A 72,089-nucleotide genomic window follows, 5' to 3' on the forward strand; every position below is an offset into this window, starting at 1 on the left:
AAGATTGTCACATTGAACCAACGATGGAACAACGAGAGAATGTTTCTTATATGAACCAAAGGCCTGGAAATAATTATCAAAATAATTATCAACCGCCAAAGCTAAACTTCAATCGAAATCAAAACATTCTTTACAATCCAAAAGGACCCGAAAATAACTGGTATAACCAACAAGGTCCGAATAACCAACCAACTCAAAACAACACTTTCAATCAACAAAGACCTGGCTTATATAAACCACAACAACCCGAAGAGAAAAAGCCAAATCTAGAAGAAATGATGGCAAAGCTAATGGAATCTCAAACACAATTTATTACGTCTCAAACCCAAACGAACGAGAGGTTTGATCAGTCATTAAGAACTCAACAAGCTTCCATTTTGAATCTTGAAAAACACGTAGGTACTCTTGCTAGCATGATGAGTGAGAGGGAACAAGGAAAGCTACCGAGTAATACTGAAGTAAATCCTCGGAATGAGAATGTTAATATGGTGTCAACGAATTCTGAAAAACCAGCATCAGAAGATGGGAAGGTTTTAGATGAGAGTAACAATGAAGAAGTTACACCACCACCACCCGAGTATGTAAAGCCAGTGGTGGCACCATACAAACCACCCATCCCGTTTCCAAGAAAAGGAGTTGAGTATGAGCAAGTGATAGGTAATAAAGATTGTGATACCTCTGGAAAGAAGAAGAAGAAAAAGAATAAGAAAGTGCAAGAAACAAAAGCCATAAATATAAACCCGGTGAAGACAGTTCCACCAAAACCTCCACCTAGGGTAGGTGATCCGGGTGAATTTATTGTTCCTTGTCTACTTAGTGATTGTGTCATGTATGATGCACTAGCAGATTTAGGTGCGAGTGTAAGTGTTATGCCTCTTTCCTTATATAAGAGATTAGGTGTAGGTAAGTTAAGTCCAACGGATATGAGTGTTCGACTCTTTGATCAAACCATTAAGCACCCAGTTGGAATTGCTGACAACCTACCCGTTCAAGTAGGCAATTTAACCTTTCTAGTCGAATTTATTGTCATTGACATAGAAGAGGACCCAAACATTCATCTAATTTTAGGTCGGCCATTCTTAGCGTCCACCGGGGCGTTATTTGATGTAGGAAATGGAAGAATGACACTTAAAAGTGGTAACAAATCGATCACCTTTATGATTCGAAAGACTAAATCTCCACCAACCAAAACCGTTGAACCAGCAAAAATGATTGGTAATAACCATGTTGTTTTACCAACTCCAACGGTAGTGCTTAGCAATAATAAAACGCCTAAGTGTGGGGAAAATGAAGTAAAACCTAATGATGACTTGATAATAAAGAACCCCGTTGTTGATACGAAATTAAATGACCCCGTTATTAACAGTTCAATGAAGAAACTTTTTAAACGGGCTATCGATGCTAGAAGTAAGGGGAACTTTAAGTTATGTAACCGGTTAGTATCCAATCTGTCGCCTAAAGAAAAGGCAAAACTAGTTGAATTTTGGGATATTACGGAAGAAGCAGGGCACTGGCTTAAAGAAAAAGTCACAGATAGGCAAGTTGATTATGGACCAAAAGAAATTGACGATGAAGTTAATCACAATTTCGACACCACAACTACCTAAGTGTGGGGAGATTCAAATGTTCTAAGAAAATGTTATCTAGAGTTATTTGTTCTGTTCTCGTGTAGTTCCGAGAATGGAATTCGATTGGTCTTTTCCGCTAGCAGACACTAAAGAACTAGTTTTCTCCCCCCATTCTGATTTTTTTTTATTTTGTAGGTTTTATATGAAATTAATATGCTTTTTAAATTTAAGTTTTGTGTGAAAAAAAAAAACAAAATTTACTTTAATTCATTAAGTTGAAAAAAATGATTTCTAAAATTCGTCGTGAGTTGAAGACTAGGTCATTAAGCCGAAATTGCTTTACCCGAGGGTGGGACGGCAAATTTTGTTATCATTATTTTTAATTTTATTGATCTAAAGTATGCCAAAAAGATATTAGACTTTATAAATTTTTGAACGTGGGGTAATATACCCAACTTCAAAAATATGTATATATATGTTTGTATTTTATATTATGTACAAAACAGGGTAGAACAAAGCACTTTCAAAGACTAACATTAAGTTCAGCAATAGCTACTGATTTTGACGACAAGAAGCAAAATATCAAATGTGATATAAAATAATATGCTTACAAACTGGGTATTTTTAATCACTTTTCTACACTAATCACCCTCATGAATTTATAATTATAGTCTGATTTCATGCAAATGAGGGCATTGCATGATCTCAAGTGTGGGGAAGGGTTATAAATTCTCTCGGGTTTGCACTTAGTTTATTTGCCAAATTTTGTGAAAATTTGAAAAATTTTCAACTAAATGAATTTAAAATCATGTTTATACATATTTATGAACGGTGAAAACTAGGTGATAATACCGAAATTATCGTTACCTCGGAAAGGAAATAAATTGAGAAACACCCTAAAACGCTTGAATTCATTTAAAATGAAATAAAAGAAAATAAAAAGGCAAAGAAAGAAACTAAGTGTGGGAAGAATGTACCAAGTTATTCAATTTAAAACAAATATCACATATTTTTGTACAAGATTATTGCAGGTACTTTTGCTTTGGACGATACTAATCAGTTTTACCCGGTTTACTGTAATACATTTGAAAGAAAGATGGATCTACACAATGAATCAATTCCATCATTTGAAGGAAGTAAAGTCTTCCGAAAAAGACACGCGCTTCTTGATTTAGGTCATGAAGTTGTCGTCCAGACCAGCTGTAGGTTGACGAAAAATCTAGAAAAGTCATCTCTAAAATCAGCAGGAAATCCACGGACCTCAGCATCAAACAGGGTTGCCAAGTGGTCAGATTTATCCTAACCATGAGAAGGATTTATCTCGTATAATGGGGGGGCACCGTGCAAATTAGCTTGATAAGACTAATGAATCAGATCCCCAGAAAGGATAATCTCCTTAAAGATCAAAAATCAGCTTTTAAGCCTGATATTACTCAATCCTTGAGATTGACCTTAAAGATTGAGAATTCAAACTCATGGAATTCAATGATATCTAAACTCGAGCTTGAACGAGAAAATATTTTGATCAAAAATACAAACCGATTTGTTTTCTGAAAATCCATTTTCAATGCGTTCATTACCATTGAACGTAAAATCCTAGGAATTCACCTGGAATTCATTAGGTCACCTGAAGCAAATCGGGTGTCAACCGTAAGAACGGTGGTTGCATAGCATGGTCAGAGACAGGACCTTGTGCCAGACCGAAAAATCATAGGATGATCTTTACTATCGCTCCTACCAAGGATAGTTCTAGCATCCGACACGTTAAAAGACCATAATCATCTGCATGTCACGGGACATTGCCTTAACAGTTTCTTGTTCATCGCTTTCCTTTACAACCGGACGGTAGTTTGCCGAAAGGTAATATACGGAACACGTAAACTGGATGTGTGCTTTCCGATACCGGGATAGCAGTGGATTACACAAACCTAAATGTTTTTAGCCAAAATATTGATCCACAAATATATTTTGCAACACCAATGGTGGATCAAATCAGAAAACTTATCTAGGGTAAAATCTAGCTTGAATTTTCAAAAGATCAAATGTTTTCATAAAGATCCAATTTCCTTAAGGATCTACATTTTCATAGTCATGTGGGACTGTAAACCACCTTTCAAATGTGCACTTTGCTTTGGAAACCGAAAGTAAATCGGCTATTTGATTGCAAGTGTCGTTGACCTAAACCCGAGGCAACTGTGGATGACACACCCACCTTTAACCATCATTACTGTCATTGTTTATACCGCTATATCAAAATCACTGATGTACAAAATGTGATGAATAAAAAAGTGATTCATGTATGTTTTTATTTCAAGTTCTGTATTGCTTGAGGACAAGCAACGCTCAAGTGTGGGGATATTTGATAGTGCTCCAAATGAACATATATTTAGTAGCAATATCGTTCCAATATGTAAAGTTTTTAAATGTAATTTCCTTATTTTTAGTTGTAATAGTTAAATAAATAAGTGCGAAGACGAAAGACGCAAATCGCTCGAAAATGAAGATTTAAAGACAAAAACGAAGATTTGAAAGACCAAAACATCCAAAAAGCTCAAAAGTACAAGATACAATTAAAAAGGTTCAATTTATTGATAAGGAACGTCTAAAAATGACAAGAGTACAAGTTACGAAACGCAAAGTACAAAATATCTCAGCGTACGCAAGGACGTTCGAAAATCCGGAACTGGGACATGAACCAACTCTCAACGCTCGACGCAACGGTGTAAAAATTACAAGTCAACTATGCACAAGAATAAAATATAATATTTAAATAATTCATAATAAGAATAATATTAAATAATAAAAAGTTGTTAATTGAGCATAGTTCAGGGGTCGTAAATGAAAATTTGAATTCTAATTTACCTATAAAAGGAACGATACGTTCGATGAATAAGAGGAGGAAGATTTTTCTTTCGATCTTTTTTTTTCTTCTATCTTTTTCTTATTTTCCTATCTATCAATATCTATATTCTATATCTCTATCATAATGTTAACTTAATAAGATATAACAATAATCTTAATTTTAATTTTAAATTATGATAATAATAAGATTTATGATAGAGATCGTTTGAGTGTGTAAGTCGAAATTCTGTCCGTGTAACGCTACGCTATTTTTAATCATTGTAAGTTATGTTCAACCTTTTTACATTAATGTCTCGTAGCTAAGTCGTTATTATGCTTATTTAAAATGAAGTAATCATGATGTTGGGCTAATTACTAAAATTGGGTAATTGGGCTTTGTACCATAATTGGGGTTTGAACAAAAGAACGACACTTGTGGAAATTGAACTATGGGCTATTAATAGATGGGGGGTATTGTCTAATTGAGTGACAACTCATTGGAGTCTGTCGAACCTATCTTCAAATTAATTAACCTAATAATTAATAATGATTATGGTTGTCCTATTTAGTGATGTTCATATGGAATCTGTTATAATCATTTAATTAATCAATTGGGTTGGGTAATTGATTATTCATTCTGATCAAGTGGATGAATTAATATTCATAAACTAATTAAAACAGGGGTGAATTACATACAGTGATAACTGGTGTAATTGTTGACAGAAGTGATAACTGCGTCACAGTTTAAATCCTTAATCAGTTGGAATATTTGACTCCGGGTATAAGGGTAATTTGACGAGGATACTCGCACTTTATATTTATGACCGATGGACTATTATGGACAAAAACCAGATAAACGTATCAAATAAACCAGGACAAAGGACAATTAACCCATGGTAATAAATTAAAATCAACACGTCAAACATCATGATTACGGAAGTTTAAATAAGCATAATTCTTTTATTATATTTCTCATCGTATCTTTATTTACTGTCATTTTATTACTCGCAATTTTATTTACTGTCATTTTATTTATTGTCATTATTTTACGCACTTTAATTATCGTCATTTATCTTTACGCTTAAAATATAGAATCGACAAACCGGTCATTAAACGGTAAAACCCTCCTTTTTTAATAATATTACTACTTATATAATTATATATATTTTGTATAAATATAGTTAAAAATATAGTAAGTATCACCAGCTCCCTGTGGAACGAACCGGACTTACTAAAAACTACACTACTTTACGATTAGGTACACTGCCTATAGTGTTGTAGCAAGGTTTAGGTATATCCCATCCGTAAATTAATAAAACTTGTGTCATATTTTGTAGTATTTCCTAGTAAAAATAATACTATTTCGTACCCTCACGCTACCACATCAGTTACAACGAAATAATTTTCTTGAATGCAGTTTTTACACAATATCATACAAGCATGGACTCCAAATCTCGTCCTTATTGAAGTATGCGACAGCGGAAGCTCTTAATAATCACCTGAGAATAAACATGCTTAAAACGTCAACAAAAATGTTGGTGAGTTATAGGTTTAACCTATATATTATCAAATCATAATAATAGATCACAAGATTTCATATTTCAATACACATCCCATACATAGAGATAAAAATCATTCATATGGTGAACACCTGGTAACCGACATTAACAAGATGCATATTTAAGAATATCCCCATCATTCCGGGACACCCTTTGGATATGATATAAATTTTGAAGTACTAAAGCATCCGGTACTTTGGATGGGGTTTGTTAGGTCCAATAGATCTATCTTTAGGATTCGCGTCAATTAGGGTGTCTGTTCCCTAATTCTTAGATTACCAGACTTAATAAAAAGGGGCATATTCGATTTCAATAATTCAACCATAGAATGTAGTTTCACGTACTTGTGTCTATTTTGTAAATCATTTATAAAACCTGCATGCATTCTCATCCCAAAAATATTAGATTTTTAAAGTGGGACAATAACTCACTTTTACAGATTTTTTTACTTCGTCGGGAAGTAAGACTTGGCCACTGGTCGATTCACGAACCTATAACAAATATGTACATATATATCAAAGTATGTTCAAAATATATTTACAACACTTTTAATACATTTTGATGTTTTAAGTTTATTAAGTCAGCTAGTTGACCGAGTAGGGTATCTAAGTCAGTGTTGCTAGGCCCACGGAAGTAGATTTCGGAAATGTCACAGCAAACCACAAGTACACTAGCGCCCTGTATATAAAGTAATTTTTAAAGTAATTGTATTGTTAAGTGCCCTACATTTTACTTTCATTGTTGATTGTGGGTGCAATTGTGAACCAATATGTTTGTTGTTAATTAGGTCATAAATTTCTAAAACATACTACCATCCGTCCCAAAATAATTATCCCAATTGACTTTTTGAAGTCCTTCTTTTACAACTTTGACTTTAAATATATTTGTTTGTGTTATATAACATTTGATTAAAACTATACAATGAAGTCAGGTTTAAAACTAGTATATTCTTATAAATTTCATCAAATATTATATAACACAAACAAATATATTTAAAGTCATTACCTTGTTGTTCTCTGCAAGATCTTTAGCAAGACGAAGAGCTGCAACTCCAGCATAGCATCCTTGTTGGTACGAAATATAGCGTTTTACTGAAGGGTCTAGACCAAGGAGCTTTGTGAGCTGGTAGTCTGCCCCAGGCATGTCGAAGCCAGAGGAGGTGGAGAAGATCATGTGTGTAATGTCGGATTTTGGGTGGCCCCATTCTTTAATTGCTTTTATAGCAGCTTCTTTACCGAGCTCGAGGACCGCAACAACCAGCAAATCCTGGCGAGTGTCAAGTGAAGGAGACATGTGTTTGGAAACACTTGGGTTCTCTTTCAGAAACTCCTCTGTTATGTGAACGTATCGTGTTTTTATCGTAGATTTGTCACCTGCAACATCATTTTATGAGAGTAGGTTATAAGTTCATGCTTCTGTTCGTGTATAATCATTGATTAATTAGTTATATGAAACATGTGATTTGTCTTGTATTTGTGTGTGTGTGCGTGTGTGTATGTGTTTTTTTCTCTTTAAAAATGACCTATTTACGTACCATGTAAATGTTAAATGCATCACACACAATACAATATGAAAGGACCCGTTCATATACATTATAAACGATTCACAATAGTTGATTACATCGCGAGGTATTTGACCTCTATATGATACATTTTACAAACATTGTATTCGTTTTTAAAAGACAAACTTTCTTTACATCGAAAATTGACAGACATGCATACCATTTCATAATATCCACTATCCAACTATAAATTGACTTAATAATAATCTTTGATGAACTCAATGACTCGAATGCAACGTTCTTCGAAATATGCCATGAAAGACTCCAAGTAATATCTTGAAAGTGAGCAAACGCACAGCGAAAGATTTCTTTCAATCCTGAGAATAAATATGCTTTAAAGTGTCAACCAAAAGGTTGGTGAGTTCATTAGTTTATCATAATCATTCATTTCCATCATTTTAATAGACCACAAGAATTTCATTTCCAGTTCTCATAAATATACGTCCCATGCATAGAGACAAAAATCATTCATATGGTGAACACCTGGTAATCGACATTAACAAGATGCATATAAGAATATCCCCTATCATTCCGGGAAATCCTTCGGTCATGATAAAAACGATTTCGAAGTACTAAAGCATCCGGTACTTTGGATGGGGTTCGTTAGGCCCAATAGATCTATCTTTAGGATTCGCATCAATTAGTAGATTGGTTTACTAATTCTTAGGTTACCAAGCAAAAGGGGCATATTCGGCTTCGATCATTCACCTATATAATGTAGTTTCAATTACTTGTGTCTATTTCGTAAAACAATTATAAAAATTGCGCATTTATTCTCAGCCCAAAAATATAAGGGTAAAAAAGGCAAATGAAACTCACCATACTGTATTTCATAGTAAAAATACATATAATGAAATATCCCATTCATATTAATTATAAACGTTCCATATTAATTGATTTCGTTGCGAGGTTTTGACCTCTATATGAGATGTTTTTCAAAGACTGCATTCATTTTTAAAACAAACCATAACCTTTATTTTATCGACAAGGTTTAAAGGACACCACCTAGATTATCAGAAATGATAATCTAAAAATATCATACTTACACACTACCAATACATATTGGTTTACAATATTAATATGTTACAACAAAGTAAATTTTGAATACAGTTTTAAACAATATTATACAAGCATGCCGACTCTAAATCTTGTCCATATATTAGCATGCAACAGCGGAAGCTCTTAATAATCACCTGAGAATAAACATGCTTTAAACGTCAACAAAAATGTTGGTGAGTTATAGGTTTAACCTATATATTTATCAAATCGTAATAATAGACCACAAGATTTCATATTTCAATACACATTCCATACATAGAGATAAAAATCATTCATATGGTGAACACCTGGTAATCGACATTAACAAGATACATATAAGAATATCCCCTATCATTCCGGGACATCCATCGGACATGATAAAATAACATCGAAGTACTAAAGCATCCGCTACAACAGATGGGGTTTGTTGAGCCTAAGAATTAGTAGACTAGTTTACTAATTCTTAGGTTACCAAGTAAAAAATGGCATATTCGGCTTCGATCGTTCAACCATAGAAAGTAGTTTCATGTACTTATGTCTATTTTGTAAATCATTTATAAAACTGCATGTATTCTCATCCCAAAATATTAGATTTTAAAAGTGGGACTATAACTCACTTTCACAGATTTTTACTTCGTCGGGAAGTAAAACTTGGCCAATGGTCGATTCACGAACCTATAACAAATATGTACATATATATCAAAGTATGTTCAAAATATATTTACAACATTTTTAATACGTTTTAATGTTTTAAGTTTATTAAGTCAGCTGTCCTCGTTAGTAACCTACAACTAGTTGTCCATAGTTAGATGTACATAAATAAATTGATATATATTATCTTGACCCAATCCATGACCCAGTGTATACACGTGTCAGGCTAGATCACAACTCAAAGTATATATATTTTTGGAATCAACCTCAACCCTGTATAGCTAACTCCAACATTACTGCATATAGAGTGTCTATGGTTGTTCCAAATAATATATATAGATGGGTCGATATGATATGTCAAAACATTTGCATACGTGTCTATGGTATCCCACGATTACATAATATATTAGAATACATGTATAATACAATATAAGTTAGCTAGGATATGATTTGTATAGAATTGTTACAATATTTCCCATAGCTACAACAATCAAAAAATATCCAATCTTGTTTTACCCATAACTTCTTCGTTTTAAATCCGTTTTGAGTGAATCAAATTGCTATGGTTTCATATTGAAGTCTATTTTATGAATATAAACAGAAAAATATAGGTTTATAGTCGGAAATATAAGTTACAAGTTATTTTTGTAAGAGGTAGTCATTTCAGTCGAAAGAACGACGTCTTGATGACCATTTTGAAAAACATACTTCCACTTTGAGTTTAACCATGATTTTTGGATATAGTTTAATGTTCATAAGAAAAATCATTTTCCCAGAAGAACAACTTTTAAATCAAAGTTTATCATAGTTTTTAATTATCAAACCCAAAACAGCCCGCGGTGTTACTACGACGGCGTATATCCGGTTTTACGGTGTTTTGGGTGTTTTCAGATTTTAAATCATTAAGTTAGCATATCATATAGATATATAACATGTGTTTAGTTGATTTTAAAAGTCAAGTTAGAAGGATTAACTTTTGTTTGTGAACAAGTTTAGAATTAACTAAACTATGTTCTAGTGATTACAAGTTTAAACCTTCGAATAAGGTACTTTTATATATATGAATCGAATGATGTTATGAACATCATTACTACCTCAGGTTTTGTGGATAAACCTACTGGAAATGAAAAAAATTGATCTAGCTTCAAAGGATCCTTGGATGGCTTGAAAGTTCTTGAAGCAATATCATGACATGAAAACAAGTTCAAGTAAGATTTCCACTCGAAATAAGATTGTTATAGTTATAGAAATTGAATCAAAGTTTGAATATGAGTATTACCTTGTATTAGAAAGATATCTTACTGTAAATAAGAAAGATTTCTTGAGGTTGGATGATCACTTTACAAGGTTGGAAGTAAGCTAGCAAACTTGGAAGTATTCTTGATTTTATGAAACTAGAACTTATAGAATTTATGAAGAACACTTAGAACTTGAAGATAGAACTTGAGAGAGATCAATTAGATGAAGAAAATTAAAGAATGAAAGTGTTTGTAGGTGTTTTTGGTCGTTGGTATATGGATTAGATATGAAGGATGTGTAATTTTGTTTACATATAAATAAGTCATGAATGATTACTAATATTTTTGTAATTTTATGAGATATTTCATGATAGTTGCCAAATGATGGTTCCCACATATGTTAGGTGACTCACATGGGCTGCTAAGAGCTGATCATTGGAGTGTATATACTAATAGTACATACATCTAAAAGCTGTGTATTGTACGAGTACGAATACGGGTGCATACGAGTAGAATTGTTGATGAAACTGAACGAGGATGTAATTGTAAGCATTTTTGTTAAGTAGAAGTACTTTGATAAGTGTCTTGAAGTCTTTCAAAAGTGTATGAATACATATTTAAACACTACATGTAAATACATTTTAACTGAGTCGTTAAGTCATCGTTAGTCGTTACATGTAAATGTTGTTTTAAAACCTTTAGGTTAACGATCTTGTTAAATGTTGTTAACCCATTGTTTATTATATTTAAAGAGATGTTAAATTGTTACATTATCATGATATTATGATATATAATATATCTTAGTATGATATATATACAGTTAAATGTCGTTACAACGATAATCGTTACGTATATGTCTCGATTCGAAATCATTAAGTTAGTAGTCTTATTTTTACATATGTAGTTCATTGTTAATACACTTAATGGTATATTTACTTATCATTTAATATGATTAACCAAGTGTATCAATATCTTAATATGATTCATATGTACTTAGAAAGACGTTGTTATAACGATAATCGTTATATATATCATTTTCCAGTTTGTTAATTCAATAGTCTCATTTTTATGTATATAACTCATTGTTAAAATACCTAATGAGATACTTACTTATCATAATATCATGTTAACTATATATATAACCATATATATGTCATCATATAGTTTTTATAAGTTTTAACGTTCGTGAATCACCGGTCAACTTGGGTGGTCAATTGTCTATATGAAACCTATTTCAATTAATCAAGTCTTAACAAGTTTGATTGCTTAACATGTTGGAAACACTTAATCATGTAAATAACAATTTCATTTAATATATATAAACAAGGAAAATTTCGGGTCACTACATATAACGTCATTGAACAAGTGCAAAGTTGGCCTCGGATTCACGAACCTAAATTAATTATATATATATATATATATATATATATATATATATATATATATATATATATATATATATATATATATATATATATGTGTGTGTGTGTGTGTATGTGTGTGTGTATGTGTGTGTGTGTGTGTGTTGGTCAATATTTGTCTAACAAATTAGGTCAAGTCATAGTGTATCTCAATCCTAATGCTCGAGACTAATATGCAAAGGTCAACAAAAGTCAATTTGACTCAAAATGATTTCCAAAATCTATACATGATTAATATATAGTTTAAATATCATCGTTTTATATTTTTAAATATTTTTAAAAGATTTATTAGAGTAAATAATATAATTCATTTATTATTAAATAAAATTTTTATATTATAATTTATATAATAAAATATACTTTTATATATATTAAGTAATAAAATTTATAGAGTTCATTTAATATCATAAAGATAATATGATAGGTATTATTAATGTAATTTTATTATACGTAGTAAAATATGTTTGCAACACATATTTATTTAATAAAATAATATCTATAATAATAGTAAGTAAAAGTTATATTATTTTGTAATAATAATTATTATTATTCTATTAATAAAAATATCAATATTTATAATTACTAAAAATGACATTATGATAAAATGATAATTCTAATTATGATAATTTTAATATTTACGATACTTTTTAATATTATCTTTAAAATAATAATTCTATTTAAAATGATAATAATAATGATATTTTATAATAAAAATGACATTTGTATTAAAATGATAATTTTTGTTAAAAATAATAATTTTAATACTAACGATACTTTTAATAATAATGGTAATGATAAAAATAATAAGAACGATAATTTTATCTAAAATCAATATCTTATAATATTTTAATTTCATCATAATACTCATACTCATTATTTTCTAATCTTTTCGTTTAATAGCTTTTAATCGACTTTTATATCGTGTTCATAATAATGATAATAATAGTAATCAAAATAATTAGGTGTTACTAATATTAGTTTTAATTACAACAATACTAATAATGATAATTACTATGACATTATTAACGATAATACTAATAATTATTTTAATGTTAATATAATAATAATAATAACAATAACAATAACCATTTTTAAATAATGATATATATATTAATAATGATAATAATAATAATAATAATAATAATAATAATAATAATAATAATAATAATAATAATAATAATAATAATAATAATAATAATAATAATAATAATAATTAGATGATAATAATAATAATAATAATAATACTAATTATAACTTTAACGATAATAACGATAGTAATAATAATAAAAATAACAATTTTTAATGATAATTCCTTTTAAGGATTAAAGATAATAATAATAATAATAATAATAATAAGATTAAACTAGAACGACGATAATAACGATGATAATAATAATCATTTTTAATAATAATACAAAATTTCGATTGACTATAACTTCAAATCCGTTCATCAAAACCATTCGATATCTAAATGAAAAGTTCTTAATTTTTCGCTAGCTTTCCAACGATATGCATATCTTATACCTTATGTTAACTGCATATATAACTAATTCAGGATTCAACATAACTTAACTAAAGGCAATATCAAAAGTACAAACATGCATAATCCTATATACCCGAGTGTAACGACCCGGATTTTTCCGATCGTTTTACACTTATAAGATTAATATTTACATAAATTAAAACTTACCAACATGATAAGCAATCTAAATTGTTGAGACTTATGATTTTGAAAAGAGTTTTACATAACGTTTAACCGTCTAGTTTGACCGATGATATCACGAACTATACAATATATGTTAATTATACGTTTGTGTATATATATGTATATATACATATTTAACATGATTTAAGGATGTTTAAATATCTCATTTTGTATTAATAACAATAAGTTATAAGTATATTTTGAAACTACTAACTTAAGTTTTCAAAATGATAACAATACGTAACGTTATTTGACATAAATACTTAAGACTTATAATATGTATACATATATCGTATAAGTAATGTATTTAATCACTTTTAAGAACTTAAATACATAAAACCATATAAGTGTATTCACAAAAGATAGCTATATTTGAATCCTCATTCCATTTTTCACAAAATTTCTATACGTATATTTAGAGTATTTGTACTCGTATCATACCTAGCTTCTATACGTATTTACTAATAGTAAATACATGTCAAATCACTACCTAACCAGCCATTGTACATGCCCTTAGAGCTAGGTAATTACTTTTGAATCATTGCAAGACTAATTACAAAAATACAAACTAGAATTTTGTCATGTTATCCTTAAAGATCACATTTTTAGGAGTATATATGTATCATCATTTTTGATTCATTTTTACTTCAATCTCTTAACTAAAAACACACACTCTTTCTTACTCTCTAAACTCCATAACACTTCAGCAACTTACCAAGAAGATCTAGCTTCAAAAACCTTACATAAACACCATAAGAAAACCATACAAAAACACTTCAAGAAAACCTTCCAAGAACACCAACTTACTTCCAATCTTTCATCCACTTCTATCACCCTTTTGATTCTAGCTTCTTACTCCTCTTTTACAGCAAACTTATCCAAGGAACTTGAGGTAGAATCTATGTTCATAACCTTGTTCGATTCATATATATATAGCTATCTTATTTTGTGGTACAAAAGTTTAACAACAAGAACATAGTTTGAATGTTTTCAAACTTGTTTGCAAACTAAATAGATCCTTCTAACTTAACTTTTAAAATACTTCAAGACCTGTAATATAACTTAAATATATGCTAATTTAATAAGGTAAAACTTGGTTTTTCAAAGTATAAGTATTTTTAGAAAAATGGTCATTAAATGATTTTTTTTTGTAACAAAATGTTTAACTTCATATGTTTCACTAATGTTTCACTTATGCCGTATGATTTTGAATACAAACCAAGGTATTTACAGTTCATAGTCTTAAAGAAGAACTCGATCCAAGAAGATGGCAATTTGAATCAACTAAAACGGACTTGTAACGAAGAAACTATGACCGAAACAAAATTGGTTATCCTAGATCATTTCAACTACGGGATCAATTGGAAAAAAAAGATATAAATCACATATTTCTAAGATAACATGATATTTTATATATATGTACTCATAATTCAATTTCATATGGTTCAGGATCACCCGTAAACAACACGAGAAGATTAATCATAAGATCCCATGATTGTACGCAACACGTCATTTGACAACACCGGTACTTTATGTACGCAACACGTCATTTGACAACACCGGTACCATGGGTCAAGATTAATCTCGACCAACACATATACGATGGGGTTTTATGGGAGTTTTATTTATTTCGTTGGGGGTTTATTTATTGCGGGTATATTAAACATCTAAAAATGAACCATTAAAATTGAATTACTATCATCGAAACGCTAACTACGGACTAAGGAATTATTCAAAGTATTAAAAGTATTATAAATATATATACGAGATGTTTGTTTAAAATGAAAATATATTGATATATTATATATGGATAGGTTCGTGATATCAACCGGAAGACCAAGTCAAAAATATATATATATCTTCGAGACAACAGTGAGTATATAGTCCCACTTTTAAACTCTAAATATTTCGGGATGAGAATACATGTATTTTATGTTTTACGCTATGGACACAAGTAACTGAAAAATATATTCTACGTTGAGTTGTACCACTGGCATACTTCCCTGTAGCTTGGTAACTGTTATTTACAGCGGTATTGTAAACGCGAATCCTGTTGATAGATCTATCGGGCCTGACAACCCCAACCGGACTGGACGACCAGTATTCAACGGTTGCACAGTACTTCGTTTTGCGACTACACCTTGGTACGGTGTAGTAAGATTTCATATTAAAGGGAATATGCGACGTGATTAAATGTTAAGTATGGTTACCAAGTGCTCAACCACTTAGAATATTTTTATTGAAATGATTATATACGAAATCTTGTGGTCCATTGTTATAACGCTGCTAGCATCAAACCTATATATCTCACCAACTTTATGTTGACGTTTTAAAGCATGTTATTCTCAGGTACGAATTAAGTCTTCCGCTGTACATTAGCTCATGTTAAGGATACTACTTGGGACCATTTAAGCTATGATACAAGGACGTTGCATTCGAGTCATTGAAGTTCATTAAAGACTATTGTTATGAAAATGGCAGATTAGATCATTTGGTTGTTATAAAATGTTAGGCTAATATGTCAACTCTCGATGTAATAATAGATTGCCTTTAAGAAATAAATGCAACGTTTGTAAAATGTATCATATAGAGGTCAAGTACCTCGCGATGTTATCAACTATTGTAATTCGTTTTTAATCTATATGGACGATGTCCGGATGATTAGTTTCGGATCCTTTCAGTTGGTATCAGAGCGTTGGTCTTAGCGAACCAGGCCTTGCATTAGTGTGTCTAACTAGTAGTTGTTAGGATACATTAAGTGAGTCTGGACTTTGACCGTGTCTGCCTGTCAAAAGTTTTGCTTATCAATCCTAGTCGGAAATCATCTGCTTATCATCCTTAGGGAACTGCCTGCTTATCATTCTTAAGTCTAGACACGTCTTACTGCATTTAGTGCATCGATAGTGTATAGACAAAATTCATATCTTAGCGTATCTGTTACTATAGACATTGCCTGACGTATTTCAAAGATTCTCCGTAATTCATGGGATTTTGATATTATATATACATATGTAAATTATGTATTGAAGAGTACCAAACCCAACTCCTATAATCTATTCCAAACCAAAAATTCACTTCTCCGACTATACAAGATGGATTCTTCATCCAGTTCGAATTCCTCCGACTTCGATAGCTACGCCGATATGGATTTCCATTCGAGCTCCGAGAACAGCGTCACCGGAATGGATCAACCAATTTCCCATCATCTATTTTGGATGAATTGGGGATGGGTTCGTAATATACTAAATCTCTGGAGGCAAGAAGAAGGTGATCCATTCCATCCACCAAATTGTCCTCTTAACGATGAACCTGAAGCACTTACCGGTGAACCTATTCGAAACACCATTTTCTCGCTCATTTCTAGAGTATCTCGTCATGATTACATACTATCCCATATTTCGAATCTTGTTCATTCGCTCGTTCCAACCGTCAATCATCCCGGTATAATAGAAGAAGTCAACGAGCTTCGCGCTCGGGTAGTGGCTTTAGAAAATACGGTGCGAAGGTTACAAACACCAGCAGCAGCACCAGCAGCATAATCTATACCACCATCATCAACGCCGACAGTACTCTTGTCACCCCCAAAATCTCAACATCACAATCTGTATCTCGAATATCAACATCACACGACTCAATATCTGTACTTCGAGTATGATCTTCGTTCTATATATCGTTCTACATCGATTATCTTCGCTTTACGTATCGTATGACGATTATGTAATTTCTAAAGTCTTAGAGATTATGTAATCTAGAATTAACGATAAATCAAATGAGTTTATTATCTTATTGACTCATTAAATCTATGATTATCTCTGAAGAAAATATATATGCAAGTATATTTTCATAAAGATAGTAATTAAAAATTCCTTCGTACAAACTAATAATGATGAAAATATTTTAACGGGTGGGTAGTACCCGAGGAATATTTAGAATTCACATTAATAAGTTATATTGTACATTCTTGAATCTGATTCAACGGTCATTTGTTATTTTACTTACAACCATCGATATACGTATCCGTTCACCCCAGAATAACCATTTCCATTTAAATTTCATATTTGAATTTTTTTTTACCTATCCAAATCCAACAAGTGGCATAAAGAAGAAACATTGGACAATTAAAATGAAATAAAATGTTGATTATAACATATGAAACTAAACAATTCTTCAATTTTGCCACTTGATTTCATCCTAAACCTCATTTGTACTTCGACAATTATAATCCTCATTCAAATCTTTTCATGATTCTTGAAAACACCTCGATCGAGAAGTTGAACCAGCCGCACCTCGTTTACGGAAGAAAGATTTATGCATACAGTGATGCACCTGAAAAATTTTCGAAACCGAAGTTATAGTTAAAACGTATCCGCGTCGAATTCCTTATCATTCATTATCAAAAACAATCATACGATTCCTTTTCAAGAAGCTAATTTTGTCACAGCTCCACTTCGACTTCTCAGTGAGACTACTCCTATTATAATCTCGATATTTATACTTTGTCCTTTCGACGTTGTTACCGGAGAACCTTTTTCACAACATCATCAGCAGACGTACCAGCAACTCGTTATCTCTTTGGCGAAACCCGCAATCAGTATTTTGAAAATCTCGTAGAAATTCTCCCAGTTATACCGAGAACGACTATCCCTAAGAATTACATTTTTCGAATGTGAAGTTCTGAAAAACATCCTGGACTATGAAGTAGTTCTTGAAATGCTGAAAAAAAAAAAAAAAAAAAAAAAAAAAAAAAAAAAAAAAAAAAACTGTAAACGACTTTAACAGTCAAAAGTTTAATGATGAAGTACATTGTATTGGTAAAGCTTAGAAAAAGAGGAGAGTTGGAACTGGAAAACGGATTGAGCAAAGTATGAAGGAGGATGTAGATAAATCACAAGAACTGAATCTGCTTTCAAAGGATTCAAACGATTCAGTGCTTGCTGAAACCATTAGTAAAAAAAAAAAAACCTACCCCTTATCCTAAACCTTTCCCGATGATATTCTTCATCATCATCTTATCTTAGATATTATAAGATATCTTCATATCTTTTGTTATACATATCCTCCATATTTCTGGAGATATTCTCACAACTGTTCTTATCCAAAATCATGTATTTCTCCGTAATATCTGCGTTACAATATAAAAGAAACTGTGTTAGTTTCTAAGTTCTAAAACCTTCAAGTTTAAAATAGGAATGTTTTGAAGTAGTGTTGGGAACTGATACATGAATTAGTATAATATAATGAAACTTGATCAACTTCATTATATTACAGTAAGTCATGTTAAGTTTCTAATGGAATATGATGATTCACAGTACCATCATCATGTGCCATGTTACACGACTTTTACATTCTATCCAATTCCGAAACATATTAAGAACAAATCATCTTGATAGTTCTATTTTCCTGGATATTCTGGTAATTTGACAAATCAAAATCGTGCCATTACCATTCCTTTCTTAGAGCATTAGCTATATTCATTCCGAATTTTATACCTACGAATTCCGAACTATTGATCGCTGGACTCAAGGACGGGAAGAAGAAACGAAGGGACAAAGTCCCAAAATAGAAATTGGGGTATAGATCACAGCAAATAGGAGAGAATATTAACTATGGATGACAATGATTATGGAAAACAGAAGCAGGAGCATCGAAGTATAAGGAAAGATATCAAACCCAACAACCACCCAGAAACTACAAACCGTGTATATCAATACGTATGGCGACGTAAAGACACGGGAGAATTAGAAACATTATAATTCCAAGAAAATCATAAAAGTGAATAGATTCTTCTGGCGGTAGATGGAAGAGAAGAATGAAAGATATAAAAGTTAGAAGTATAACAAAAATCAGAACGGGATGAAGCATTTCAAAGGATACCTTAAAGTAGGAATTAAGGAGAAAGAGTAGAAGATGCGAGTTGTGAAAAATAAGGAAACGAAGGGGTGGATTTATAGTGAAATATCCGACAGAGAAATCGAAACAGATTACCGCATTAAATCAAAGAAGATTCTGATCGCCGAATAACCAAATCTTATTACGTAAGATTTTTCCTAAATCCCTTAAATCCCGGAAATCAATTCTAAACCACGTCATCGATTAAAAACGATTCCATATTTACTCATTTCATTTTTTTTTTGTGATAGCTTCGCTCGTGCGTCTCACATAACCAAATCGTTTTATCTAAATCTTTCAATAATGATAAAACTCTATTAATACCTCATATTCGTCATGAAAACATTCCTATTGTTATTTATGACAACCTCTACCAAATTTCGGGACGAAATTTCTTTAACGGGTGAGTACTGTAACGACCCGGATTTTTCCGATCGTTTTACACTTATAAGATTAATATTTACATAAATTAAAACTTACCAACATGATAAGCAATCTAAATTGTTGAGACTTATGATTTTGAAAAGAGTTTTACATAACGTTTAACCGTCTAGTTTGACCGATGATATCACGAACTATACAATATATGTTAATTATACGTTTGTGTATATATATGTATATATACATATTTAACATGATTTAAGGATGTTTAAATATCTCATTTTGTATTAATAACAATAAGTTATAAGTATATTTTGAAACTACTAACTTAAGTTTTCAAAATGATAACAATACGTAACGTTATTTGACATAAATACTTAAGACTTATAATATGTATACATATATCGTATAAGTAATGTATTTAATCACTTTTAAGAACTTAAATACATAAAACCATATAAGTGTATTCACAAAAGATAGCTATATTTGAATCCTCATTCCATTTTTCACAAAATTTCTATACGTATATTTAGAGTATTTGTACTCGTATCATACCTAGCTTCTATACGTATTTACTAATAGTAAATACATGTCAAATCACTACCTAACCAGCCATTGTACATGCCCTTAGAGCTAGGTAATTACTTTTGAATCATTGCAAGACTAATTACAAAAATACAAACTAGAATTTTGTCATGTTATCCTTAAAGATCACATTTTTAGGAGTATATATGTATCATCATTTTTGATTCATTTTTACTTCAATCTCTTAACTAAAAACACACACTCTTTCTTACTCTCTAAACTCCATAACACTTCAGCAACTTACCAAGAAGATCTAGCTTCAAAAACCTTACATAAACACCATAAGAAAACCATACAAAAACACTTCAAGAAAACCTTCCAAGAACACCAACTTACTTCCAATCTTTCATCCACTTCTATCACCCTTTTGATTCTAGCTTCTTACTCCTCTTTTACAGCAAACTTATCCAAGGAACTTGAGGTAGAATCTATGTTCATAACCTTGTTCGATTCATATATATATAGCTATCTTATTTTGTGGTACAAAAGTTTAACAACAAGAACATAGTTTGAATGTTTTCAAACTTGTTTGCAAACTAAATAGATCCTTCTAACTTAACTTTTAAAATACTTCAAGACCTGTAATATAACTTAAATATATGCTAATTTAATAAGGTAAAACTTGGTTTTTCAAAGTATAAGTATTTTTAGAAAAATGGTCATTAAATGATTTTTTTTTGTAACAAAATGTTTAACTTCATATGTTTCACTAATGTTTCACTTATGCCGTATGATTTTGAATACAAACCAAGGTATTTACAGTTCATAGTCTTAAAGAAGAACTCGATCCAAGAAGATGGCAATTTGAATCAACTAAAACGGACTTGTAACGAAGAAACTATGACCGAAACAAAATTGGTTATCCTAGATCATTTCAACTACGGGATCAATTGGAAAAAAAAGATATAAATCACATATTTCTAAGATAACATGATATTTTATATATATGTACTCATAATTCAATTTCATATGGTTCAGGATCACCCGTAAACAACACGAGAAGATTAATCATAAGATCCCATGATTGTACGCAACACGTCATTTGACAACACCGGTACTTTATGTACGCAACACGTCATTTGACAACACCGGTACCATGGGTCAAGATTAATCTCGACCAACACATATACGATGGGGTTTTATGGGAGTTTTATTTATTTCGTTGGGGGTTTATTTATTGCGGGTATATTAAACATCTAAAAATGAACCATTAAAATTGAATTACTATCATCGAAACGCTAACTACGGACTAAGGAATTATTCAAAGTATTAAAAGTATTATAAATATATATACGAGATGTTTGTTTAAAATGAAAATATATTGATATATTATATATGGATAGGTTCGTGATATCAACCGGAAGACCAAGTCAAAAATATATATATATCTTCGAGACAACAGTGAGTATATAGTCCCACTTTTAAACTCTAAATATTTCGGGATGAGAATACATGTATTTTATGTTTTACGCTATGGACACAAGTAACTGAAAAATATATTCTACGTTGAGTTGTACCACTGGCATACTTCCCTGTAGCTTGGTAACTGTTATTTACAGCGGTATTGTAAACGCGAATCCTGTTGATAGATCTATCGGGCCTGACAACCCCAACCGGACTGGACGACCAGTATTCAACGGTTGCACAGTACTTCGTTTTGCGACTACACCTTGGTACGGTGTAGTAAGATTTCATATTAAAGGGAATATGCGACGTGATTAAATGTTAAGTATGGTTACCAAGTGCTCAACCACTTAGAATATTTTTATTGAAATGATTATATACGAAATCTTGTGGTCCATTGTTATAACGCTGCTAGCATCAAACCTATATATCTCACCAACTTTATGTTGACGTTTTAAAGCATGTTATTCTCAGGTACGAATTAAGTCTTCCGCTGTACATTAGCTCATGTTAAGGATACTACTTGGGACCATTTAAGCTATGATACAAGGACGTTGCATTCGAGTCATTGAAGTTCATTAAAGACTATTGTTATGAAAATGGCAGATTAGATCATTTGGTTGTTATAAAATGTTAGGCTAATATGTCAACTCTCGATGTAATAATAGATTGCCTTTAAGAAATAAATGCAACGTTTGTAAAATGTATCATATAGAGGTCAAGTACCTCGCGATGTTATCAACTATTGTAATTCGTTTTTAATCTATATGGACGATGTCCGGATGATTAGTTTCGGATCCTTTCACCGAGCACTAGTCAGGGATACACTATTAGTATGTATAAGTTAAGTTATGAGTGCTCACGTATCAATATTGAGATTCAATATTGCAGGAAAGTACGTAGACGCAACGGAGATGATAAATACTAGATTGAATTCACGAGCTATACCCCCGAACATTACCCATAACCTCTATAGCTATAACCCATAATTTCCTTAGCTTTATCCCGCTCGTAAAACTCATTTTGAAATAATCCGTTCATAACCACGTCGTAGTATTTTATGTATACTACTAGTTAATAATAATAATACTAATAATAATAATAATAATCATAATAATAATAAGATTAATAAGATTAATAATAATAATAATAAATAAAATAAATATATACGGAGTAATTTTAGATCGAGAGATAGAATGATGAATTTCATTCGGCCGAAACCTCGAGCTTTATAACTCCACTCTGGAACCCACTGCTCCGCGACAGCAGAGTCTGTAAGAGGAATATAGCCGCGATCGCGGCACTCCCAATTCCAGCTCACTCCTAATTCCCTCGTGGGCTGCCGATGGTTTTAATAATATAATATATATAATATATTTTATTTATATAATTAATTATATATTATATTATATTTACGTTTATGGTAAAAATATAATTTTTACTCAAATGACACGGACGTTGTTACTCGACTCATGTGCCGTTTACGGTTTTTCGAACGACATTTCGTACACTAAGAAAACTAGCATTTTACGTTTCGCAACGTGTACCTTTATATATGACAAGACTCAAATCAATGAAAAATAATCCAACTCAATGTGTAACTTATTCATTGGAGTGTTTTGGTCGTTTGCTCCTTTAAATCAAAGTCTCGTTGTTTACTAAAATATGTTTAATAATATCGAAACGTTTTATATTTAATTTATACATTAACGCGTTTGTTAAATGTGTATATATATATATATATATATATATATATATATATATATATATATATATATATATATATATATATTCTTACTTAAGAATATAATTTTGTATATCTTATATATAATTGAAATATCTATCTAATTATATTTCAAAGTTCAAAATGTTTAAGTAATAGATAATATTATGTCGTATCACGTTTTACGTTTTTGAAACAATATATATATATATATATATATATATATATATATATATATATATATATATATATATATATATATATATATATATATATATATATATATATATATATATATATATAATTTATGATATAAAGCTTTAATTAGTTCCTTAAAACCTGTGAAAAATTTATCTTATAAGACGTTTCACTAATAGAGTTCTTTAAAAAAAATTGTTTTTGTACGTTTGAAACAATATTAAGTAAATATGAAAACTTTGTTTTCCAAAACTAAGTATATTAAAGAATCATTTTGCTAAAAAGGTTATATTAGTAGAAGTTGTTATATCGTAAAACATTTTAGAGAAGTAAGATTAAATATACTTTTCATAGGTTTCAAGTTTTTAATGTTTGTTGGTGCAACGTGATATAAAGTCTAAAGGTTAGGTAAACATATAAAATCATTTTAATGTAAAACGTTAATTTACTTAACTTGTCGATATCCATCTTCTAAGTTATATATATTCTATAATCTTACTTCACCGTTAATTAATATACAAGTTTAATAGTTTATCTTATCAAAAGTCACGAGACAATTAATGTAAAGCACAAATTGAAAATCAAGCGGGAATCTCCACTAACCCTTATCTAGTTCCCGTTAATTGACACTTTGTTCTTATTTGTAAAATTACTTTACCATTTTCCGAATATGGTTAAAAAGGAAAGGTTTTCTAAATCAAAGTGGACCTCCTAATAGGGACTCGTAGCCATAAATCAATATATCTGATAATTCAATCATTTGATATTATCTTTTAATTCTATCGATAATTATTTTAAATATATTTTAAATCAAATACGTTCATGTAAAGTATTATACGTCTAATACTTTGTTAATGTTTTTAAGTTATAATATATATATATGTGTATATATATATAATCATATCCATTTATGTATTGGTTCGTGAATCGTCGAGACTTGGTCGAGGTTAATTGAATGTATGAATACAGTTTAAAATTCTTGAGATTTAACTTAACAAACTTTGCTTATCGTGTTGGAATATTATAAAGATTAAAGTTTAAATTTGGTCGGAAATTTTCGGGTTGTCACAGTACCTACCCATTAAAGAAATTTCGTCCCGAAATTTGCTTGGGATGGTCATGGCTGGAAATAAGTATGTTTTCATGACGCATATAAGCTGAAGATTAGGGTTTTATCATTATTGAGTAATATGGATAAAACCATTTGATTTTGTGAAAAGTACGAGTGAAACTATTACCAAAAGAGTGAAATGAGAAAGTATAGAGTCGTCATATCTTTTGATGTAGATAGGATTGATTTCCAAGTTCAAGAGATTTGGAGAAAATCTTCGTAATAGGATTTGATTCTTCGATAACCAAGGGAATTAGGATCCGCTTTAAATGTGATCATCCATTTTGATTGCTCTGTCAGAGATTTTCTTATAAATCCACCTCTTCGTTTCCTTACAACTCACACCTTCTATTCTTTCTTCCTCAACTCATATTTTAAAGTATTCGTCAATATGCTCCATCCAGTTCTGATTCTCGATATACTTCTAACTTTCATATCGGTCATTCTTCTTTTTCATCTACCGCCGGAAGAATATATTTACTTCTACTATACTCTTGGGTTTATAGTGTTTCTAGTTCTCCCGTGTCTTTATATTGCTATATGCATTGACATATACGGTTTATAATTTCTGAGTGGTTGTTGGGTTTTATATCTTCCCTTATATTTCGATGTCCCTGCTTCTGTCTTCTATAATCATTGTTATCTCTAATTAATGCTCTCTTTTATTTGCTGCGATTTATATCCCAATTTTCTGTTTCGGAGCTTTGTCCTTTCGTTTCTCCTTCTTGTGATTAAGCACCGCTTGTAATGGTACAGAATTCGCATATATGAATTTTGGAATGAACATTGTTAATGTTTTAGGAAGGAAATTGTAATGGCACGATCTTGACTTGTCAAATTACCAGAATACCTCGGAAAAGGCCGAATCATCAAGACATATTTTCTTCATATTTTAGAGGTTAAATATAATACAAGAGTCGTATAACATGGCACATGATGATGTTATGATCTGTGAATCATCACGTTCCATTTAGAAACTCAGCATGACTTACTGTAATATAATCACGTTGATCAAGTGTCATTATATTATACTAACTCATGCTTCAGCTCCCAATACTACTTCAAAAATATTCCTATTTTAAACTCGAATGTTTCAGAATTTAGAAACTAAAATAGTTTCTTTTATGATGCAATACAGATAGCGCGAAAAGGTAAATGATTTCAGATAAGAATGATTATGGAAATATCTTCAGAAATATGGAGGATATTTATAATGAAAGATACGATGATATCTTATAATTTCTAATATCAGAGGATGATGAAGGGTATCGTTTGCAGGGGTTTAGGGTTAGGAGCAAGGTATTCGTTAATAACTTTAGCAGGTACTGAATCATTTGGATCCTTTGAAGTCAGGTTCAGTCTTTGTGATTTGTCCACAGCCTCCTTCATACTTTGCTCAATCCGGTTTCCAGTTCCAAGACTTCTCTTTTTCTGCGCTTTGCCAGCACACTTATTCATTATCATCAAAATTTTACTGTTAATGTCGTTTATAATTTTTGCTGCTTCATCGGCATTTTTCCATTTTCGGAGAACCAATTCGTAGTTCGAAGTGTATTTCAGAAACTTCACATTCAAATTAAGTCCAGAAGATAGACGTTATATATACACATATAACTGTTGGCGTAGACATGCTGTGAGATTTCAAAATACTGATTGCTAATTCCCGATGATCCGTATGATAATTCTTGTTACAAGATGCGAATGAGTAAATGATGGGGTTTCGATAAATATAATGATTCTCATGAAAGTCAAAGATCAGTGAAGTTGTGAATAAGTTTATTGCTAATGTGGTGGAACATGAAAGGTTCTCCGATAACAAAAGGGTAATCATATATATAAAGATTATGATAAGGCTACTCCAAATGAAAAATTGAAGTTGTCTTGCTGGAGCTGTGATAGAATTTGCTACTTTGAAAAGGAATTGCAAGGTTATTTTTGCTAATAAATGCCAAAGGATCTGACACAGATATGTGTTGAATTATGATTTTGGTTTCGAGAGCTTTTTAAGTACATAACCGTGGGTAATATGTGGTTGGATCATCATCTCGATTGCTCATTATTTGAAGTGTCTTCAGAAATTTTGAGGGATTTGAACACAGATTGTAATCGTTAATATACATTTGATGTTCTAACACAGTTTTGAAGTCAAAGTATAACTTTGAAAGATGTAGGAATCTAAAAGTGATGATACTGGTTATATCTCGAATTGAATTCCGAGGTTTCAAAATCAAAATATGTAATTGGGTTTGAATGAGTATGGTTGTTTTAATTTCTATGAAAGAATGTATATTATTGTGAAAGTAGGAAGTATAGTTGATAATTTGCTTAATCAGATTCGAAGAATGTAACATATTAATTGTAAATATATATATATATATATCTCGGGTATTACCTACCCGTTAAAAAATTTCACAATTAATATTTTGTACAAAAGAATTTTATTACAGTCCTTATGAAAATATATATGTATATATTCTCTTCAGATGTAACATAGATTTTAATGAGTTAATACTAAATTAAACACATTCGATTTACGGTTGGAACTAGAATTTAATAATCCCTTGAAGGCTTTAGAGATTACATAAGTATTTCTTCAATAATATTGAAATTATGAATCAATACTTCGTTATCTGTTGAGGCGTGATGTTGGTTTTCGTTAAATTCTTGTGAACTTCGCAAAGTACGAATGATGTTATCTGAAAAGTTTCGGGTACATCGATGATGAAAGTGTAAAATCAAATATATACTTGATTTAATATGAATTTGAATTTGTTGAATTGGGACAGAGATTGTAGTTAACGATGGTTAAGTTGCAGGCGAATGACGTACATTATTGCATATTTGTAATATGAATTAACCGAGTAGTTAAGATTCACACACAATAGCTTAGCACAAAAAAATTTATTATTTTTTTATTTTAAAATATATATATATATATATATATATATATATATATATATATATATATATATATATATATATATATATATATATATATATATATATATATATATATAATACATATAATTTCTTCAGAGGGAATGAGTTAATTCTTCATAACTCGTTGATACAATATACGCGTTATTGATTCGTAATGATGTCCACAGTGATTCTTGTACTGACGGAGTTTGTGATGTTATAGGTGTTGTTGATTCTGATACTGACTGCACTGACGATGCTGGTGACGCTGACGGTACTGATGATGATGTTGGTAAAACAAGTTTAGCTTGTTAACCACACACCATTTTTGTCAGGGTTTCTACTCTTCCTTCTATCATTTTGGTTCGCTTAACTGATTTATGGTTAGGGCTAGTTTAGATAATCTCTAAGACTTTAGAGATTACATAATCGCCGTGGAATGTTTCTCCAATGAAGTTATGAGTTAATACTTCATCAGTTATTGTTGTTGGTACTCCTTGGTATCTATGGTGCATATGACGTTGATGCTCATGGGACAGATTGTGAAGTTGAGGTTTACGACGCGGTTGTGGTTGGAGGTGGTAATGGTACTGTTGGCATTGATGATGGTGGTACTGGTTATGCTGTTGGTGCTGCTGCTGGTGTTTGTAATCTCTGCACCATATTCTCCAAAGCCACTACCCGAGCGCGAAGCTCGTTGACTTCTTCTATTACACCGGGGTGGTTGTTGGTTCGGATGAGCGGATAAATAAAATCTAAAATTTGATGTAATATATAATCGTGACGAGATACTTTGGAAATGAGAGAGAAAATGGTGTTTCAGACAGGTTTGCCGGTAAGTGCTTCAGGTTCTTCGTCAAGAGGGCAATGTGGTGGATGAAAAGGATCGCCTTCTTCTTGTCTCCAATGATTGAGGAGGCTACGAACCCATCCCCAATTCATCTAGAATAGGTGATGACTGATTGGTTGATCCATTCTGGTCACACTGCTTTCGGAGCTTGAGTGAGATTCTATTTCGGAATCCGAGTGACTTAAACTAACGACGAATTCCATTTCGTACGATTCGATAAAGGATTTTTTGATATAAAATGATTTTTCGATATAAAATGATTTTTCCGGCTATCGGGTGGTATTCTATATACATAGGATATCTATATATATAGATCAAAAGATTTCGTAGATTACGGCGGAATTTGCGGGATATGTCAGGAAAAGTTTACAGTAATAGATACGATAAGATATGATTTATTAGATACGCTAAGATATGAATTTTGTCTATACACAATCGATGCAATAAATGCAGTAAGACATGTCTAGACTTTAAAGATGATAAGCAAATAATTTTCGACACGAACTGATAAGCAAAACTTTTGACATGCAGACACGGTCGAAGTCCAGACCCACTAATGCATCTAAACAACTATCAGGTAGACACATTAATGCAAGACCTGGTTCGGTAAGACCACCGCTCTGATACCAACTGAAAGGACCCGTTCATATATATTATAAACGATTCACAATAGTTGATTACATCGCGAGGTATTTGACATCTATATGATACATTTTACAAATATTGCATTCATTTTTAAAAGACAAACTTTCTTTACATCGAAAATTGACAGACATGCATACCATTTCATAATATCCGCTATCCAACTATAAATTGACTTAATAATAATCTTTGATGAACTCAATGACTCTAATGCAACGTTCTTCGAAATATGCCATGAAAGACTCCAAGTAATATCTTGAAAATGAGCAAACGCACAGCGGAAGATTTCTTTCAATCCTGAGAATAAACATGCTTTAAAGTGTCAACCAAAAGGTTGGTGAGTTCATTAGTTTATCATAATCATTCATTTCCATCATTTTAATAGACCACGAGAATTTCATTTCCAGTTCTCATAAATATACGTCCCATGCATAGAGACAAAAATCATTCATATGGTGAACACCTGGTAACCGACATTAACAAGATGCATATAAGAATATCCCCTATCATTCCGGGAAATCCTTCGTACATGATAAAAATGATTTCGAAGTACTAAAGCATCCGGTACTTTGGATGGGGTTCGTTATGTGACGACCCGGAAATTTCCGACTAAATTTAAACTTTATCTTTATATTATTCTGACACGATAAGCAATGTTTGTTAAGTTAAATCTCAAGGATTTTAAACTATGTTTATACATTCATTTAAACCTTGACTGAATTCCAATAATTCACGAACCATTAAATGAACATATATGAATATGTATGTATATGTGTATATGTTATAAATTGAAAATGTCAACAAAGTATTTAAACGTATAATGCTTTATATGAACGTATTTGTTTCAATATGATTATCGACGAAAAAAAATATATATTAAATGATTGAATTATCAGAAACATTGAATTATGATTACAAGTCTTTGTTGAGAGGTCCACTATGATTTGAGAAAATCTATTCCTCTTAACGATATTCGGAATAATTTGTAAAGCTATTTATAAATAAAAATAAAAAGTATCATTTACGAAAGTTAGACAAAAGCTAGTGGAGAATTGGTTTCTATAATATTCTATTAATCTATTTTCAAAGTTACAAAAACGTTTTCAGTTTAAAAAGAACTTTATTATTAAAACGTATATAACTTTTATAAATATCTAGAATCACTTTTGACAACTCATTACTTAACCAGTATAATAAATATAACGATATTTATATTTTATTTCATTAAATATATATAACGATTTAAATTAATATTATATATATTTATACGCGTATTATACATACATAGTTTTTATACTTTTACTATACTTTAACTTTACCTTTACTTTACTTTTACTTTACTTTAACTTTAATAATTCACTTTAATAATTCACTTTAATAATTCATACTTTAATAATTCACTTTAATAATTCATACTTTAATAATTCACTTTAATAATTCATACTTTAATAATTCATACTTTAATAATTTACTTTAATAATTCATACTTTAATAATTCACTTTAATAATTCATACTTTAATAATTCACTTTAATAATTCATACTTTAATAATTCACTTTAATAATTCATACTTTAATAATTCACTTTAATAATTCAAAAATCTATTATAAATAGAATTCAGTAGGTTTCATTATTTCATAGAAACTTGAAAATATATTTCTCTAAACTCTCTCAATCAATTTATATATATAAATATATATATTTGCTCTGTATTATTTCAAGATATTATTAGTATACATAAAATATTACGACGGAGTGCTGTCCGAGTGATTTCAAAATAGTTTTTTTGAATGAGTCGAAGCTAAGAAAATTATGGGTTATAGCTATGGAGGTGATGGGTATGGTTCATGGGTATGCTCGTGAGGTCAATCTAGTGTTTATCATCTCCGTTGCGTCTACGTACTTTCCTGCAATATTGAATCTCAATATTGATACGTGAGCACTCATAACTTAACTTTTATATATCAATAGTGTATCCCTGACTAGTGCTCGAGTATATAGGATTATGCATGCTTGTACATTCGATATTGTCCTTAGATAGGTTTGTTGAATCCTGAATTAGATACATATGCTACTGAGATAGGGTATACGATATGCATGTCATTGGAAAGCTAGCGAAAAATTAAGAACTTTTCATTTAGATATCGAATGGTTTCGATGAACGGATTAGAAGTTATAGTCAACCGAATTTTAGTATTATTGTTAAAATGATTATTATTACTATCGTCGTTATTATTTTAATAGAAATATCATTGTTATTATAAAATATCATTATTACTATTATGTTAGTATTATCATTTTATCATAATACCATTTTTAGTAAATATAAATATTGTTATTTTTTTATAGAATAATAATAATTATTATTACAAAATAATACAACTTTTACTTATTATTATTATGATCAATATTATTTTATCAAATAAATAGGGGATACAAAGATATTTTTCACCACGCGTAATATAATTACATTAATAATACTTACCACTATAGTTTTACGATATTAAGTGAACTTTACAAATTTTACTACTTAAGATATATAAAAGTATATTTTATCATATATAAACGTTAATATAAATTTTTATTAATAAATGACTTTTATTATTATAAAATCTAATAAATATATTTAAATATATAAAACGATTATAGTTAAGTTATATAATAAACACGTATAAATTTTAGAAGTCATTTTGGGTCAAGTTGACTTTTGTTGACTTTTGCATATTAGTCTCGAGCATTAGGATTGTGGTACACTATGACTTGACCAAAAATTGTTAGACAAATATTGACCAACATATAAATATATATAATTAATATAGGTTCGTGAATCCGAGGCCAACCTTGCACTTGTTAAATGACGTTATATGTATTTTTACTACAAAATACAGTATGGTGAGTTTCATTTGCTCCCTTTTTTATATATTTTTGGGACTGAGAATACATGCGCTGTTTTTATAAATGTTTTACGAAATAGGCACAAGTACTAAAACTAATTCTACGTGGGTTTAAACCAGAAATATACCCTTAGCTTGGTAACATTAAACTACTTGTCTATGTACGGTAGGCGCGAATCCTAAAGATAGATCTATTGGGCCTGACAAACCCCATCCTGACTATGGGATGCTTTAGTACTTCGAGGTTATTTTAAACACACCTGATCTGGTGTACTTCAGAGGGTAAAACATGAATGTTAAGGCTTGTTACCGGGTGCCTACAACTTATAGAATACTTTTATACACTTGCGAGTGTACATATATTTATAAACGGAAATCTTGTGGTCTATTAATATATTGAAATGATTGTTATGATAAACCTATGAACTCACCAACCTTTTGGTTGACACTTTAAAGCATGTTTATTCTCAGGTATTAAAGAAATCTTCCGCTGTGCATTAGCTCATTTTAAGGATATTACTTGGAGTCATTCATGGCATATTTTGAAAGACGTTGCATTCGAGTCATTGAGTTCATCAAGATTATTATTATGTCAATTATAGTTGGATGTATTATGAAATGGTGTGCATGCCGTCAACTTTCGTTGTAAATAAAGTTTGTCTTTTAAAAATGAATGCAATGTTTGTAAAATGTATCATATAGAGGTCAAATACCTCGCGATGTAATCAACTATTGTGAATCGTTTATAATGTATATGAACGGGTCCTTTCAGTTGGTATCAGAGCGGTGGTCTTAGCGAACCAGGTCTGCATTAGTGTGTCTAACTAATAGTCGTTAGGATGCATTAGTGAGCCTGGACTTCGACCGTGTCTGCATGTCAAAAGTTTTGCTTATCATTTTTGTCAGAAATTGCCTGCTTATCATTCTTAGTCTAGACACGTCTTACTGCATTGATTGCATGAATAGTGTATAGACAAAATTCATATCTTAGCGTATCTGCTAATCCATATCTTAGCGTATCTATTACTGTAAACTTAGCCTGACATATCCCGTAAATTCCTCCGTAATCTACGAAATCTTTTGCGCTATATATATAGATATTCTATGTAATTAGAATACCACCCGATAGCCGAAAAAATCATTTCATATCGAAAAATCCTTTATTCAATCGAACGAAATGGAATTCGTCATTAGTTCAAGTCCCTCGAATTTCGATATGGAATCCCATTCAAGCTCTGAAAGCAGTGTGACCGGAATGGATCAACCAATTAGCCGTCATCTATTCTGGATAAATTGGGGATAGGTTCGTACCCTCCTCAATAATTGGAGACAAGAAGACGGTGATCCCTTCCATCCACCACATTGCCCTCTTGGCGATGAACCTGAAGCACTTACCGGCGAACCGGTCCGAAACACCATTTTCTCTCTCATTTCCAGAGTATCTAGTCACAATTATATACTACATCAAATTCTAGATTTTATTTATCCACTCGTCCGAACTGACAATCACCCCGGTGTAATAGAAGAAGTCAACGCGCTTCGCGCTCGAGTAGTGGCTTTAGAGAATATGGTGCAAGGGTTACAAACACCAACAAATAACGAAGTATTAATTCATAATTTCAATTTTATTCAATAAATACTCCGTAAAAGTTATGTAATTTCTAAAGTCTTTAGGGATTATTCAGTTCTAGTTTCAACCGTAAATCAAATGAGTTTAATTTAATATTAACTCATTAAATCTATGTTACATCTGAAGAAAATATGCACATATATATTTTCATAAAGACTGTAATAAAACTCTGTTGTACAAAATATTAATTGTGAAATTTTTTTTAACGGGTAGGTAATACCCGAGAGATATATAAATTCACAATTAATATGTTACATTTTTTGAATCTGATTAAGCAAATCATCAACTATACTCCCAAAATCTCACAACAATATACATTCTTGTATAGTAATCAAAACAACCATTCTCACCCAAATTTGATTACGCATTCTGATTTTGACAAATCAAAATCCAAGTCATGATTTAACAGAAGACATCACTCTTAGATTCCTACATCTTTCAAAGCTATACTTTGACTTCAAAACTATGTTAGAACATCGTATGTATATTAACGATTACAAACTGTGTTCAAACTCTCCGAAGTTTTCTAAGACACTTCAAACAATGAACAATCGAGATGATGATCCAACCACATATTACCCACATTTATGTAGCTAAAAAGCTCTCGAAGCCAAAGTCATAGTTCGACGCGTATCCGTGTCAGACCCTTTGGCATTTATTAGCTAAAATGACTTTTCAATTCCTTTTCAAAGTAGACAGTTTTGTCACAGCTCCAGCAAGTCAACTTCGACTTTTCAGTCGGACTAATCTTATTATAACCTCGATAGATACGTTGCCCTTTCGTCATCATTACTGGGGACCTTTCATATCTCGCCACCTTAGCAATAAAGTTACCAACAACTTCAATTATCTTTGACTTTTCAAAAAATCATTATATTTATTGAAATCACATCATTTACTCATTCGCATCTTGTAACGAGAATTGTCATACGAATTATCGAAAAATAGTAACCAGTATTTTGAAATCTCGCAGCATGTCTACGCTAACAGTTATATGTGTACGTAAAACGTCTATCTCCTGGACTTACATACTTTGAATGTGAAGTTCTGAAAAATATTTTGAACTGCAAACTAGTTCTTGAAATGCTGACGAAGCATCAAAAACTGTAAACGATCTTAACAGTAAAAAGTTTGATGACAAAGAATAGTAAGGTGGTAAAGCTGAGAAAAAAAGAAGGTTTGGAACTGAAAAACGGATTGAACAGACTATGAAGGAGGCTGTGGACAAATCACAAAGACTAAATCTGCCTTCAAAGAATCCAAATGATTCAGTGCCTGCTAAAGTCATTAACGAATACCTTACTCTTTATTCTAAACCTTTACAGACAAATCTTCATCATCATCCATCAATATTAGAAATTCTAAGATATTATCATATCTTTCATTATAAATATCCGCGATATTTCTGAAGATATTTTCACAACTAATCTTATCTGAAGTCATTTATCTCTTTGCGCTATCAGTGTTATATCATATAAGAAACTATTAGTTTCTATATTCTATAAACTTTCGAGTTTAAATTATGAATGTTTTGAAGTAGTGTTGGGAACTGAAGCATGAGTTAGTATAATATAAAGACACTTGATCAATGTGATTATATTACAGTAAGTCATGTTGAGTTTCTAATGGGACATGACGAATCACAGACCATGCCGTCATCATGTTCCATGTTACACGACTCTTGTATTCTATTTAATCTCTAAAAATATCAAGAATATTTTTTTTTTGATTCGGTCTTTTCAGGGTATTCTGGTAAATTAACAAATCAAGATCGTGCCATTACCATTTCCTTCTTAGAACATTAACTATATTCATTCTGAAATTCATATCTGCGAATACTGGACCATTACAAACGTTGCTTAATCGCAAGAAGAAGAAACGAAAGGACAAAACTCCAAAATAGAAATTGGAGTATAAATCGCAGCAAATAGAAGGGAGCATTAACTATGGATGTTAATGATTATAGAAGAAAAAAGCAGAGGCTTTGAAATATAAGGGAAGATATAAAACCCAACAACCACCCAAAAATTATAAACCGTATATATCGATGCATATAGCAATATAAAGACACGGAAGAACTAAAAACACTATAAAACCGAGAGTATAGTAGAAGTAAATAGATTCTTCTGGAGGCAGATGAAAAAGAAGAATGACAGATATGAAAGTGATGAGTATATCGAGAATCGGTACTGGATGAAGCATATTGACAAATACTTTAAAATATGAGTTGAGGGAGAAAGAATAGAAGGTGTGAGTTGTAAGGAAACGAAGGAGGTGGATTTATAGTGAAATACCCGACAGAGAAATCAAGATGGATTATCGTATTAATTCGAAGAGAATCATAATCTCCTTAATCACCGAAGCATCAAATCCAACATAGATTACAAAGATTTTCTTTAAATTCGAAGATCAATTGTGATGATGTCAAAAGATATGACGAATTACTATAATCTTATTTCCTTCATTTATGATAACTTCCCTCATACGCTTCGAGTAATCGAATTATTTTATCCATACTTCTTAGACATGATAAAACTTCATAATCGTTACGTCATAATAACATTCTCATTGTTAGCCATAACGACCTCTATCAAATTTCGGGGACGAAATTTCTTTAACGGGTAGGTACTGTGATGACCCAGAAATTTTCGACTAAATTTAAACTTTATCTTTATATTATTCTGACACGATAAGCAATGTTTGTTAAGTTAAATCTCAAGGATTTTAAACTATGTTTATACATTCATTTAAACCTCGACTAAATTCCAATAATTCACGAACCATTAAATGAACATATATGAATATGTATGTATATGTGTATATGTTATAAATTGAAAATGTCAACAAAGTATTTAAACGTATAATGCTTTATATGAACGTATTTGTTTCAATATGATTATCGACGAAAAAAAATATATATTAAATGATTGAATTATCAGAAACATTGAATTATGATTACAAGTCTCTGTTGAGAGGTCCACTATGATTTGAGAAAATCTATTCCTCTTAACGATATTCGGAATAATTTGTAAAGCTATTTATAAATAAAAATAAAAAGTATCATTTACGAAAGTTAGACAAAAGCTAGTGGAGAATTGGTTTCTATAATATTCTATTAATCTATTTTCAAACGTACAAAAACGTTTTCAGTTTAAAAAGAACTTTATTATTAAAACGTATATAACTTTTATAAATATCTAGAATCACTTTTGATAACTCATTACTTAACCAGTATAATAAATATAACGATATTTATATTTTATTTCATTAAATATATATAACGATTTAAATTAATATTATATATATTTATACGCGTATTATACATACATAGTTTTGATACTTTTACTATACTTTAACTTTACCTTTACTTTACTTTTACTTTACTTTAACTTTAATAATTCACTTTAATAATTCATACTTTAATAATTCACTTTAATAATTCATACTTTAATAATTCATACTTTAATAATTCATACTTTAATAATTCACTTTAATAATTCATACTTTAATAATTCACTTTAATAATTCATACTTTAATAATTCACTTTAATAATTCATACTTTAATAATTCACTTTAATAATTCATACTTTAATAATTCACTTTAATAATTCATACTTTAATAATTCACTTTAATAATTCAAAAATCTATTATAAATAGAATTCAGTAGGTTTCATTATTTCATAGAAACTTGAAAATATATTTCTCTAAACTCTCTCAATCGATTTATATATATAAATATATATATTTGCTCTGTATTATTTCAAGATATTATTAGTATACATAAAATATTACGACGGAGTGATGTCCGAGTGATTTCAAAATAGTTTTTTTGAATGAGTCGAAGCTAAGAAAATTATGGGTTATAGCTATGGAGGTGATGGGTATGGTTCATGGGTATGCTCGTGAGGTCAATCTAGTGTTTATCATCTCCGTTGCGTCTACGTACTTTCCTGCAATATTGAATCTCAATATTGATACGTGAGAACTCATAACTTAACTTTTATATATCAATAGTGTATCCCTGACTAGTGCTCGAGTATATAGAATTATGCATGCTTGTACATTCGATATTGTCTTTAGATAGGTTTGTTGAATCCTGAATTAGATACATATGCTACTGAGATAGGGTATATGATATGCATGTCATTGGAAAGCTAGCGAAAAATTAAGAACTTATCATTTAGATATCGAATGGTTTCGATGAACGGATTAGAAGTTATAGTCAACCGAATTTTAGTATTATTGTTAAAATGATTATTATTACTATCGTCGTTATTATTTTAATAGAAATATCATTGTTATTATAAAATATCATTATTACTATTATGTTAGTATTATCATTTTATCATAATACCATTTTTAGTAAATATAAATATTGTTATTTTTTTATAGAATAATAATAATTATTATTACAAAATAATACAACTTTTACTTATTATTATTATGATCAATATTATTTTATCAAATAAATAGGGGATACAAAGATATTTTTCACCACGCGTAATATAATTACATTAATAATACTTACCACTATAGTTTTACGATATTAAGTGAACTTTATAAATTTTACTACTTAAGATATATAAAAGTATATTTTATCATATATAAACGTTAATATAAATTTTTATTAATAAATGACTTTTATTATTATAAAATCTAATAAATATATTTAAATATATAAAACGACTATAGTTAAGTTATATAATAAACACGTATAAATTTTAAAAGTCATTTTGGGTCAAGTTGACTTTTGTTGACTTTTGCATATTAGTCTCGAGCATTAGGATTGTGGTACACTATGACTTGACCAAAAATTGTTAGACAAATATTGACCAACATATAAATATATATAATTAATATAGGTTCGTGAATCCGAGGCCAACCTTGCACTTGTTAAATGACGTTATATGTATTTTTACTACAAAATACAGTATGGTGAGTTTCATTTGCTCCCTTTTATATATATTTTTGGGACTGAGAATACATGCGCTGTTTTTATAAATGTTTTACGAAATAGGCACAAGTACTAAAACTAATTCTACGTGGGTTTAAACCAGAAATATACCCTTAGCTTGGTAACATTAAACTACTTGTCTATGTACGGTAGGCGCGAATCCTAAAGATAGATCTATTGGGCCTGACAAACCCCATCCTGACTATGGGATGCTTTAGTACTTCGAGGTTATTTTAAACACACCTGATCTGGTGTACTTCAGAGGGTAAAACATGAATGTTAAGGCTTGTTACCGGGTTCCTACAACTTATAGAATACTTTTATACACTTGCGAGTGTACATATATTTATAAACGGAAATCTTGTGGTCTATTAATATATTGAAATGATTGTTATGATAAACCTATGAACTCACCAACCTTTTGGTTGACACTTTAAAGCATGTTTATTCTCAGGTATTAAAGAAATCTTCCGCTGTGCATTAGCTCATTTTAAGGATATTACTTGGAGTCATTCATGGCATATTTTGAAAGACGTTGCATTCGAGTCATTGAGTTCATCAAGATTATTATTATGTCAATTATAGTTGGATGTATTATGAAATGGTGTGCATGCCGTCAACTTTCGTTGTAAAGAAAGTTTGTCTTTTAAAAATGAATGCAATGTTTGTAAAATGTATCATATAGAGGTCAAATACCTCGCGATGTAATCAACTATTGTGAATCGTTTATAATGTATATGAACGGGTCCTTTCACGTCATGCCCAATAGATCTATCTTTAGGATTCACGTCAATTAGTAGATCGATTTACTAATTCTTAGGTTACCAAGAAAAATGGGCATATTCGGCTTCGATCATTCACCCATATAATGTAGTTTCAATTACTTGTGTCTATTTCGTAAAACAATTATAAAAATTGCGCATGTATTCTCAGCCCAAAAATATAAAGGGTAAAAAAGGCAAATGAAACTCACCATATTGTATTTCGTAGTAAAAATACATATAACGTCATTGAACAAGTGCAAAGTTGGCCTCGGATTCACGAACCTAAATTAATTTTTTATATATATATATATATATATATATATGTGTGTGTGTGTAGGTCAATATTTGTCTAACAAATTAGGTCAAGTCATAGTGTATCTCAATCCTAATGCTCAAGACTAATATGCAAAGGTCAACAAAAGTCAATTTGACTCAAAATGATTTCCAAAATCTATACATGATTAATATATAGTTTAAATATCGTCATTTTATATTTTTAAATATTTTTAAAAGATTTATTAGAGTAAATAATATAATTCATTTATTAATAAATAAAAATTTTATATTAAAATTTATATAATAAAATATACTTTTATATATATTAAGTAATAAAATTTATAGAGTTCATTTAACATCATAAAGATAATATGGTAGGTATTATTAAAGTAATTTTATTATACGTAGTAAAATATGTTTGTATCATATATTTATTTAATAAAATAATATCTATAATAATAGTAAGTAAAAGTTATATTATTTTGTAATAATAATTATTATTATTCTATTAATAAAAATATCAATATTTATAATTACTAAAAATGACATTATGATAAAATGATAATTCTAATTATGATAATTTTAATATATACGATACTTTTTAATATTATCTTTAAAATAATAATTCTATTTAAAATGATAATAATAATGATATTTTATAATAAAAATGATATTTGTATTAAAATGATAATTTTTGTTAAAAATGATAATTTTAATACTAACCATACTTTTAATAATAATAGTAATGATAAAAATAATAAGAACAATAATTTTATCTAAAATCAATATCTTATAATATTTTAATTTCATCATAATACTCATACTCATTATTTTCTAATCTTTTCGTTTAATAGCTTTTAATCGACTTTTATATCGTGTTCATAATAATGATAATAATAGTAATCAAAATAATTGATGTTACTAATATTAGTTTTAATTACAACAATACTAATAATGATAATTACTATGACATTATTAACGATAATACTAATAATTATTTTAATGTTAATATAATAATAATAATAATAAGAATAACAATAACCATTTTTAACTAATGATATATATATATATATATATTAATAATGATAATAATAATAATAATAATAATAATTGGATAATAATAATAATAATAATAATAATAATTGGATAATAATAATAATAATACTAATTATAACTTTAACGATAATAACGATAGTAATAATAATAAAAATAATAATTCTTAATGATAATTCCTTTTATTGATTAAAGATAATAATAATAATAATAATAATAATTATAATAATAATAATAATAATAATAATAATAATAATAATAATAATAATAATAATAATAATAATAATAATAAGATAAAACTAGAACGACGATAATAACGACAATAATAATAATCATTTTTAATAATAATACAAAATTTCGATTGACTATAACTTCAAATCCGTTCATCGAAACCATTCGATATCTAAATGAAAAGTTCTTAATTTTTCACTAGCTTTCCAACGACATGCATATCTTATACCTTAACAAACTTTGCTTATCGTGTTGGAATATTATAAAGATTAAAGTTTAAATTTGGTCGGAAATTTTCGGGTTGTCACAGTACCTACCCGTTAAAGAAATTGCATCCCGAAATTTGCTTGGGATGGTTATGGCTGGCAATAAGTATATTTTCATGACGCATATAAGCTGAAGATTAGGGTTTTATCATTATTGAGTAATATGGATAAAACCATTTGATTTTGTGAAGAGTACTAGTGAAACTATTACCAAAAGAGTGAAATGAGTAGGTATAGAGTCGTCATATCTTTTGACGTAGATAGGATTGATTTCCAAGTTCAAGAGATTTGGAGAAAATCTTCGTAATAGGATTTGATTCTTCGATAACCGAGGGAATTAGGATCCGCTTTAAATGTGATCATCCATTTTGATTGCTCTGTCGGAGATTTTCTTATAAATCCACCTCCTTCGTTTCCTTACAACTCACACCTTCTATTCTTTCTTCCTCAACTCATATTTTAAAGTATTCGTCAATATGCTCCATCCAGTTCTGATTCTCGATATACTTCTAACTTTCATATCGGTCATTCTTCTTTTTTATCTACCGCCGGAAGAATATATTTACTTCTACTATACTCTTGGGTTTATAGTGTTTCTAGTTCTCCCGTGTCTTTATATTGCTATATGCATCGACATATACGGTTTATAATTTCTGAGTGGTTGTTGGGTTTTATATCTTCCCTTATATTTTGATGTCCCTGCTTCTGTCTTCTATAATCATTGTCATCTCTAATTAATGCTCTCTTTTATTTGATGCGATTTATATCCCAATTTTCTGTTTCGGAGCTTTGTCCTTTCGTTTCTTCTTCTTGTGATTAAGTACCGCTTGTAATGGTACAGAATTCACATATATGAATTTCAGAATGAACATTGTTAATGTTTTAGGAAGGAAATTGTAATGGCACGATCTTAACTTGTCAAATTACCAGAATACCTCGGAAAAGGCCGAATCATCAAGACATATTTTCTTCATATTTTAGAGGTTAAATAGAATACAAGAGTCGTATAACATGGCACATGACGATGTTATGATAATCACGTTGAATCATCACGTTCCATTTAGAAACTCAGCATGACTTACTGTAATATAATCACGTTGATCAAGTGTCATTATATTATACTAACTCATGCTTCAGCTCCCAATACTACTTCAAAAATATTCCTATTTTAAAATCGAATGTTTCAGAATTTAGAAACTAAAATAGTTTCTTTTATGATGCAATACAGATAGCGCGAAAAGGTAAATGATTTCAGATAAGAATGATTATGGAAATATCTTCAGAAATATGGAGGATATTTATAATGAAAGATACGATGATATCTTATAATTTCTAATATCAGAGGATGATGAAGGGTATCGTTTGCAGTGGTTTAGAGTTAGGAGCAAGGTATTCGTTAATAACTTTAGCAGGTACTGAATCATTTGGATCCTTTGAAGTCAGGTTCAGTATTTGTGATTTGTCCACAGCCTCCTTCATACTTTGCTCAATCCGGTTTCCAGTTCCAAGGCTTCTCTTTTTCTGCGCTTTGCCAGCACACTTATTCATTATCATCAAAATTTTACTGTTAATGTCGTTTATAATTTTTGCTGCTTCATCGGCATTTTTCCATTTTCGGAGAACCAATTCGTAGTTCGAAGTGTTTTTCAGAAACTTCACATTCAAATTAAGTCCAGAAGATAGACGTTATATATACACATATAACTATTGGCGTAGACATGCTGTGAGATTTCAAAATACTGATTGCTAATTCCCGATGATCCGTATGATAATTCTTATTACAAGATGCGAATGAGTAAATGATGGGGTTTCGATAAATATAATGATTCTCATGAAAGTCAAAGATTAGTGAAGTTGTGAATAAGTTTATTGCTAATGTGGTGGAACATGAAAGGTTCTCCGATAACAAAAGGGTAATTATATATATCAAGATTATGATAAGGCTACTCCAAATGAAAAATTGAAGTTGTCTTGCTGGAGCTGTGATAGAATTTGCTACTTTGAAAAGGAATTGCAAGGTTATTTTTGCTAATAAATGCCAAAGGATCTGACACAGATATGTGTTGAATTATGATTTTGGTTTCGAGAGCTTTTTAAGTACATAACCGTGGGTAATATGTGGTTGGATCATCATCTCGATTGCTCATTATTTGAAGTGTCTTCAGAAATTTTGAGGGATTTGAACACATATTGTAATCGTTAATATACATTTGATGTTCTAACACAGTTTTAAAGTCAAAGTATAACTTTGAAAGATGTAGGAATCTAAAAGTGATGATACAAGTTATATCTCGAATTGAATTCCGAGGTTTCAAAATCAGAATATGTAATTGGGTTTGAATGAGTATGGTTGTTTTAATTTCTATGAAAGAATGTATATTATTGTGAAAGTAGGAAGTATAGTTGATAATTTGCTTAATCAGATTCGAAGAATGTAACATATTAATTGTAAATATATATATATATATATATATATATATATATATATATATATATATATATATATATATATATATATATATATATATATCGGGTATTACCTACCCGTTAAAAAATTTCACAATTAATATTTTGTATATAAGAATTTTATTACAGTCCTTATGAAAATATATATGTATATATTCTCTTCAGATGTAACATAGATTTTAATGAGTTAATACTAAATTAAACTCATTCGATTTACGGTTGGAACTAGAATTTAATAATCCCTTGAAGGCTTTAGAGATTACATAAGTATTTCTTCAATAATATTGAAATTATGAATCAATACTTCGTTATCTGTTGAGGCGTGATGTTGGTTTTCGTTATATTCTTGTAAACTTCGCAAAGTACGAATGATGTTATCTGAAAAGTTTCGGGTACATCGATGATGAAAGTGTAAAATCAAATATATACTTGATTTATTATGAATTTGAATTTGTTGAATTGAGACAGAGATTGTAGTTAACGATGGTTAAGTTGCAGGCGAAGGACGTACATTATTACATATTTGTAATATGAATTAACCGAGTAGTTAAGATTCACACACAATAGCTTAGCACGTAAAAATTTATTATTTTTTTATTTCAAAATATATATATATATATATATATATATATATATATATATATATATATATATATATATATATATATATATATATATATATATATATATATATATATATATAATATACATATAATTTCTTCAGAGGGAATGAGTTAATTCTTCATAACTCGTTGATACAATATACGCGTTATTGATTCGTAATGATGTCCACAGTGATTCTTGAACTGACGGAGTTTGTGATGTTATAGGTGTTGTTGATTCTGATGCTGATTGCACAGACGATGCTGGTGACGCTGACGGTACTGATGATGCTGTTGGTTAAACAAGTTTAGCTTGTTAACCACACACCATTTTTATCAGGGTTTCTACTCTTCCTTCTATCATTTTGGTTCGCTTAACTGATTTATGGTTAGGGCTAGTTTAGATAATCTCTAAGACTTTAGAGATTACATAATCGCCACGGAATGTTTCTCCAATGAAGTTATGAGTTAATACTTCGTCAGTTATTGTTGTTGGTACTCCTTGGTATCTATGGTGCGTATGACGTTGATGCTCATGGGACAGATTGTGAAGTTGAGGCGCGGTTGTGGTTGGAGGTGGTAATGGTACTGTTGGCGTTGATGATGGTGGTACTGGTTATGCTGCTGGTGCTGCTGCTGGTGTTTGTAATCTCTGCACCATATTCTCCAAAGCCAGTACCCGAGCGCGAAGCTCGTTGACTTCTTCTATTACACCGGGGTGGTTGTTGGTTCGGATGAGCGGATAAATAAAATCTAAAATTTGATGTAATATATAATCGTGATGAGATACTCTGGAAATGAGAGAGAAAATGGTGTTTCAGACAGGTTCGCCGGTAAGTGCTTCAGGTTCTTCGTCAAGAGGGCAATGTGTTGGATGAAAAGGATCGCCTTCTTCTTGTCTCCAATGATTGAGGAGGCTACGAACCCATCCCCAATTCATCCAGAATAGGTGATGACTGATTGGTTGATCCATTCCGGTCACACTGCTTTCGGAGCTTGAGTGAGATTCCATTTTGGAATCCGAGTGACTTGAACTAACGGCGAATTCCATTTCGTACGATTGGATAAAGGATTTTTCGATATAAAATGATTTTTCCGGCTATCGGGTGGTATTCTATATACATAGGATATCTATATATATAGATCAAAAGATTTCGTAGATTACGGAGGAATTTGCGGGATATGTCAGGCAAAGTTTACAGTAATAGATACGATAAGATATGATTTAGCAGATACGCTAAGATATGAATTTTGTCTATACACTATCGATGTAATAAATGCAGTAAGACGTGTCTAGACTTTAAAGATGATAAGCAAATAATTTTCGACACGAACCGATAAGCAAAACTTTTGACATACAGACACGGTCGAAGTCCCGACCCAGTAATGCATCTAAACAACTATCAGTTAGACACATTAATGCAAGACCTGGTTCGCTAAGACCACCGCTCTGATACCAACTGAAAGGACCCGTTCATATACATTATAAACGATTCACAATAGTTGATTACATCGCGAGGTATTTGACATCTATATGATACATTTTACAAACATTGCATTCATTTTTAAAAGACAAACTTTCTTTACATCGAAAATTGACAGACATGCATACCATTTCATAATATCCACTATCCAACTATAAATTGACTTAATAATAATCTTTGATGAACTCAATGACTCGAATGCAACGTTCTTCGAAATATGCCATGAAAGACTCCAAGTAATATCTTGAAAATGAGCAAACGCACAGCGGAAGATTTCTTTCAATCCTGAGAATAAACATGCTTTAAAGTGTCAACCAAAAGGTTGGTGAGTTCATTAGTTTATCATAATCATTCATTTCCATCATTTTAATAGACCACAAGAATTTCATTTCCAGTTCTCATAAATATACGTCCCATGCATAGAGACAAAAATCATTCATATGGTAAACACCTGGTAACCGACATTAACAAGATGCATATAAGAATATCCCCTATCATTTTGGGAAATCCTTCGGACATGATAAAAAACGATTTCGAAGTACTAAAGCATCCGGTACTTTGGATGGGGTTCGTTAGGCCCAATAGATCTATCTTTAGGATTCGCGTCAATTAGTAGATCGGTTTACTAATTCTTAGGTTACCAAGAAAAAGGGGCATATTCGGCTTCGATCATTCACCCATATAATGTAGTTTCAATTACTTGTGTCTATTTCGTAAAACAATTATAAAAATTGCGCATGTATTCTCAGCCCAAAAATATAAAGGGTAAAAAAGGCAAATGAAACTCACCATACTGTATTTCGTAGTAAAAATACATATAACGTCATTGAACAAGTGCAAAGTTGGCCTCGGATTCACGAACCTAAATTAATTATATATATATATATATATATATATATATATATATATATATATATATATATATATATATATATATATATATATATATATATATATATATATATGTGTAGGTCAATATTTGTCTAACAAATTAGGTCAAGTCATAGTGTATCTCAATCCTAATGCTCAAGACTAATATGCAAAGCTCAACAAAAGTCAATTTGACTCAAAATGATTTCCAAAATCTATACATGATTAATATATAGTTTAAATATCGTCATTTTATATTTTTAAAAGAATTATTAGAGTAAATGATATAATTCATTTATTAATAAATAAAAATTTTATATTAAAATTTATATAATAAAATATACCTTTATATATATTAAGTAATAAAATTTATAGAGTTCATTTAACATCATAAAGATAATATGATAGGTATTATTAAAGTAATTTTATTATACGTAGTAAAATATATTTGTATCACATATTTATTTAATAAAATAATATCTATAATAATAGTAAGTAAAAGTTGTATTATTTTGTAATAATAATTATTATTATTCTATTAATAAAAATATCAATATTTATAATTACTAAAAATGACATTATGATAAAATGATAATTCTAATTATGATAATTTTAATATTTACGATACTTTTTAATATTATCTTTAAAATAATAATTCTATTTAAAATGATAATAATAATGATATTTTATAATAAAAATGACATTTGTATTAAAATGATAATTTTTGTTAAAAATGATAATTTTAATACTAACGATACTTTTAATAATAATAGTAATGATAAAAATAATAAGAACAATAATTTTATCTAAAATCAATATCTTATAATATTTTAATTTCATCATAATACTCATACTCATTATTTTCTAATCTTTTCGTTTAATAGCTTTTAATCGACTTTTATATCGTGTTCATAATAATGATAATAATAGTAATCAAAATAATTAGATGTTACTAATATTAGTTTTAATTACAACAATACTAATAATGATAATTACTATGACATTATTAACGATAATACTAATAATTATTTTAATGTTAATATAATAATAATAATAATAATAATAATAATAAGAATAACAATAACCATAACCATTTTTAACTAATGATATATATATATATATATATATATATATATATATATATATATATATATATATATATTAATAATGATAATAATAATAATAATAATAATAATAATAATAATAATAATAATTAGATAATAATAATAATAATAATAATACTAATTATAACTTTAACGATAATAACGATAGTAATAATAATAAAAATAACAATTTTTAATGATAATTCCTTTTATTGATTAAAGATAATAATAATAATAATAATAATAATAATAATAATAATAATAATAATAATAAGATAAAACTAGAACGACGATAATAACGACGATAATAATAATCATTTTTAATAATAATACAAAATTTCGATTGACTATAACTTCAAATCCATTCATCGAAACCATTCGATATCTAAATGAAAAGTTATTAATTTTTCGGTAGCTTTCCAACGACATGCATATCTTATACCTTATGTCAACCGCATATATAACTAATTTAGGATTCAACATAACTTAACTAAAGGCAATATCAAAAGTACAAACATGCATAATCCTATATACTCGAGCACTAGTCAGGGATACACTATTAGTATGTAAAAGTTAAGTTATGAGTGCTCACGTATCAATATTGAGATTCAATATTGCAGGAAAGTACGTAGACGCAACGGAGATGATAAATACTAGATTGAATTCATGAGCTATACCCCCGAACATTACCCATAACCTCCATAGCTATAACCCATAATTTTCTTAGCTTTATCCCGCTCGTAAAACTCGTTTTGAAATAATCCGTTCATAACCACGTCGTAGTATTTTATGTATACTACTAGTTAATAATAATAATACTACTAATAATAATAATAATAATCATAATAATAAGATTAATAAGATTAATAAGATTAATAATAATAATAAATAAAATAAATATATACGGAGTAATTTTAGATCGAGAGATAGAATGATGAATTTCATTCGGCCGAAACCTCGAGCTTTATAACTCCGCTCTGGAACCCACTGCTCCGCGACTGCGGAGTCTGTAAGAGGAATATAGCCGCGATCGCGGCACTCCCAATTCCAGCTCACTCCTAATTCCCTCGTGGGCTGCCGACGGTTTTAATAATATAATATATATAATATATTTTATTTATATAATTAATTATATATTATATTATATTTACGTTTATGGTAAAAATATAATTTTTACTCAAATGACACGGACGTTGTTACTAGACTCATGTGCCGTTTTCGGTTTTTCGAACGACATTTCGTACACTAAGAAAACTAGCATTTTACGTTTCGCGACGTGTACCTTTATATATGACAAGACTCAAATCAATGAAAAATAATCTAACTCAATGTGTAACTTATTCATTGGAGTGTTTTGGTCGTTTGCTCCTTTAAATCAAAGTCTCGTTGTTTACTAAAATACGTTTAATAATATCGAAACGTTTTATATTTAATTTATACATTAACGCGTTTGTAAAATATATATATATATATATATATATATATATATATATATATATATATATATATATATATATATATATATATTCTTACTTAAGAATATAATTTTGTGTATCTTATATATAATTGAAATATCTATCTAATTATATTTCAAAGTTCAAAACGTTTAAGTAATAGATAATATTATGTCGTATCACATTTTATGTTTTTGAAACTATATATATATATATATATATATATATATATATATATATATATATATATATATATATATATATATATATATATATATAAAATTTATGATATAAAGCTTTAATTAGTTCCTTAAAACCTGTGAACAATTTATCTTATAAGACGTTTCACTAATAAAGTTCTTTAAAAAAATTGTTTTTGTACATTTGAAACAATATTAAGTAAATATGAAAACTTTGTTTTCCAAAACTAAGTATATTAAAGAATCATTTTGCTAAAAAGGTTATATTAGTAGAAGTTGTTATATCGTAAAACATTTTAGAGAAGTAAGATTAAATATACTTTTCATAGGTTTCAAGTTTTTAACGTTTGTTGGTGCAACATGATATAAAGTCTAAAGGTTAGGTAAACGTATAAAATCATTTTAATGTAAAACGTTAATTTACTTAACTTGTCGATATCCATCTTCTAAGTTATCTATATTCTATAATCTTACTTCCACGTTAATTAATATACAAGTTTAATAGTTTATCTTATCAAAAGTCACGAAACAATTATTGTAAAGCATAAATTGAAAATCAAACGGGAATCTCCACTAACCATTGTCTAGTTCCCGTTAATTGACACTTTTTTTTATTTGTAAAATCACTTTACCATTTTTCGAATATGGTTAAAAAGGAAAGGTTTCCTAAATCAAAGTGGACCTCCTAATAGGGACTCGTAGCCATAATTCAATATATCTGATAATTCAATCATTTGATATTATCTTTTAATTCCGTCGATAATTATTTTAAATATATTTTAAAACAAATACGTTCATGTAAAGTATTATACGTCTAATACTTTGTTAATTTTTTTAAGTTATAATATATATATATATATATATATTTGTATTGGTTCGTGAATCGTCGAGACTTGGTCGAGGTTAAGTGAATGTATGAATACAGTTTAAAATTATTGAGATTTAACTTAACAAACTTTGCTTATCGTGTTGGAATATTATAAAGTTTAAAGTTTAAATTTGGTCGGAAATTTTCGGGTTGTCACACAATACAAACAAGATTCTTACTTTTAATTTATGAGACTGACATATATATATATATATATATATATATATATATATATATATATATATATATATATATCATAAGTGGTGAGGTGTGTAAGTATTTGCCTTCTAAAAAAAATATATGAGAATTAAAAAAAAAAATCTAATGACAGCCATAAAGGTATTCTACACGATAAATAACTGCTGTATAAAGTTATTATATAAGGGAGTTGATTCGTACACCACCTTGTTTTTGCCATACACCACCAAAACAATTATTTAGACAGTTTTACCCTTCCTTTGAGAAGTTAAGGGGAGTTGGTGGTGAACAAAAGGAAGGGTAAAAATGTCCAAAAAATTTATTTAGTGGTGTATGGCAAAATAGAGGTGGTGTACGGATCACCTCCCATTATATAACCGCTATGTGTATAATGATTTTGTACACTTTGATGACAACTTAGAAAAGTTTAAATTAAAATGTGAAGTATTTATCAATTAAGATGAAGAAGAAGTAGATCGATACGTACACATGCGTTTCATTTTTGCTTTGAGATCAACCATATGTTCGCTTTTGGTAACCCGAAAATAGTAATCTGGATAGTCAGCTTGATTAATACAGTTAGTTGGAGTTGCAGTGCCGATTGCGAGAATGGTTGCTGGGCCTTGTGCTCGTCGAGCGTTTATGAACTCCGCAATATCAATTGAAGAAGACATTGTTTTTGATCTTTGAAGAATGTATGTAGTAAATAGAGCTAGAAATACATGCAAGTGAAGTGAATGATTACAATGAAGTGTTTTAAGACAGAGGTTTGTGTTTACTATATATAGAAATAGAAATCCTGGTAGGTAATCTTTTTTATCCCACAAATATTTGTCTGGTCCCAATTTAATTGCAACAATGTTACTCAATCCTGCCTAATCATAAGGAGATAAGATGTAAACGTATTCACGAAGAAAAACTATAAAAACGAGAGTAAATTGATTCACCCATAAAAAAAAAAGAGAACTGCGAGAACCTTTAATTTACAAAATTTTTTACATATGAGTAAATTGAATCACCCATAAGTATTGATAGAGAGTAAGAATTAGCATAAAATAATTTAAAAAAGGAGTTAATTACACTGATGGTCCTTGTGGTCTTGGTTAAATTACGTCGCTAGTCCCTAACTTTTAAAAATTATATGCTTCATCCTTGTGGTTTTAAGTCCAAACGGCGGTGGTCCCTGTGGTCTTGGTTAAATTAAGTCGCTAGTCCCAAACTCTTGAAAATTATATGCTTCGTCCTTTTAGTTTTAAGTCCAAACGACGGTGGTCCCTGTGGTCTTGGTTAAATTACGTCGCTAGTCCATAACTCTTAAAAATTAAATGCTTCGTCCCTGTAGTTTTAAGTCCAAACGGCGGTTGAAAATTATATACTATAGTTAATTTGTTGTACTCTGTAACTTTTATCTGTTGTTTCTATTGGAAATTTGGAATTGTAATAAATCAAAGCTAAAATCTTAATTGTGCTAGTATTAGGTTGTTAAACATTCATATCCATCGAATTATAAAATACATATACAAATAATACTTATTTTAGTCGAAAATGCTGTATTACATAACTTTTTCCAAACAAAAATGTATAAATAATACTCCGTAAATACAACGTGAAATAAAGGTATACCAACCGTATAACTTCAATTCTTTAAGTTTTGTTATTTCGATTGGTAGATTTACTTAAGAATTATATGCTTCGTCCCACGGGAACGAAGAATTAAAACTACAGGGACGAATCATTTAATTTTTAAGAGTTATAAACTAGCGACGTAATTTAACCAAGATCACAGGGACCACTGCCGTTTGGACTTAAAACCACAGGGACGAAGTATATAATTTTCAAGAGTTAGGGACTAGCGACGTAATTTAACCAAGACCACAGGGACCACCGCCTTTTGAACTTAAAAACACAGGGACGAAGCATATAATTTTTGTGAGTTAGAGACTAGCGATGTAATCTAATCAAGACCACAGGGACCATCTGTAACGACCCGACTTTTTAGACTTGCTTTCGTGCCTTGTATTTTTGCGAAACTGCGTATTTGTGCGTACTGTTTTACTTTATACTCTGGAAACTTGATATACGTGGTTTACTTCCAATTATATGTTAAAACGTGCCTTAGAGTACGTAGGATACTTAACTTGTTCAACGAAAGCCTTTATAACCGTTAGTGTTACTTAACGTTTCGAATAAACCGCGAACTGCGCGCACGTTTGACTTTTGTCGTAATCGGAATATTATGACTGCGAAATATTAATTATTATTTTATAATAATAATTACCTGGGCTTTTGGATGCTTAATTTTATTTAATTATTTACTAGATCACAATAGTTAGTCTTGTTGGACTTTCTACCTTATTGGACCATAGCCCACCCTACACTAGCTAGTGGCCCAATTAATTAGCCCAAGTATTATTACAAGTGACCCATAATAAATAAAATAAATAAAATAAATTAATTAATGAGTCATACAAGCATTTGGATAAGGATTATCCATATTGTTACATGAGATTCTAGCATAAGTACATGTTTTAGACAATCACTAACCAAAAAGCAAAATGGTGTCTCCCCCTCCCCCCTTTGAAAATCACAGCCAAGAGGCCCTTCCACCTCATCAATCCATGTCAAAATTTTGCTTATAAATACTAGCCATTTACCTCTCATTCAACCACTTACTCATTTGATTTTCACACACACTTGCTCTTTCTTTCTTTCCTTTCTTGTATTACTTGTAAGTTTTCTTTTTCTTCTTCTTTTCCTTCATCATTTTCGTGGCATATCATCATCATCATGGAAGATCAAGCTCTTTAGCTTTGATCTTGATTATATCTTGTTGATTCAAGCATGAAACCTTCAAGAAATGAAAGATTCAAGCTTTCTAGCTTTGAATCTTCACCAACTTTGTAGATCTACTTCTTTTATGCTTTAATCTTGTTATTTTATGATAAAGATTCAAACTTTTGTTTGTAATCTTCATGTATCTTCAAGATCCAAGCTTTATGCTTCAAGATCTTCAAGAACAACCAAGATGCAAGCTTTCTAGCTTGAATCTTCATATCTTGTTGTTGGATCTAAGTTTTCTAGCTTATGATCTTGTTGTTTTGTTATAAAGATCAAAACTTGTGTTTATGGTCTTCATGAAACTTAAAGATCCAAGCTTTATGCTTCAAGATCTTCAAGAACACTAAAGGTTCAAGCTTTCTAGCTTTGTGACCTTATAAATCGTGTGAAAGGGATCCAAGCTCTCTAGCTTAGGGTTCCATCACTTCATTTGACTTAGATCATGTTCATACTTGTTTGATTGATGTAAAGTTGTAACTTTGTTTGTAAATAGGACTTGTAATTGTGTTAAGACTAAGGATATGATGTAACCTTGGTTCATCATCCATCTAAGACTCTTAAATGAGTTGTGTTACCACTTAGTCTTAACATATTGTGTATTGATGGTAGAATCTTGGTCAAAAGTGATGCTAAACCATCAACGAGTTGTACACTTGAAGCTACAAGCATCAAGGATGAGAACCGTGATGAGCATCAAGCACCAAGAACCCCACCGGAGCACTTGTCCACTGACTTTCGTATCTGATCAGACCACCTAGGCTACTGGAAAGTTGATTTTCAGTTAGTTCGGTTCGATTATATGATTTTCCGTTTAGGCCTCGTCTTAATCCGAGTTACGGTTTAGGATTTATGGCCCTCCGAGAGTCACTACACCCTATTAACGTTGTGCTGAAATTTATGACCTACTCGCACTTAAACTGTCGCCACGGTCAAACGAAGACGAGTTAGGTTCTGAAAATTGGTCAGCTGTTAGGGAACTCATATACGGAGCCATATCCACTGACTATGCATCTTTTCGATTTACGTAGAGGTCGCAGCAGCTGACCGAATTCAGCCTATTATTTTGATCTCTATTCTTGTCGAACTTACTTAGCTTTTATGATGATGAATGATGATGATGATGTCACTTAAACTTATTTATGCACTATTAGAATTTATAAAGACAACCTACTGACCTAGTAACCCTTGATTTAGGTTGACGACCTTTCAGACCGACTTACTACTTGCGTACTTTCATTACCGACTTTACCGCTTTTATCACTGTGAGTTATAGCAGCCCTTTTTACTTTAACTATTTTGGGACTGAGAATATGTGACAACCCGGAAATTTCCAATCAAATTTAAACTTTAATCTTTATATGTTTCCGACACGATAAGCAATATTTGTTAAGTTAAATTTCAAGAATTTTAAACTATGTTCATACATTCATTCAACTTCGACCAAGTTCCAACGATTCACGAACCATTAAACGAATATGATTATATATGTATATGTGTATATATATTATAACTTGAAACGTAAACAAAATATTAGATTAAATACTTTATATGATTGTATCTGTTTCAAAATGTTTATCAATGGAATTAGAAGATAAGATCAAATGATTGAATTATCAGATATATTGAATTATGATTACAAGTCTCTGTTGAAAGGCCCACGTTGATTTGAGAAATCTTTCCATTTTAACAATATTCGGAAAATGGTAAAGTGATTTATAAATAAGAACAAATTGTCAATCATTGAGAACTAGACAAAGGATAGTGGAAGATTGAATCTCATAAAGACTCGATTGATCTATTTAGTTTTAAACGTACAAAAACGTTTTCAGTTTAAAAAGAACTTTATTATTAAAACGTATATAACTTTTATAAATATCTAGAACCACTTTTGACAACTCATTACTTAACTAGTATGATAAAGATAATGATATTTATATTTTATTTTATATATATAACGATTTAAATTAATATTATATATATTTATACGCGTATTATACGTACATAGTTTTATACTTTTACTATACTTAAACTTTACCTTTACTTTATTTTTACTTTACTTTAACTTTAATAATTCACTTTAATAATTCATACTTTAATAATTCACTTTAATAATTCATACTTTAATAATTCACTTTAATAATTCATACTTTAATAATTCACTTTAATAATTCATACTTTAATAATTCACTTTAATAATTCATACTTTAATAATTCACTTTAATAATTCAAAAATCTATTATAAATAGAATTCAATAGGTTTCATTATTTCATAGAAACTTGAAAATATTTTTCTCTAAACTCTCTCAATCGATTTACATATATATATTTACTCCGTATTATTTCAAGATATTATTAGTATACATAAAATATTACGACGGAGTGCTGTCCGAGTGATTTCGAAATTGTTTTTCGAGTGGGATAGGATTAAGGAAATTATGGGTTATAGCTATGGAGGTGATTGAGTATGGTTCATGGGTATGCTCGTGAGGTCAATATAGTGTTTATCATTTCCGTTGCGTCTACGTACCTTTTCTGCAATATTGAATCTCAATATTGATATGTGAGTACTCATAATTTAACCTTTACATACTAATAGTGTATCCCTGACTAGTGCTCGAGTATTTAGGATTATGCATGCTTGTACTTTTAATATTGCCCTTAGACAGGTTAGGTTGAATGTTGAATTAGTTACACTTGCGATTGAGATAAGGTATAAGATATGCATGTCCTTGGAAAGCTAGCGAAAAATTAAGAACTTTTCCTTTAGATATCGAATGGTTTCGATGAACGGATTAGAAGTTATAATCAATTGAATTTTCGATATTTTTATTAAAAATGATTATTATTATCGTCGTTTTTATCGTCGTTCTAGTTTTATCTTATTATTATGATTATTATTATCTTTATCAATAAAAGGGATTTATCATTAAAAATTGTTATTTTTTTTTATTATTACTATCGTTATTATCGTTAAAGTTATAATTAGTATTATTATTATTATCCAATTATTATTATTATTATTATTATTATTATTATTATTATTATTATTATTATCGTTATTAATATATATATATCATTATTTAAAAATGGTTATTGTTATTGTTATTATTATTATTACTATATTATCGTTAAGATAATTATTAGTATTATCGTTAATAATGTTATAGTAACTATCATTATTAATATTAGTGTATTTAAAACAAATATTTGTAACACCTAATTATTTTGATTACTATTATTATCATTATTATGAACACAATATAAAAGATGATTAAAAGCTATTAAACGAAACGATTAGGAAATAATGAGTAAGAGTATCATGATGAAATTAAAATATTATAAGATATTGATTTAGATAAAATTATCGTTCTTATTATTTTTATCATTACTATTATTATTAAAAGTATCGTTAGTATTAAAACTATCATTTTAACAAAAATTATCATTTTAATAGAAATGTCATTGTTACTATAAAATAACATTATTATTATTATTTTAAATAGAATTATTATTTTAAAGATAATATTAAAAATTATCGTAAATATTAAAGTTATCATAATTAGAATTATCGTTTTATCATAATGTCATTTTAGTAATTATAAATATTGATATTTTTATAATAATAATTATTATTACAAAATAATACAACTTTTACTTACTATCATTATAGATATTATTTTATCAAATAAATATGTGATACAAACATATTTTACTACGTGTAATAACTTACTTTAATAATACCTATCATATTATCTTTATGATATTAAATGAACCCTATAAATTTTATTACTTAATATATATAAAAGTATATTTTATTATATAAATTTAATATAAAATTTTATTTATTAATAAATAAATTATATTATTTACTCTAATAAATCTTTTAAAAATATTTAAAAATATAAAACGACGATATTTAAACTATATATTAATCATGTATAGATTTTTAAAAATTATTTTGAGTCAAATTTACTTTTGTTGACTTTTGCATATTAGTCTCGAGCATTAGGATTGTGGTACACTATGACTTAACCTAATTTGTTAGACAAATATTGACCAACACATAAATATATATAATTAATTTAGGTTCGTGAATCCGAGGTCAACCTTGCACTTGTTCAATGATGTTATATGTATTTTTATTACGAAATACAGTATGGTGAGTTTCATTTGCCTTATTACCCTTTATATTTTTGGGCTGAGAATACATGCGCAATTTTTATAAATGTTCTACGAAATAGACACAAGTAATTGAAACTACATTATATGATTGAATTATCGAAATCGAATATGCCTTTTTTTATTAAGTCTGGTAATCTAAGAATTAGGGAACAGACACCCTAATTGACGCGAACTCTAAAGATAGATCTATCGGGCCCAACAAGCCCCATCCAAAGTACCGGATGCTTTAGTACTTCGAAATTTATATCATGTCCGAAGGAGGATCCGGGAATGATGGGGATATTCTTATATGTTTATTGTGAATGTCGATTACCAGGTGTTCAATCCATATGAATGATTTTTATCTCTATGTATGGGATGTGTATTGAAATATGAAATTCTTGTGGTCTATTAAAATGATGGAAATAAATGATTATGATAAACTAATGAACTCACCAACCTTTTGGTTGACACTTTAAAGCATGTTTATTCTCAGGTGTTAAAGAAATCTTCCGCTGTGCATTTGCTCATTTTAAAGATATTACTTGGAGTCTTTCATAGCATATTTCGAAGAACGTTGCATTCGAGTCATTGAGTTCATCAAAGATTATTATTAAATCAATTTATAGTTGGATAGTGGATATTATGAAATGGTGTGCATGCCTGTCAATTTTCGATGTAAAGAAAGATTGTCTTTTAAAAACGAATGCAATGTTTGTAAAATGTATCATATAGAGGTCAAATACCTCGCAATGTAATCAACTATTGTGAATCGTTTATAATGTATATGAACGGGTCCTTTCAGTTGGTATCAGAGCGGTGGTCTTAGCGAACCAGGTCTGCATTAGTGTGTCTAACTGATAAGTCGATAGGATGCATTAGTGAGTCTGGACTTCGACCGTGTCTGCATGTCAAAAGTTTTGCTTATCATTTTGTGTCGAAAATTAACTACTTATCATCCTCAGGAAATTACCTGCTTATCATTTTTAGTCTAAGACACGTCTTGCTGCATTGATTACATGAATAGTGTATAGACAAAAATTCATATCTTAGCATATCTGCTAAATCATATCTTATCGTATCTGTTGCTTTAAACTTTGCCTGACATATCCCGCAAAGTCCTCCGTAATATATATATATATATATATATATATATATATATATATATATATATATATATATATATATATATATATATATATATATATATATATATATATATATATATATATAATTAGAATACCATCCGTTAGCCAAAATCATTTCATATCGGAAAAAAAAATCCTTTATCCAATCGTACGAAATGGAATTCGTCATCAGTTCAAGTCACTCAGATTCTGAAATGGAATCCCATTCAAGCTCCGAAAGCAGTGTGACCGGAATAGATCAACCAATCAGTCATCACCTATTCTGGATGAATTGGGGATGGGTTCGTAGCCTCCTCAATCATTAGAAACAAGAAGAAGGTGATCCCTTCCATCCACCACATTGCCCTCTTGACGAAGAACCTGAAGCACTTACCGGCGAAACTGTCCGAAACACCATTTTCTCGCTCATTTCCAGAGTATCTCGTCACGATTATATATTACATCAAATTTTAGATTTTATTTATCCGCTCGTCCGAACCGACAATCACCCCGGTGTAATAGAAGAAGTCAACGAGCTTCGCGCTCGGGTAGTGGCTTTGGAGAATATGGTGAAGAGATTACAAACACCAGCAGCAGCATCAGCAGCATAACCAGTACCACCATCATCAACGCCAATAGTACCATTACCACCTCCAACCACAACCGCGTCGTAAACCTCAACTTCACAATCTGTCCCACGAGCATCAACGTCATACGCACCATAGATACCAAGGAGTACCAACAACAATAACTGACGAAGTATTATTTCATAACTTCATTGGAGAAACATTCTTCGGCGATTATGTAATCTCTAAAGTCTTAGAGATTATCTAATCTAGCCCTAACCATAAATCAGTTAAGCGAACCAAAATGATAGAAGGAAGAGTAGAAACCCTGACAAAAATGGTGTGTGATTAACAAGCTAAACTTGCTTTACCAACAGCATCAACAGTACCGTCAGCGTTACCAGCATCGTCAGTACAGTCAACATCCGAATCAACAACACAGATAACATCACAAACTCCGTCAGTTCAAGAATCACTGTGGACATCATTACGAATCAATAACGTGTATATTGTATCAACGAGTTATGAAGAATTAACTCATTCCCTCTCAAGAAATTATATGAATATTATATATATATATATATATATATATATATATATATATATATATATATATATATATATATATATATTTTGAAATAAATCTTTCCGTGCTAAACTATTGTGTGTGAATCTTAACTACTCGGTTAATTCATATTACAAATATGCAATAATGTACGTCCTTCGGCCGCAACTTAACCAGCGTTAACTACAATCTCTGTCGCAATTCAACAAATTTCAATTCATAATAAATCAAGTATATATTTGATTTTACACTTTCATCATCGATGTACCCGAAACTTTTCAGATAACATCATTCGTACTTTGCGAAATTCACAAGAATTCTACGAACCGAACATCATACATCATTAAATAACGAAGTATTGATTCATAATTTCAATGTCATTAAAGAAATACTGCGTAAAAGTTATGTACTTTTTAAAGACTTTAGGGATTATTAAATTCTAGTTTCAACCGTAAATCAAATGAGTTTAATTTAACATTAACTCATTAAATCTATGTTACATCTGAAGAAAATATACATATATATATTTTCATAAAGACTGTAATAAAATTCCTTTGTACAAAATATTAATTGTGAAACTTTTTTTTAACGGGTAGGTAATACCCGAGAGATATATAAATTCACAATTAATATGTTACATTCTTCGAATCTGATTCAGCAAATTATCCATTATACTCGCTACTTTCACAACAATATACATTCTTTTATAGAAATCAAAACAACCATACTCATTCAAAATTTAATTACATATTCTGATTTTGAAATCTCAAAATTCAACTCGAGATATGACCAAAATCATCACTCTTAGATCCTTACATCTTTCACAAGCTATATTTTGACTTCAAAACTGTGTTAGAACATCAAATGTATGTTAACGATTATAATCTGTGTTCAAACCCTTCGAAAATTTCTGAAGACACTTCGAATGATGAGCAATCGAGATGATGATCCAACCACATGTCACCCACAGTTATGTACCCGAAAAACTCTTGAAACCAAAGTAAAAGTTTAAACAACGTATCCACGTCAGATTCTTTGGCATTTATTAGCAAAAATAACTTTGCGACTCCTATTCAAAGCAGCCAGTTTTGTCACAGCTCCAGCAAGTCAACTTCGACTTTTCAGTCAGACTAACCTTATTATAACCTTGAGATATACACCATCGTTACCAGGGAACCTTTTACATTTCACCACATTATTAGCAGATGTACCAACAACTTCATTACCCTTTGACTTTAGCCTCTCCAAAAAGTCATTATAATTATTTATTGAAACCCCATCATTTACTCATTCGCATCTTGTAATGAGAATTGCCATACGAATCATTGGGAATTAGCAATCAGTATTTTGAAATCTCGCAGCATGTCTACGCCAACAGTTATATGTGTATATATAACGTCTATCTTCTGGACTTAATTTGAATGTGAAGTTTCTGAAAAACACTCCGAACTAAGAATTGGTTCTTCGAAAATGGAAAAAATGCTGATGAAGCAGCAAAAACTAAAAATGACTTTAAACGGTAAAAGCTGAATGATAATGATGAAGTGTGCTGGCAAAGCGCAGAAAAAGAGAAGTTTTGGAACTGGAAAACGGATTGAGCAAAGTAGGAAGGAGGCTTTGGACAAATTACAAAGACTGAACCTGACTTCAAAGGATCCAAATGATTCAGTACCTGCTGAAGTCATTAACGAATACCTTGCTTCTGACTCTAAACCCCTGCGGACAATATTCTTCATCATCCTCTGATATTAGAAATTCTAAAATATCATCATATCTTTCATTATAAATATCCTCCATATTTCTGAAGATATTTTCTTAATTTTTCTTATTTGAAATTATTTACCTCTTTGCGCTATCTGTATTACATCATAAAAGAAACTATTTTAGTTTCTAAATTCTGAAACATTCAAGTTTAAAATAGGAATATTTTGAAGTAGTGTTGGGAACTGAAGCATGAATTAGTATAATATAATGACACTTGATCAACGTGATTATATTACAGTAAGTCATGCTGAGTTTCTAAATGGAACGTGATGATTCACAGATCATAATATCATCATGTGCCATGTTATACGACTCTTGTATTCTATTTAACCTCTAAAATATCAAGAAAATATTTCTTGATGATTCGGCCTTTTCCAAGGTATTCTAGCAATTTGACAAGTCAAGATCGTGCCATCACAATTTCCTTCCTAGAACATTAACAATGTTCATTCTGAAATTCATATCTGTGAATTCTGGACCATTACAAGCGGTGCTTAATCGCAAGAAGAAGAAACAAAAGGACAAAACTCCGAAATAAAAATTGGGGTATAAATTGCAGCAAATAAAAGAGAGCATTAACTGTTAATGATAATGATTATAGAAGACAGAAGCAGAGACTTTGAAATATAAGGGAACATATAAAGCCCAACGATAAACTGGAAATTATAAACCATATATATTGATGCATATAGCAATATAAAGACACGGGAGAACTAGAAACACTATAAACCCAAGAGTATAGTAGAAGTAAATAGATTCTTCCGGCGGTAGATGAAAAAGAAGAATGATCGATATGAAAGTTAGAAGTATATCGAGAATCAGAACTGGATGGAGCATATTTATGAATACTTTAAAATATGAGTTGAGGGGGAAAGAATAGAAGGTGATGAAATATGACTAGAAACTTAGAAATCAACAGATTTAACTCGCACAATGGCGGAATAAGTGAATCAAACCCTCTAGTGAATAGGTTAACTTTTTTATTTTATTTTTTTGATTAATTTAGTCAAACCACAACTAAATCAAGTGTGATTAGATCAACACCTAGAGCTATTATTCACCACCTGGGTGATTTGGACTGAGAGAAAATTGGAGGAGCTCACTAGATCTGAGTGTGTGTAACAAATGAGAGGCTTAACCTAAAATTGAAGAACATAAGACTTTATATACCCCTGTTGTTGACTCACCCATATGATTCATTCATCACACATACGAGTTGGCTTCATCAGCCGTACGGGTGATCATTCACTCGTGTCTTCTTATTTAGGTTGTAATTGTGACTTAGCTCAGCATCAGCCGTACGTATGAGCCTGTCAGCTGTACTAGTGAGGCTTCACTCGTACGCCTGACTAAGTCTAACATAGTCAAACATCTAAATCTCATTCCTGCAGTTCCTGTAACCACATACAAACACGTATAGGATAATAATGAGCAATCATGGTGGCCTGTAAACTGTTGTACCTGCAATGGACGTGGGTAGATGTCTAGGGACTTGCATAAAATGCATCAACAGAAGGTGTGAGTTGTAAGGAAACGAAGGAGGTGAATTTATAAGAAAATCTCCGACAGAATAATTAAAATGGACGATCGCATTTAAAGCGGATCCTAATTCCCTTGATTACCGGAGAGTCAAATCTTATTAAGAAGATTTTCTTCAAATCCCTTGAAATATGGGAATCAATCATATCTACGTCAAATGATAAGATGAATCTACACTTACTCATTTCACTCTTCTATGTTAGCTTCATTCGTACTCTTCATATAAATGGATTGTTTATCCAAATTATTCGCTGATGATAAAACTCTAATTTTCAGCCCGCATGCATCATAAAAACATACTTATTATCATTCACGACCTTTCCACTCAAATTTCGGGACAAAATTTCTTTAACGGGTAGGTACTGTGACAACCCGGAAATTTCCAACCAAATTTAAACTTTAATCTTTATATGTTTCCGACACGATAAGCAATATTTGTTAAGTTAAATTTCAAGAATTTTAAACTATGTTCATACATTCATTCAACTTCGACCAAGTTCCAACGATTCACGAACCATTAAACGAATATGATTATATATGTATATGTGTATATATATTATAACTTGAAACGTAAACAAAATATTAGATTAAATACTTTATATGATTGTATCTGTTTCAAAATATTTATCAATAGAATTAGAAGATAAGATCAAATGATTGAATTATCAGATATATTGAATTATGATTACAAGTCTCTGTTGAAAGGCCCACGTTGATTTGAGAAATCTTTCCATTTTAGCAATATTCGGAAAATGGTAAAGTGATTTATAAATAAGAACAAATTGTCAATCATTGAGAACTAGACAAAGGATAGTGGAAGATTGAATCTCATAAAGACTCGATTGATCTATTTAGTTTTAAACGTACAAAAACGTTTTCAGTTTAAAAAGAACTTTATTATTAAAACGTATATAACTTTTATAAATATCTAGAACCACTTTTGACAACTCATTACTTAACTAGTATGATAAAGATAATGATATTTATATTTTATTTTATATATATAACGATTTAAATTAATATTATATATATTTATACGCGTATTATACGTACATAGTTTTATACTTTTACTATACTTAAACTTTACCTTTACTTTATTTTTACTTTACTTTAACTTTAATAATTCACTTTAATAATTCATACTTTAATAATTCACTTTAATAATTCATACTTTAATAATTCACTTTAATAATTCATACTTTAATAATTCACTTTAATAATTCATACTTTAATAATTCACTTTAATAATTCAAAAATCTATTATAAATAGAATTCAATAGGTTTCATTATTTCATAGAAACTTGAAAATATTTTTCTCTAAACTCTCTCAATCGATTTACATATATATATTTACTCCGTATTATTTCAAGATATTATTAGTATACATAAAATATTACGACGGAGTGCTGTCCGAGTGATTTCGAAATTGTTTTTCGAGTGGGATAGGATTAAGGAAATTATGGGTTATAGCTATGGAGGTGATTGAGTATGGTTCATGGGTATGCTCGTGAGGTCAATATAGTGTTTATCATTTCCGTTGCGTCTACGTACCTTTCCTGCAATATTGAGTCTCAATATTGATACGTGAGTACTCATAATTTAACCTTTACATACTAATAGTGTATCCCTGACTAGTGCTCGAGTATTTAGGATTATGCATGCTTGTACTTTTAATATTGCCCTTAGACAGGTTAGGTTGAATGTTGAATTAGTTACACTTGCGATTGAGATAAGGTATAAGATATGCATGTCCTTGGAAAGCTAGCGAAAAATTAAGAACTTTTCCTTTAGATATCGAATGGTTTCGATGAACGGATTAGAAGTTATAATCAATTGAATTTTCGATATTTTTATTAAAAATGATTATTATTATCGTCGTTTTTATCGTCGTTCTAGTTTTATCTTATTATTATGATTATTATTATCTTTATCAATAAAAGGGATTTATCATTAAAAATTGTTATTTTTTTTATTATTACTATCGTTATTATCGTTAAAGTTATAATTAGTATTATTATTATTATCCAATTATTATTATTATTATTATTATTATTATTATTATTAGTATTATTATTATTATTATTATCGTTATTAATATATATATCATTATTTAAAAATGGTTATTGTTATTGTTATTATTATTATTACTATATTATCATTAAGATAATTATTAGTATTATCGTTAATAATGTTATAGTAACTATCATTATTAATATTAGTGTATTTAAAACAAATATTTGTAACACCTAATTATTTTGATTACTATTATTATCATTATTATGAACACGATATAAAAGATGATTAAAAGCTATTAAACGAAACGATTAGGAAATAATGAGTAAGAGTATCATGATGAAATTAAAATATTATAAGATATTGATTTAGATAAAATTATCGTTCTTATTATTTTTATCATTACTATTATTATTAAAAGTATCGTTAGTATTAAAACTATCATTTTAATAAAAATTATCATTTTAATAGAAATGTCATTGTTACTATAAAATAACATTATTATTATTATTTTAAATAGAATTATTATTTTAAAGATAATATTAAAAATTATCGTAAATATTAAAGTTATCATAATTAGAATTATCGTTTTATCATAATGTCATTTTAGTAATTATAAATATTGATATTTTTATAATAATAATTATTATTATAAAATAATACAACTTTTACTTACTATCATTATAGATATTATTTTATCAAATAAATATGTGATACAAACATATTTTACTACGTGTAATAACTTACTTTAATAATACCTATCATATTATCTTTATGATATTAAATGAACCCTATAAATTTTATTACTTAATATATATAAAAGTATATTTTATTATATAAATTTAATATAAAATTTTATTTATTAATAAATAAATTATATTATTTACTCTAATAAATCTTTTAAAAATATTTAAAAATATAAAACGACGATATTTAAACTATATATTAATCATGTATAGATTTTTGGAAATTATTTTGAGTCAAATTTACTTTTGTTGACTTTTGCATATTAGTCTCGAGCATTAGGATTGTGGTACACTATGACTTAACCTAATTTGTTAGACAAATATTGACCAACACATAAATATATATAATTAATTTAGGTTCGTGAATCCGAGGTCAACCTTGCACTTGTTCAATGACGTTATATGTATTTTTATTACGAAATACAGTATGGTGAGTTTCATTTGCCTTTTTACCCTTTATATTTTTGGGCTGAGAATACATGCGCAATTTTTATAACTGTTCTACGAAATAGACACAAGTAATTGAAACTACATTATATGGTTGAATTATCGAAATCGAATATGCCCCTTTTTATTACGTCTGGTAATCTAAGAATTAGGGAACAGACACCCTAATTGACGCGAACTCTAAAGATAGATCTATCGGGCCCAACAAGCCCCATCCAAAGTACCGGATGCTTTAGTACTTCAAAATTTATATCATGTCCGAAGGAGGATCCCGGAATGATGGGGATATTCTTATATGTTTATTGTGAATGTCGATTACCAGGTGTTCAATCCATATGAATGATTTTTATCTCTATGTATGGGATGTGTATTGAAATATGAAATTCTTGTGGTCTATTAAAATGATGGAAATAAATGATTATGATAAACTAATGAACTCACCAACCTTTTGGTTGACACTTTAAAGCATGTTTATTCTCAGGTGTTAAAGAAATCTTCCGCTGTGCATTTGCTCATTTTAAAGATATTACTTGGAGTCTTTCATAGCATATTTCGAAGAACGTTGCATTCGAGTCATTGAGTTCATCAAAGATTATTATTAAATCAATTTATAGTTGGATAGTGGATATTATGAAATGGTATGCATGCCTGTCAATTTTCGATGTAAAGAAAGATTGTCTTTTAAAAACGAATGCAATGTTTGTAAAATGTATCATATAGAGGTCAAATACCTCGCAATGTAATCAACTATTGTGAATCGTTTATAATGTATATGAACGGGTCCTTTCAGAATACATGCGCTTTTTACGTTTTACATGTTAGGCACGAGTACTTAAACTTTATATGTGTGTGGGTTATACAACGGCATAAACATTCCCCTTAGCACGGTAACGTTTAGTCATTGGTTTTTGAACCGGTGAACGCGAATCTTAGATATGGATCCATAGGGTTTGACATCCCCACTCGGGCTAGTCGCGCTAGCATTTAACGGGTGTTTAATACTTCGTGAACATACGCACTCGCCAAGTGTACTTTCAGAGGGTTATAAACGTTAAGTCTAGTTACCGGGTGCCGACGGTTATACATATACTTTTCATACTGTTTGTTACACTGAAATCTCGTGGCCTATCTTACGTTACTGTTACAACTTAAACTATAGCTCACCAACATTCTTGTTGACTTTTTAAGCGTGTATTTCTCAGGTGCCTAGAGGTTTATTGCTTCCGCTGTTAGACTTGATGTCATGCTGTTATTGAATTGCTGTTAAGGACCTGCTATTTTTGTTATCCGCTGCATCACTAGAGATGTCTCATTCATGGAACTTTTCTGTTGCATTCATAGTTTATGTTAATTTCAAACAATGGCCTTGTAACTACCTTAGGGTCAAATAATTATGTTTATGCTCCTATTCGTAGGATGCGCGCTATCTTTTGTAAAACGTTATCTTTTTATGAATGCAAATCGGTTTTCAAATAGCATATAGTGTTTGACCATGTAAAGATCATGTTGATTGATGATCCGTACACGATGGTTTTGTACGGGGCGTCACACCATTAGTGTAATTAACTCTTAAAAAACTTATATTTTACCTATATAATCAAATATATAGTTTCTCGTTCACATGTACATATTTGTTTGTGAACATATGTACAAATTCATATAATTAACAATTTAACATGTAATTTGTGGTATTGAACATATGTTTGTTAATGATATGAATATTAGTTAACATTTGCATGTAATTTGTTACATTAAATGTATAAAAACTATAAAATTAAAAAGTTCTCGCAATTCCCGTCTTTTTTGTAGTTCTCATTTGAACCTGCCCACACACACACACACACACACACACACACACATACATATATATATAGGGGCAGGATCAATGGGGAAGTAACCAATCGGGGGAAGCAAAATTTTTTTTTTTTTTTCGTTTTTTGGAATTTTTTTTTTCCGGCATCAAGATCACACGAAAATATGAACATTTAGAAGAGACACTTCGTGATGAATGTTATTATTTAGGCGGAAAAACGATCGACAAAAATAACATTCAAGATAATATTGTTCGTGAAGAATATGAACGTTTTTTTTCTTCATGTTTTGTGAAGTAAAATTTAGCCCGATTTAGAGTTTAGGGTTTGGTGTTTTGGGTTTATTCCATAAACCCAAAACACCAAACCCTAAACCCTAAACCCTAAACTCTAAACCGTTCGTGTTAAAAACTCAATCTAAATCCTAAATCTAAACCCTAAATCTAAACCCTAAACCCTAAATTTCTAAACCCTAATATCTAAACCCTATAAACCCTAATATCTAAACCCTAATATCTAAACCCCAATAGCTAAAACCTCAACATACGCTCGAAAAACACGATAATTGTTATGTATTACTTCTTCGAGCGTTTTCCCGCCAAAATAAAACATTTATCACAAAGTGTCTCTACTAAATGTTCATATTTTCATCACATCTATAATGTTCGTGAACAAAGTTTTTTTAAAAAACGAAAAGAAAAAAAAAAGTTTTTGCTTCCCTCCACTTCCCCCGATTGATTACTTCCCTCTTAATCCTACCAATATATATATATATATATATATATATATATATATATATATATATATATATATATATATATATATATATATATATATATATATATATATATATATATATATGAGATGATGTCAGATTTATGAACCCTATTCAATAACTAAAAATGAATTTTTATATACGAAAGTTTATCATATATTATAATAAGTTTAATAATATTAAAAAAAACGTCTTAAGTACTAGGTATAGGTATTTTTTTGAATCTTTAATAAATAAATGAACCTAGGTTTCTAATATTCGGATGTATCTTCCGGGCTATTTTATATGTTGATCCGTATATTATTGCACACACTCTGATATCCGGTCATATAAGTATTTACAATAAAAATAATTATATCCACACTTCATAACAAAATATAATATTGAGAATATAAACAAACAATCATAATCGTTTAAATAGAGTACACATAAGAGATAAACGGGTTATAAGTTTGTAGATCTGTAAATTTAGTTACTTTTGCACATGTTGGTCATTTTTTTTTATGAAGTAACCTGCCGTAATTTGTTTAATTATTATAACTAGTTATCGATTGTAAAAGACAAACAGTAAAACTGAAAAGTTTCATTGTGTATTAAAATTTTGAACACGTCAAAGTTTTTTGACTCATGATTTAACTTATAATATGAACATATGATATATGATGTAAATATATATTAATAAATAATTGAATAACTTAGTTGAACCAAAAAGGTTCGAGATGAATAACAATAAAGCAACGTAATAATTGATATAAAATGTAATAATTGATATAAAATGTAATAATTGATTGCAATAATACTCTGAGGAAAGATACAATTTAAAAAAAAAAAATTAAATTTAAAGAATTGAAGATATTATACTTGTAGTATTCTTTAAGAGAAGACATTTAATGTAATTTCTTAAAAAATAATAATCTAATTATTGCCTTTAAGAACTTGCGGGCATAGCCCAACGGTTCTCCCCCATGTACTTTGTGTTTTGGGATAGGGAGAGGTCATGAGTTCGATCCTTAGGGATGACATGATTTTCTTTAAACCAATTGAACACCAATAGTGGTGGTATATATTGACCCTATAGGGAGGTTTTACCAGATTCGTTCACGGACCCCTACCAGGAACCACTGCCCGAATGGATGTGTTCACGGGTACCGTCGATCGGGTTCGAGTTTTCGCCCGAACGTGTGTGTTACGTGCAAATGATGAGGGTCGTTGAAAGAAATGATCTACTGATGCGAAAAAATCGACGTTCAAAAAAAAAATTATTGCCTTTTAAAAAATATAAAAAAATAATAAAATAAACATACATGTAAAAAGTTCATGAAATACGGAGTATGTTTCACGTTTAGAAATCGTGGGTAATTAGATACTACGTAATCGTGTTTGGCAAATATAAATTAAAAATTGATTAACCACGTGATTAGGCACTCAAAACGCAACTTTCAAGAAGTAACATAGATGTGAGTATGTTACTCTTGCAAAACGTGAAATTGACTTTTCAGTGATTTAATTATCGTATTACTGAATTACCCTCATGCCTCAAAATTTTAAAGTGAGTTGATACTTTGCCATGTAAAGACATATAAAGACTGACACATTGCTATATTATATATTATTTTATCCTACAGAGTATATACATATATTATGTATATATCACTACCCATTATGTATATGTGTTGGTCATAATCTATTATATTATATTATATTATATTATATTATATTATATTATTATATTATATTATATTATATTATTATATTATATTATTATACTATACTTTATCTACTAAACCTCCTCTCATTTTTGGTCGTTTCAGTTTTAACGAATTGCCGTTTTGAGTTTGCGTTCACACTACAAATGGTCCTTCAACTTTTGCACAAATTACACAACAACCCCTCAACTTTACACTTTTTCAGGGGTAAAAAACGTAAATTTATAATTTAATTAAAATAAAAAAAACCTTACTCCACCCGAATTTATAACGGGCCCTATCTTCTCGCTCGGTGCGAGTTAAATTTTTCCGAGGCCACCGTTCAACTCTAAAAAATCTCACGAACCCAACGGGACTAACTATATGCAAAACGGACATCGTTAAAAAAACACTAAATAACGGCCCTATATTCACGCTCGGTGCGAGTTAAATTTTTCCGAGACCACCGTTCAACTCGAAATAATTTTACGAACACAACGCGACTAACTATACGAGAAACGGACATCGTTAAAAAAAAATAAATATTTCGGGCTATATTACATACATATATATACATATACAACACGACTAACTATACACGAAACGGACATCGTATATCCAAATTGGACCGCGCGTCGAATACAACCGCAGCAACGCGCGGTCGGATTTTTTCTAGTTTTCTACATTATTCTGTAATTATTAAAATTTCATTATTATCAATCATCAATCATATACTAATAAATAGTTTGTACTACTACTGTTATTAGTCGTATGAATGATATGAATAAATTATAATGGTATTATTTATAAATGTCTATTTTAGTAATTTTACGTATGTAACTATTAATTAAATAATATAATTTGACAAACACTAAAATAAATGATTACTCAATTATTACGTTACCAAACAACATAACCTAATCTAAACATTTTTTGTGTGCATCACGTTTTGCTACAGCTGATTATTTGATTTTGATTATTTATAACGCAAAATCAATTTTTAAAACGCAAATTCAAACACTCACTAAATTATAATAATATATACATAAGCCGGAATTTTTTTTTTTAAGGGTAAAATTTCATTAAATAATGAAGGTTACACCAACACGGGCCGCTGCCATGTTCACAAGAACAGGAAATGGGCCAAAAATGCATATAGGACATACTCCAAAATGCATACGTAAACAATATTCTACTTGGGCGGCTCAACCCCCATTGCCCATCCACTCTCCCTGCTTATCTAGATCTACCTAGCCGCCCCATACACAAAAAATAGATGAATAAAAAACAATTTAGTTTAGATAAAGACTAATTAAATGTTTATGATAAGAGTATGAAAATTAGCAAAAATAGTTATCCATATTGCTTACGGTGGTTAGTTTCGGTTACTAATCGAGGACTTAATTGAAGGTATTGTTGATGATAACGCCTTTATGTATCGAGGTGTTATTCG

General features: G+C 29.7%; 1 protein-coding gene across 1 annotated transcript; it reads right to left on the bottom strand.

Annotated features, from left to right (window-relative positions):
* Nucleotides 1-6,505: 6,505 nt before the first annotated feature.
* On the bottom strand, nucleotides 6,506-51,273 carry LOC139874783 (chalcone synthase 1-like). Its single transcript, XM_071862182.1, has 3 exons — nucleotides 51,087-51,273; nucleotides 6,974-7,341; nucleotides 6,506-6,646 (listed from the first exon to the last, which is right to left on the bottom strand). The coding sequence occupies exons 1-3, from the start codon at nucleotides 51,271-51,273 to the stop codon at nucleotides 6,506-6,508; spliced, it is 696 nt and encodes a 231-aa protein (XP_071718283.1).
* Nucleotides 51,274-72,089: the final 20,816 nt, after the last annotated feature.

This window comes from Rutidosis leptorrhynchoides, chromosome 11, assembly GCF_046630445.1.
Source record: "Rutidosis leptorrhynchoides isolate AG116_Rl617_1_P2 chromosome 11, CSIRO_AGI_Rlap_v1, whole genome shotgun sequence".
Taxonomy (NCBI): Eukaryota; Viridiplantae; Streptophyta; class Magnoliopsida; order Asterales; family Asteraceae; genus Rutidosis; species Rutidosis leptorrhynchoides.

Coding starts and splice junctions, on each gene's coding strand:
- LOC139874783 (XM_071862182.1), bottom strand. CDS start 51,273: ATGTCTTCTTCAATTGATATTGCGGAGTTCATAAACGCTCGACGAGCA. Junction 7,342..51,086: donor AGCAAAAATGAAACGCATGT/GTACGTATCGAT, acceptor ATGATGTTGCAG/GTGACAAATCTACGATAAAA. Junction 6,647..6,973: donor ATCTTGCAGAGAACAACAAG/GTAATGACTTTA, acceptor CTTTATATACAG/GGCGCTAGTGTACTTGTGGT.